Below are 72,089 nucleotides of genomic sequence, written 5' to 3'. Positions count from 1 at the left end.
TCAGCTCTATAATTCGTCTCTACCTCTCATATCTCACTCAGATTTATCACAAGGCAAATTAGTGTTTTCTTGGATAATTGTAATAATTGTGTTTGTGTATGGATTTGTAATAACCTTATAAAATCTCCCACAATATGTAGCATCTTATGTGAAAACCTAAACGATTAATCTTTAAGTACCTATATTTCAGCCTTTTAAATTAGCAGTGTTCTTCTGTACTCTACCATTTAATAAAATACTAAAATTCCAATTTTATAAGTAAAAATAAAACTTTTAAAAATGCCTGCAGTGATAAATATATTTGAAAGAACGTTTAATTATATTTTATATTATTTAAGATAGGTAAAGATAATTTAAATAGTTAATTTAACTGGAGTATAAAATTTAATGATTAAGTTTACAAAATATAACAAATGTCCATATAGTAAGTTATAAGCCTCGTTACATGTTCATCCTAAATATTTAACTTAACATAACAGATATAAACTTATATTTCATATATTTAGACTTTGTAATAGAGATTATGTAACTTCATATTTTAAATTCATATTGTTATTACAAAAAATATCATTAAAATATTTTTATGTTCATCAATCATTAAATTCCTCTTGCATAATTAACTCTTAATCTATAATTTAAAATGAATAGTGCAACTTTTTATTCATGCCATATTATGTACTTATGGGTGTAAATTAAGACTCTGCTATAGCAATTGCCCATAGAAATAAAATTACAGTTTATCATATCAATCAAGTCATTTTAAGAATATTTATGAATCCCAAAGGCTTTTATGCGTACATCTGTATTGCGTAAAACGTGCCTAAATTATTATTGCATATCATTTTCTGCTTTAGTTTGATACAGTATCTCTTTATTTAAATGCTTAATACAAAACTACTTAAATCGGAATGTTTTTCATTTATTATTACTTTATGCTTGGAAGGAATAAGTATAACTCGGCCCAATATATCAACTAAAGATTCAATATTTTACCAGGTTTCAATTATAAGGTTCAATATTCAGGTTGTGAGATTTGCAATTTTTTTATTTTACTATTTATATATCAATTTCATATTGACAATTGTATAGGGACTTACCGAAGACGTACATTTGGGATGACTAAAAAAAAACATCGAATTGTCTCGTACTAAATAGAAATTTAAGTCCACACTTTCTTCTAATTAATTTATTAGAATCGGTAAAATATTACAAACAATTTATACATATATGAACATAATAATAGTGCATAGATATACATTTTTAATTTAAAATATTAGTTATTGTTTAGGCATTTTATTGAAATCCATTTTTATAGCACTTCCTCGTCATGTTATAACATATAATTATATATAATCAGATGTTATATATTACAAGCAATTGTCTACTTATTATACAGATATTAACCTTCGAAGTTCCAAGTAATTTGCTTTTGTTTAAGAAATCTAAAAATGTGCATTGAGGAAGTGGATTTTAGATTTAAAGTTATTTATGTGTGAATACACTGAGCTGTAACCGGAAAGAGTTTTTCACATCATTTCAGGCTAAATTTAGAATTTGGTGTCCAGACCAGGATTCAAAGCTTCTCATCTGTTCCTGAGATAATAAACTGAGAAACTTCCATTGTAATATATTTCAAAGACGTAGCCAGCCAAATTCGTTATGTTTACAATTAACGGTAATTTAAAGTTCGTGGTTACATTTTCTTTTCCAGTACTAACGCTATGTACAACTACGGACTTTAACAATACGACATACATGATGTAGATTTTAGAGTCATTTTTAACCCCATAGCCTGCACTACACGTTCGTACTAAACATTTCCACCAACACTGTCTATTTTAATTTAACCCATAAATGTTTTCGATAAAACCCCATAATATTAAATATCGTCTCCGTCACCTTGTACAACTCAATAGGTTTGAATATTTCAATTATAATCGTAATAAATACAATCAATACACACAATACTGAAATATTAAAAAAAAACCATTTATTTATCAAGATTATTTCAAACTATGTGTTTTGGTCTATTTGACTTTACAAAGTCAAAGGCATCGAAACAGAAACACAATAATGTTTATTGAGAGTTATTGCAATTTTTTCATGATATTGTGATGACGGGGCCCATTTCCCGCCGTCTGAAATAGAGGGGAGGGGTCAGTGAGTGTCACCTCTGGGTCATTCAGTGCAGTCGGGTCATCATCGAGGTGCGGAGCGCGCGGTAACCACGGTCGAGAAGACAGCGGGGGCGGTGGTGTCCAGCCGGCAGGGTGCGTGTCGCGGCGGGCGGTTGTCACTGCTACGGACAATAGTAGGTCAGGGTTATCGAGTAATGGTTTAATAAAGTGAGTTATTAAGTTGAGAGAGTTTTATTCGTGGGATTTTCCCTCTCACAGCCAAGCAGCCCTATCCCCCAGCTGACCCCTGGAAGCCTGCGAAGGGTGAGTATTAGGTCTAGTAATTTTGGAAGGGGCAGTATGTGATAATATAAACAACAGACGAAAGGCAATATACAATTGTATCAATAAAACGAGAACATAACTTCCTAACTTGGCAGTGAAATCTATCTGGAGAACTCACTGTAAACCGTATTTCATCGTATCCGAGTCTGACACCCTCAAACACTACAAGAGATTCTAACTCACTTTGAGAAGTCTCTTTTGTGAATACCGAACGACACCAGCTGTTTGTGTACTTACATATGTAATGTGGAAAACGTTATCTCTATTACACCACATATATACATTTTCGATAATGCGTACAAATATAAGTATTAAAATTATAAGTTAAAATTAAAGCGTAATTTTTAAAAGTTTTCCTATCATGAAACCATATGTAAAATATTTTGTACAATATTGTATAATAGGTCACGAATTTAATATATCCAATATTGGATTAATATTTCTAAAAACTGACATATTTCTTTCGCATTCTCTCTGATGAACTTATATTTTCCACCACAATCTACCAGTGAAATGTCCGGCATTACAAGTTTTATGAGTAGTTGGCTCTATTAACTTCACAACTGACATTGTCCCCAATACTCTTTTATTTAGCATCTGATTATTTAACACGACACTAAAAGACACTTCAGTGTGTTTTTCAGTAATTAAGGAAAAAACTGTTTAGTTAGTTGTCAAACTGTGACTACAATGATTATAAGAGCAAGATAGATATAATAGTTAGATATTTTATTAATTATCTTGACCAATACTAAAATATATAAAACATATAAATACTAAAATATAAAATATATTTTTATTTTATTTACTTTTTATTTTTTTTTTAATACATGGATATAATATAAATGGAAAACTGAACAAGTTTTTATTCTAAGTTTCTTTTTTACTGAACGATGGCAAATGTTCGGAAAACTCCTGTTTCCTTCATAATCCTTCCATCGTCAAAAAAAAACAAAAAAAAAAAAAACAAAGAATATTGATTAGTTATAAAAAAGTTTATAAATCCGAGACTGATCGAAAAAACTAAGGGAATCGTGGATTGTATTAGGATTACACATATCCATGCCTTTGAAGTATTATAACCAAGGATACAAGCGTGAACAACAACTTGGGTAGCCCACGAATCAACCATGCATTACATCTTAGTAATTGAAATGTTCATAAATATTGGAATATCGAGACGATTTTGATATGTTTGTATGTGCACACATTATCTCTTCATTAGTGTAACCTACAGTGGAGATATATAACAACGATAATTAACGATACTTTCCTCTTAGAAAATCATTAGGTTTTTAACTATTTAAGAGGAAAGACATGAGGAAGTTAGCTTTAAAACTCTATTCCTTATAAAGAAGTACATTAAAAGCGCCGGAAGTAGACGATTTTGATCGGAGGAAGCTACTTAATCTTATGTGTTTTAGGAGACGAAAGTATTTTTAATTCGAACTAGCATTACTCCTACGCGCAAAACTTGAAATTAGAGCCAGTTTTCATAACCATTGGCCCTATTAACCTTAAAAACTAGAATAATATCTACTTTATACATTTATGTTTCCGTTTTAAAATCCTCATAGTTTTCCATCATATTACATTATACGTGATTTTACTAAAGAGACTATGAACTCCGATTCTTTATTATTCCATACTGGGTAGATAATTATCAGTAATTATTTCAGAGGGCTCTGTGGTGTAATGGTAGCACATTCATCCGGAAAGTGAGAGATTCGGGTTCGAGTGCCGGCGGAGCAAGTACTTTTTGCGATTCAATGTTTATTGAAATTAAATAAGGCTATTGCCATTTATACAAATTTAATGTAAATAAAGGTCATTTGACAGGTATTTGGTCTTCCGATCAGACGTAAGTTTGGTTATTTAAACGCATATGTGACAGATACGGCCAAATACAAAATACGAGTAAGTGAATCGTAAAAAGTGAGGGCTCTGTGGTGTAATGGTAGCACATTCACCCGGCAAATGAGAGATCCGGGGTATAACAACTTAAAGGGTATAACCGCGTTATTTGAAATTTTATCTTCCTGACTTTCTAATTGTAAATAAGTGTATAATCTGATTGCAGAATTTTTACCTCGATGTAAAATAAACAATAATTTTACGTAATATTTATTTTCATTCATTACTGTTTTATTATTAAACACATTATTTACAATTAAATACACATTATTATACAAAATTTAATAAAACCGTATTCAGAGAAAAAAATATAAACTCACTAACACATACATTTTTAAATAAGCTGAATAGACGATTATGAATAAACCGAATTCATGGTTTAAATTTCATTAAATACGGAAAATGAGCACGATGTATTTTACTATCAAATGTAACTCTTTTAGAAATTTGTTTATTTCTTCATGTACATGACCTTCTAAGAAGTTCATTTTAGGTATTATATTTGTAGCAATTTCTTTTAAAATTAAATCATTGCTATATATAAAATTACATTTCTCTAATATACGACGAACGTTGCACAGAATAAGACATTAATCATTGATTTTTAAATCAGTATGTATGAAGTGTCTATATGTTTGTAAATTTTGACAGTTCTTTATACGTATATTCGCCATCACATAAGGTTAAGATTCATTACTTATGTCTATGCTATCTTACGAATTTACGACCAGGCGCCATTTCTAGCATTAATTTACCGAGCTCATCTCATTTTATTACAGTATTATACAGTAAATGTGAAAGTGCTTTTGTTTGTTTGTTTGTTTTTTTTTTTTTTTTTCTTTCGCGTACAAACTATTCAAAGGATTGTACTGAACTTTTACATGGATCTTTCTAATGTCTCTAGGATGAACATAGGCATATTCTTATTTCGTAAATCCTACCGGCTGCACCACACTGGTCTTTAAAGCAGCAAACAATCCCATCTTGGTCGCTAAACTGTGTCATGTGAATTCAAAGAGCCAGTTAAATGTATTTCACTGATACGTGTAAACATTGTATTATGACAGCACACCATATGTTTATTTAATTATGTTAACCAATATTTTTAATTTATTTACATTTATAGAGTAAAAGGCTAACAAAAGTAACAATACTTCTTATTGTAACATCTTAGGCAAAATAATTTGTATATTTTGTATCACAAATCAATACACTAGACACTAAATGAAATTTTTTTGACAGAAAATATTTGAGTTGACATCGCATCCACTTCTCACAGATGAGGTATACATACTGATTAGTGTGTTCATAAATATGTCTTCTAAAGCTTAGGCCGTGGTCAATACGTGAAAAAATACGGAGGCATAGTATAAAGTGCTTAGAATAAAAATTTGCTGAGTTTTCATATATTATATCCATGTATTTGTTTTTGAATGGTCTGTTTTATAGTTCGTGGTAACTGTAATAAAATAAAAATGGATATTCGTTCTCCACTTACACTAAATACAATACATCTGATAAATACCACTGATAATGTCATAATGTTATACAATACTTTAATAGATATTTTAAATAACATTGACTAACGTTTTTTGATAATATGGACTAAACTTTAAATGTAAATGCGTTTAGTTACATAAACTGAGCTATGAATTTGAATTCAACCGTGGAAAACGTGGTGGTTCACCCCCCCCCCCCCCAAAACAAGTTCCGAAACAAATGTTGTAAGGACTGCTGCAGAGCAAAACATCAGTGTATTATAGCATACAATTTAGGGTTGGAAGATAATGGTATAGTGTTGAAGAGTAGTTATGGTGTCAAGTCGACAACAAGTAGGTGAACAAAGGAGAAGATGTACGTGGTCGCGGAGTTTGAGGATGGACGGGAAGTCTAGATGAGTGAAGCGTTTAGGAAAGGTCGTTCTGTATTGCCCTGAGGCGTCTCAGGTTGTGCAGAGAAGCAGGGCTCTCACGGGAAGGCCAGGCCTAGATGAGACCACACTCTGAGGAATCAACCGAGTCAAAGAGGTACTGACGTTGTACTTTGATGTAGTCACCCAGCGTCCGTCGGATGCTAAGGGGGACGCAACATGGGGACACAAGGGGGACAATGCTCTGACCAAATGAAGGGGTTCCAGATAGGAACAGAACAGTGCTGTGGTGGAAGATTCGAGCTGTTTCCTATTTTTCCTAAAACTTTTTTATTACATTACGGATAATGAATTGTACGTAAATTTTTTTGTTAGTTGTCATAAATCAATATCTACAAGTATTTTATGACATTATCAGTGGGTATTGTTTCAGCAGTACCTATTGTATTCCGTATAAACGGAAACGGATATATCCATTTTTATTAACTTACAGTTACCAAGAACTGTAAAACAGACCATACATAACCATACTATTCAATGTTAAAATCTGTTCCTTCTCTCTTGATGCTATATATTTAATATCACAGTTACATCATACAATTAAGAAACTATTATTTTACATTGATTTAGACAATTGTTTGGAAATTGAAACTTGAAGTCTATAATTGCTACTGAGGCAAGTAATGGCTTTGGATTTCAAAATAAATGCCTTAATGTTTTACTTAATAAATTACGTTCATAAATCTGTGCCAGCTGCGTAAAGAGTGTTAAGTCAAAAAACATAGTTTTGAGATATTCACGTTTGAAGTTTTCAGTAAATCTGAAACCTACACTTTTTAATAGTATGTGGACATTTTTACTCCCTACAGACCTCCTATTTTTATTAAAATATTAGTTTGTGTATTACCTTAAAAGGTACTATACTTCAAAATAACGTAACAATATTTTCTTTTATTAGAAAAAAATGTAAAACTTTTTTTGACTTGGACTTAACACGGTTTACACTAATTGCATGGACTTAACTTATTTTATACTAGAAGAAAGCTGCGATTTGAAACAGTAAACTTTTATTACACTGTCTTTAAATATTTAAATTGTTTTAGGGTTAAAAAAACAAACTTTAAGTAGTATATTGTTTAATTAAGTCAAAGGCTAGATTAAAATATTTATACAAACACAAAAGTTTTACTCTGGCAAACATATTGGTAAATTGACAAAATTTAATTTTTTGTGTTTCGGAATAGCTTGTAAAAAAGTTAACAATTCTCTAATCTTACAGAGCAGTGAATTATTAATATTCAAACAATTAATTATTTTTTGAAAATGTCTATTAACCCTTTCCTTTGGCGGTTTGTTTTTTATATTTATTTCTTTTCGTTTTATTACATGTTTTCTTCTTTTTTTGGATTTAGTGCGTTCCTCCTTTTTACAACTAATGGTACTGCCTCTTCAGTTTCTTCATTTGGAATGTCATCTGGATAGGTATCCTTTGCTTCCTGTAAAGTCTTCAGGTCTTTATAAAATTGGTGAAACACAGGTGAAATAAAAGGTAATAGGTCAAGGAGGAGGTCTTTATTTTTGTTTTCAGGGATAGGGTTTTGGCCCGTGTAACGTAGACTAGGGGTCATTGCAAAAGTGGTTTCATTACATCTCCTTTTTAAAACTTATACATTGAAATGATTGATTGGGGTCCAAGGAAGTTTTGTAGAAAATGATTCCAGGTTCACTTTTTAGGTACTTCAACCACTGCACATTCCTCCAATTGAAAACTGTTTCCTACAACATCTTGCTTGCGCTGCTGGAAATCACTTTTGAAAAGCTTAGCAAAGTAAAAAAAGTCTTCAAGTTCTTCATTACAATAAAAGGATGCTTTGATCCAGTACTTCGTATAAGCTGGCTCCCAATCGTGGGGGGTGGTTAATGTTTCTGTGAAAGGTTTTTTTACGTTTTTTTTCAATTAGAGCGTGAGATGTATCACACTTCTTGTGCGTATGCCCAGGTATCAAACATTTATGGTTGATTTCATTTAGTCCTGGCGAATTCTGTAGGGACACCATACACATAGCAGCTATGTATGTGTTTTTGTTCTGGCCCCCCACATGTATCTGTGTACATTGTCAAACATGTCACATCAGGTTTTGTAGCTTCCGAAATGAACGAATAGATAAATGAACCCACTTCATTGGCACCTCTACCAGCTATACCTTCATGCCAAAGGTAGCAGTAAGTTAAGCCTTCAGTGCAGTCGTAGTCGTAGGTTGAAAGTCCAAAGTTGGCGTTTATAGAAAGCCACAGAATTGTGAACTAGAGGAGTTGGCAGGCATTGCTGCAAATCAAATGTCACTGTTTTAGTGGTAATGGTCAACTTTTGATTTTTCTTTATCTAACTTTTTAGATTCATATGCAAACTCTGCATCTTCAAGAATTTTTTTCTCTTTTAAATACGCCCTTTTTCATCTTCCGAAGAAAAAATCTATGCTTTTACCTGCACCACACATTTCCAAAATCCGCTTAGATCTTGATGTCATGATGGTAAAACTAACTTGTACACTACATTTCACATTAACCAACAAACTATCAGGTTATGATGATTATTATGTGCTTGTTTTCCAGAGTATGGTCAATACAACTACTGAAAACTAAAGTAGTCAAATCAGGCTTTAAACAGTGTAAAGTGTGTTAACTTAATAAATAAATTAGTGAATAGTGCGTTAAGTCACAAATTGCTTGACTTAACACACTAAACACAAATAGACCTTAAGCAGTATAGTTTGAGTAAAATGTGACCATGGACTAAACACACTTTACACAATCAATATTGTTCACTTTTTACTTATACCATTGGCGCACAAGTGAATAACCTGCTTATTATGTGAAATTGGACTTATCACCCTATACACAAACGTAGATATCATTGTTCTGCATGCGGGTGTAGCAATAACTCATTTTGACCAATTTTGGACTTAACACTCTTTACGCAGCTGGCACAGAAATATAAAATGATGTAATGGTAACTTTAATTAATAAATATAATCTACCCATAACATTTGATTCGTACTATGGAAATTTCTAATTGAGGGAATTTTATCATCAAGTACTAGGTTAAGTTTTTATGGGTTTAAAATCATTTAAATCTTCATGAAAGTCTTTACACAGAATCTCATAACCTCTTATTTCACGCCGCTGCGTCTTTATGACAAATTCTCAACGTCGGAAAGGTCATAAAAGGAATCCCACACGTCTCCGTCTCTCGAGTAGCCCACACCACACGCGGCTTGGTTATTTCATTCTCAGCAATCCTAATATTTCCGCTCTTTAATGCGTCTCATGTCTCACACTTATTCATCACATGGCATAAATGTGATATCTGCACGGAGTAGGAATAACCGTATATATCACCTACACTGTAAAATCCCCCATTGGTAGAAAATTCAATATTCTACCTCAGCAAATCATTTATGGATTTGGATTTTTAATTTTAATTGATAATTATATTCAACAGTTATTTAATCCTTTACCTTCAAACAAATTTTACTTTCTTAAGTTATTATATGTTTCTATAATGTTAATACTTGTTTTTACTTAATTTCGGAAAATTTAAAAACGTTTGTTTTACTATGGATATGATTTAATATTTGTAAACTTTGATTATCCAACTAATAAAAATTATATCTTAATACACAATTAGTCAGCCATTATAACAATATGTTGGCGCTAAATTATTTCATGTGATTCAAGAGACATAAGCTTAGATTGGCTAAACAGCAGCTGTTAATCAAGAAATTAAAAGATTCGATCAATGTGACTTGAACTTTTGCATGAAGCCTTAGTTCTATATAGACAAATTCAAGATGGATAATAGTGTATGTCATGAGTATAATCACGATTGCTACGAAGAAATCATACATTTAATATTTTCAGGAAACTGAGTACAATCATTTGACATTTAAACATATAAGACGTTTTACGTTCAACCTTATCGAAGCCTTTTACGCGACATGTAGTGTAGCGCACTCCTATCTTATAGACAATTTTGTTTTACAATTCATCTTTGTATTACACATAATTAAAACTCATATTAAAGTCAGCATTAATGTTAATCCGACTGTTTTAAAACATTAACTCTACTAAATCACTGAGTGAAAGAATTTATTTTTGGCTGTACCTTTTTACGTAGGTATAAAAATCTGAGTACAACTCTGAGTTAGAATAAAATAAAATATACATAATTATGTTTATCCAGCTAGTTTCCATTTTGGCAGTTTGTTGGAAAATTGACAATCTTTGAAAGCGGCCAAAATTCTTTACTCTATTATAAAAAGATATAATTTACAAATAAAGTTTATAAAAAGAGTAAAAAGTTTATACAATATACATATAACAAAGAAACGTAATTCCGCTATGAAGCGTTATTGTCATGATATACACAATATAGGAAAGGCAATATACTTTATTATCAATGAAACGAGAACAGAACTTCCTAACTTGGCAACGGCTTCTCTCTAGAGAACGAACTGTAAACTCCAGCCTGACTCTTTCAAACACTTCAAGAGATTGTAGCTCACTTTAGTGAGTACCGAACTACACTTCAGTTGTCTGAGGATAAATAAGTAATGTAAAGTAAACTCTCTGCACTACACAAGCCATTTAAAGTGTCTATCATATATGTAATATAATATATGAGATATACTAACAATAAACTTGTTATGACATTTCTTGTATTTCAATAATATTACGTCGTATTTTTGGAACGACTTACATATAGCTTAAAAGATCCAAATTTGATAATGTTTTTTAATATTCCTCTTGTCCCACTAAACTATGTAGCTCGTAATTTAAATTTGGGAGCTTTTCAACAATCAAATGTAAGGTTTACGCACTTTCATTTTCTGTACTATCTTCAGAAAACAAACTACTTTGTAACTTTTACTCTTTAAGTAGAGTATATTGTAATTAATTATCTTACCGAAAGTTTTAATTCTTTTTAATCATTTCCACATGTAAAACTCACTTTAGGCTAGACCTAAATTTGGCTTAAGCCCGTGGGGCTCGCTCCTTATCCAGCCGCTCGGTCAAGGGATCTGGGCCACTTCGCGGTCCAGATCGGGTTTCTTTTCCAGGAGGATGCCCCGGACAAACTGTGACGAACAATCCCACTTCTCCTCATCCTCCATAATCTTTCGCAGACCGTGTCCACCGTAAAAACACCGAGTTTTCTTGTGGCCTCCGAGGAGTTGGAAACCTCCGTCCTCACCCTGAAGAGCAACAAGGCTCCTGGCCCGGGCGGGATTCCCAGCGAGGGTCTGAAGAAGATTTTCACCACCAATCCCGGGTTGTTGCTGAGAATGTACAATGCCTGCTTGGTTGAAGGAGTGTTTCCATCTCCCTGGAAAACAGCCAGGCTAGTGCTTATTAGCAAGGGAAAAGGTGATCCTGAGCTGCCGCACACTGAAACTTTCCTCATTCCAACGTATATGTTGCGGCTCATCGAGGACTACCTCCGTTCTAGGCGTCTGATATACGACACTCGAGACGGAGCACGGATGGTGGACGTCACCTCTGGTGCCGCGCAGGGTTCAATACTCGGCCCGGATGTCTGGAATATTGCTTATGACAGCCTCTTGAGATCCGAGATGCCAGAGGAAATCTTAGTTGGGTACACCGATGACGTTGCGGCTCTCAAAGCCTCATGCAACGTTGAGCTGGCCCAACTAAAGTTGAACCAGGCCATGCGCGTGTTCAACGCCTGGACGTCCGATCACGATCTTTTGCTTGCTCAGAGCAAGACGGAGATCGTGATCCTCACAAAGAAGAGAATTAACACCGTTGCCCCGCTGCGAGTGGGAAGGGAAAAGTGGTCCAGTCAACGCGTGCCGACAAGTACCTCGGAGTCATGGGGGAAAAACAAGTTAAGCTGGAGAGACCAGATCTTCCGTACGGCGGACAAGGCTGCTAAGGTGGTCTCTTATCTTAGTAAGCTGATGGCCAATGTCGGGGGTCCTCGGTCCAGCAGAAGACGGTTATAGATGTCCTTATAATACATATGTATTTTAACATTAGGTTTCTGTACAAAAAGCCAAATTTGCGATTTTTATAATTCTTATATCTATCCATTTAACACTAAAACAGTATGATTCTATAAAACTAAACAGGAAAACGTTACAATATGTGATTGAAATTATAATGTTAGTAGCGTGTACTTGACACTTCTCTAAACGCCGAAGCATTAATATTTATAACTTTCCAGAAACAGTTTAATATTTCAAGCTACAAAATTACGAGCTCGCTCTCTAACAACGCATTTTAGCATTTAGTTTCAAGTTGAAGTTTTAAAATTGCTAAGGAAATATTCTACAAGTGAAGCTATATTACACATCGCACACAATCAATCATAGTTTTAATATAAACTAGGGTATACAGCTGCTCATAGTTGGTTTTTAATTCTATAATTTGCACCGAAAAGCAAACTTTAATGATGACAGTTAAATAATAGATATAAATAATAAAATTATATCTCTATCGTTAGGAAAATCTTCCACAGCGAAGACTGAATATACAAAATTAATATAAACCATATATTCCTGGTTATACGTTATAACATATTACCGTTATAAGGTTAATTATATTGTAGTTTATTTAAATTGAATAAATAAATGAATAAATGATTTATTTCCATCAATAAAATAATTTTTAAAGTAACACTTTTATAACCCAGGAAATAATGCTGGTCAGTATCAAGTAAGCGACCAGCATGAAAAAAATATACATCTATTTAAAAAGAAATTAACAAAATTTGAGTCCAGTTCTACTTTAAAAACTAAGAACTAAGAGCTCTCCGCAGCGTCCAAATAACACCATGCATCTAATATAACTAAAAAAGAAAACAAACTAATAAAAAATAAAAATACAAAGCATTTCTTCTTAAACTAAATAGGTCTTTTCCAAAGTATTTATCTTCTTATACAAAATAATATATATGTATATATTTGTAATGTTTTTAACATAAGACTTTGTAGTTGGTTATAATTAAAAAAAAAGAGAGAATAAATAAATAATAAAATGAAACTATGAGAATACTATTATTATTGTTGGTTTTTTTTTTTTTTTTTTTTTTTTATATATATACATACATATATAAAGTACAAAACTAGACTAAAAAGGAGTTTAAGAACTCAATGCACTTATTTAGAAAAAGCCATTCTTTTAATTTTTTTGAAAATAATTTAACATTGCTAACTTGTTTTATTTTAAGCGGCAATTGGTTGAAATACTTGGGTCCATTATAAAGAAATGATTGTCTGAGCACAGTTTTGTTGACCTTTGGAATTTCTATAAGTTATTTTTTGAGTGTTTCTTGTAGAGTAATAAAGGTTGTTTGTCCCCTGATTTCCGCTTCTAATGTAAAATAATCTTAGGACTTTGAATACAAAAAGATGTTGAACAGGTAGAATATTTAATGTAACGAATAACGGAAATGAACTTTCTTGTTTTTGTTTGTTTAAGATTATTCGCAAATAATGGTTTTTGTGTTATTCTCAGTCTATTTAACAGGTATTTTGAAGCATTTCCCCAGCAAATTATTCCGTATTGGATACGTGACTGAATTAAGCCAAAATAAAGTGATCGTAAAAGAGATTCATTACAAAAATTCCTTAAAAAATAAAATTTTCGAATACTGATGGGAAATAGATTTATGTAATGCAATAATATGATGTTGCCAAGTTATTTTTTCATCTAAAGTTATTCCCAAATATTTGACAAATTTGACTTTTTCTATAGATTGACAGTTACAATCGATTAATCGATTTGTACATGTGTAATCGTGATATAAAATATTTTTTTCAAAGTCAAAGCCTCTTAAATCGAAATTTACATACTTTGTTTTGCTGACATTTAATTCCATTTTATTTAATGTACACCAAATTTCTCAAAGTTTTCAAGTCTGTGTTTATATTTTCCCAAAATTACATTAATGTTGCTATGCGAATAGAATAGCGCAATGTCATCCGCAAAAAGCGTTTACTTGTCCAAGAAAAATTTTGAGAGATGAGATCATTTATAAAGATCAGGAACAGATTTGCTGAAAGTACAGCTCCTTGAGGCACACCTACAGTGACCGGTAGTGGCGGGCTAAGGCTGTTGCCGACCTTCACCCTCTGAATGCGGCCTGTAAGGTAACTTCGAAACCAGTCCAAAGCCACACCTCTTACACCCATCGCTCTCATCATTTCTAATAAAGTGTCATGGCTTACTAAATCAAATGCTTTTTTGAAATCAATAAAAACACCTGTTATTTTATTATTTTGATTAATACTACTATAAATGCTATCAGTTACTTTTATTAGTGCGTCCTCCGTGGGATTTTCCTTTTATGAAACCAAATTGGTTGTTACTTAATAATGAATTTTTGCTTATGTAATTAATTAATCTGATTCTCATGGCTTTTTCAATTATTTTAGAAAATACTGATAACAGGCTTATGGGTCTTAGATTATTTACATTGTGAACATTTTTCCTTTTTTTAATAATGGCACAAACTATACTAAGCTTTAATTTGTTTGGAAATACTCCTGTGGTAAAGCTCAAGTTGATAATATAGGAGAGTAATGGAGCAATTTCATCTGCAATATGTTTGACTAAAACTATATTGAAGCTATCATATCCCGAGGATTTTTTATTTCTTTAAACTGCTAATTATATTTCTTACTTCATTTGTTGTTACTGGGCTTAAAAATAAAGAGTTCAAACTGGATTGGGGATATTATATTGTGTACGTGGAACGATATTGTTTGTGCCTATTTGTGATTGTATGTTTACAAAATGTTTATTAGCCTCTTCAGCAATCATTTCCGGATTTACAAGAATTGTACCGTCTTCAAGTATTAGCTTGTCCACGGTTTTTACCACCCGGCCTCCAGTTAAGTTGTTTATTATTTTCCATTGTTGTGAAGCGTCTCCATTACAATTGGAGAGTTTATTAGAATAATATTCATTTTTTGTTAAATCAATTTTGTTTTTTTAAATCTTTACAAAATGTACTATAGTAAGTTAAAAAATGTGTATCGTATGGCCTTTTTTTTTGATATTTTATACAACTTTCTTCTTTTTTCTATGTTTTTTAACAAATTGTTAGTTATCCAAGGACTTCTAGTTCTAGCTTTATCTATCTTTTCACATTTACTTTGAGGACTTTGTATTATTGTTAACAATATTGCTTAGTGTTTCGTGAAAACTTATCGTAACATTCATTAACATTATTCATTGTGTTAAAAATCATCCCAATTATCATTTTTTAACTGAAGGCTAATACTATCATAGTCAACTACTGTTTTTGTTTGCAAGCTGAGATTTTTATTTGTTTTTTCAATAAGCTAACTTCTTTTTGTTCCATGATTAGTCCTATAATGTAGTGATCTGTGATATTTTATATCAAAAGTTGCATATTTAAATGTGTTTATATTTCTGTGTTTTATAAAAATGTGGTCAATACAAGACTGTGTTGTTTGCGTAATTCTAGTCGGAGTGTTAATTATAGATGCAAAAACCGCTATTATTCATTAAACTTAAATAGTGTTGTTTGTGTGTGGATGATAAGTCTAACAAGTTAATGTTAATATCTCCAATAATAATAGCGTTTTTGTTTATATTTGACAATATGACTTCTAGTTCCGTGTTAAAAGTATTTTCTGAGAATTCATGTAACCTATACATACATAATAAATTGAAGTATATTTTGTTAAGTTTTATTTCAAGTAAAAGTACGTCAGCCGTTTGCATATTTACGTTGTAAATTTGTGTAACATTAATATTATTTTTTACAAAACAGACAACGCCTCCAGCCCTGTAATTGTCATTGCAGTGATTAAAACATGTCGTAGCCCTCAATTGTGTATAAACTAGTTTCATTACTACTGATCCATACTTCACTTAATACTATAAAATCAATTTTTATTTTCTAATTGGCATAATTCTAATAAGAAGTTGTTAAAATTTTTTCTCATGCTTCTAATGTTGGCATATATGAAAAATAAGTTATCTTCATTACTGTGAGACGAAAAGAAATCGCATTTTAGAGAATTAAAAAATTTGTGTGTTTTCAGTACTCATAAGGGGAGCCAAAAATATAGGATAAAACTAAACTTTTTCCAGTAAATTTATATGGTACTATTTAAAAGATAATAATCTTAGACTACATTTAAAGAAAGCTTCTGTCCTTTGTTGTGGCTTCACTTTACAACTTACTTGAGATTGTCAATGTCACTGTAGCTGTGGATTTCTCGTGCATCTTTCTCCGTCAGTTTTCCTTGCGAAAAATTTTTCCATCCCGACACCACGCATTACTTGTAGCCAATGTCTTTGCACTTCTTCTTCAGGTTGGATAGGATGAGCTTGTTCTCTGGAGAAAGATGCTCGTTCACGTAGATCTTGTTGGCAGGGTAGGCTGCGTTGACGTCTTTGGCAGTGATGGTCCTCTTCTCCTTGTACTTGCAGATCCAGGCGTCCCTGGTGATCTTGCTCTGGAACTGGACGACCAGTGACGGGACTCTGTCGCGCTTGTACGACGGTATTCTGTGCGCCGCCATCACCTGGCTCTCCTCCACTGCCACGCCCAGCGTTGCTCCCAAGTCTTGGACGATCTGGATGATGTCTTCTTTAGGAGTTTCAGGGATTCCACTCACCTCAATGTTTGTTCTTCTTGTATACTGCTCAAGGGACCTGAGACGCTCCTTAGGCCCCGTCTACCTCACTCTGTAGCATGTTGTTTTGTTTCTTCAATTCTAGGTTCTCTTTCTTCATAGCCGTCAGGTCTGTTTGGATGGCCTTCATTACTATGCTGGACTTGTCCACAGCATCAGATAAAAAACTCAATTGAAGTCTTAATATCACTTACTTCTTTTCTGAAGATCTGGATCTCTCCAAAACACCTCCTTCTTAAATTCATCTAACACTTGGATGAGGAATTCCTTGGTTAGATTCGAAGATGCTGACGAGCTGATACTGTGGTTGCTGAGGCAGACTTTTACACTCTTTGCAGAGCCATTCCTTACTTGCAGATCTTGTTTTCTTAACATCTACGTCGTCTTTAATACACTGCAAAATGGTAGCACCGTTTGCAGTTAGCACAACACTTCACTTCACTACTGTCACTTTCGCACGTCACCCTACAGACGCTGCAGATTGCAGGCATTATTAAAATTTTTTAAACAAGAATACTCGTTGAATATTAATTTGCTAAAACGAGTAGAAAATCGTCGATGCAGGAAGCGACTTTGTACTACGGAGAGATAAGACGCAAGCTCTTATCTGCTCGGCTGACGGAGCTGGACTCTAATTAAAATGACAATAAAAATGGCCAATCTCTGTCGTTTTATCTTATGTTTTAAGTTACTTTATTTCTTGATTTATTTTTTTGGCTCTTCTTTTTATCATTGTATAACATTATGGAATATTTTCAAATGCTTTTGTTTTACAACATTAAAATAACTAAGTAAATATTAAAGATTAAATTTCTCTGTTTAAATTGAAACACAACCAATTAACATGAGCTTCAGATTTTCTCATTGGAATCGAACTAAGGAAACTTAATTGGTTACATTATTTAGTATTATTTAAAATAAATCTTTTTATATATATATATATATATATATATATATATATATATATATATGTATATATATATATCTAAATCTCATTTTATTAGAATCCCTATTAACTGTTTTAAACTCACTGTATTTATAAGTGTGTATACGCACTTATATATTATGTATATATATATATATAATATATATATATATATATATATATATATATATATATATATTAGGTATACTCTCATGTGCATACGGTTGTTCGTAGAAACGTGATTGTGTATAGGTAACTTATATTTAATTATAAAGTAGAAATTAATTTTATTATACCTAATACTAGGTTAGATTTTGGTAATTGTTATGTTTAATTATGCACACCGTTATAACTCACATATTTAACAAAACTATGGATTGCAGGTAATTCACAGCATTATTAGTTCATTTTTAAATAACTGTTTACAAAGCATTACTAATTCAAGTTTCACTTAAAATGCTGTTAAACTATACATTTACAGTCTGATATCTGACACAGTGACGTCTCATATGCGTCATATCACACATATGTGAGACATTTCTGTATGACAACCGTGAGTGACTTTTCATGTCTTACCCAATATAAACCTTCTCACATATCTCCAGGTTACATCGTATACGAAATCCTGTCTACTAGTTATTAAATTTACTTCACTACTCAGTTTCACTTTATCCCTTTTGGCTTTAAACGCACGATCTTCTCGTTTATAAAATGATTTTTGGTTCATCTATCCTTAACACTTAACAACAATAAATAAGAGGACATTTACGGATTGATAAGTTTATTACAATGTCAAAAATACAAATGGTTTAAATAATATTACACACTAAATAAATATCACTACCAGACAGTTATGCTATTACTAATAGCCTAACTATTTAAAAGTATATAACAATAATACTGTTGGGAAGATGTCGATAAATGTTTAGTACAACATGAGGTACAGGTTCACATGTGATTATAACTTCTTCTAATTAGTTATTGTGCACGCCATGGGAAATGAACCTGCGTGGACCATTGCCTGTGCATAGATTTCACTTTGTAATAAATAGGTCTAAATGGGGATTTTTAATATTAGATGATAATAATAATAACAAAACAAGATTATACAAAACTAATTTCATAGAAAATGTTATCCTTTCAAGTCAATCTTTGAAAACACAATTAAACTGTTATACGTTTAATTTATACATATATGTGTCAATGTTTTTGACACGAATTTTAAAGTATGAAGTTTCGTCACGGAATCTTCACTTTAAATTGTTTATACCGTTGCCCTTCTTGGTTGAATTGACCACAACAAGAAAGGACTGAGACATCCATGTTTGTTGGAGCGTTTTCTGGACTTGCTAATGTTGAGAGTTGAGTTGGGCATTTGCAATCAAAGGTACAAACGACGTCCATGATTTGTGTTCATAGTATATGTAGTTTAGTTTGTATTAATCCTCTCGTAGAATATCAAAGGTACAAACAACGTCCATGATTTGTGTTCATAGTATAGTTTAGTTTGTATTAATCCTCTCGTAGAATATCAAAGGGACAAACAACGTCCATGATTTGTGTTCATAGTATATGTACTTTAGTTTGTATTAATCCTCTCGTAGAATATCAAAGGTACAAACAACGTCCATGATTTGTGTTCATAGTATACTTTAGTTTGTATTAATCCTCTCGTAGAATATCAAAGATACAAACAACGTCCATGATTTGTGTTCATAGTATAGTTTAGTTTGTATTAATCCTCTCGTAGAATATCAAAGGGACAAACAACGTCCATGATTTGTGTTCATAGTATAGTTTAGTTTGTATTAATCCTCTCGTAGAATATCAAAGGTACAAACAACGTCCATGATTTGTGTTCATAGTATAGTTTAGTTTGTATTAATCCTCTCGTAGAATATCAAAGGGACAAACAACGTCCATGATTTGTGTTCATAGTATATGTACTTTAGTTTGTATTAATCCTCTCGTAGAATATCAAAGGTACAAACAACGTCCATGATTTGTGTTCATAGTATACTTTAGTTTGTATTAATCCTCTCGTAGAATATCAAAGATACAAACAACGTCCATGATTTGTGTTCATAGTATAGTTTAGTTTGTATTAATCCTCTCGTAGAATATCAAAGGGACAAACAACGTCCATGATTTGTGTTCATAGTATAGTTTAGTTTGTATTAATCCTCTCGTAGAATATCAAAGGGACAAACAACGTCCATGATTTGTGTTCATAGTATAGTTTAGTTTGTATTAATCCTCTCGTAGAATATCAAAGGTACAAACAACGTCCATGATTTGTGTTCATAGTATACTTTAGTTTGTATTAATCCTCTCGTAGAATATCAAAGGGACAAACAACGTCCATGATTTGTGTTCATAGTATAGTTTAGTTTGTATTAATCCTCTCGTAGAATATCAAAGATACAAACAACGTCCATGATTTGTGTTCATAGTATAGTTTAGTTTGCATTAATCCTCTCGTAGAATATCAAAGACCATTATTTTATATTTTCATTGTAAACAACATTATGTCATATTCTCGCCGAATCGTCATCACACGTGACACAAACTTTTGATCCGAAGTACAAAGTGAATAGTGAAATGCAAAATTACTCGTTTTTATTAAATAAATAAGTTGAAAAAGAATCTTTGGTAGAACATTCACGTATTACTGAAAATAAAACATAGAAGGGGACGGCATGGCAGCGCAATATCTAGTGGGTGGTGGCTATATCTCGTATTAGTAGGATTTAGCCGAGTACTGGATTCATAAACTAAAGTCTAAAAAAATTATAAAATGGAAATTTCTATGAAAATTCTACACAACATCAACTCGAGATAACAAATTCGCAAAATTCTATCTTTTATTAACATTGAAATTATGTCATTAAATATGACAGCATTAATTACGCGTTACACTGGCGTGTATTTACCACATACATTTTCATATTTTCACGGCCGTAATAAACAATTAATGAATGTTTAATAGAAGATGATTATTATAAAATTCAATAACATGTTTTAGTGAATGTGTTTACAGTTTACCCAGGTTTGGATCAATGAATAATATGTTCGCAAATACCAACAATTTAGAATTTTAGTTGTCATACTTTTGAATGGAAATTACTATGAATATTTTCTAGAAGCTTTAAGTGACATAAATTATATTTTTGATATTATAATTAGATTTTATGTTTTCTAATGCGTGTTATAGAACAGTATACTAGACAAAAATGGGATTTTAATCCGTTTTCTCGCAAATAATTCATTTTATTTCTGAAGTAAATAATCTCTGTTTTAGATCGTATATACATATGGTGAGTTGTATGATAAAGTATTGTAATGTTATAAGTAATTAATTTACAGATGACTACTGTTCAAAGCCATATAACAATGGCATCGTGTACCGTGAATTTTAATATTTCAGCGAAAAAACCCGTACATATGAACACTGCTATTGTTCATATCTCTTTACATCAAAGTTGGCCTTAATTGCATTACAATATTCTCAACTCACTGCACTAAAGAGGTTAAAGAATACTTGTACTGAACGTGAACCAAACAATGTGACGCTCTACGTGTACAAACTTCTCTACATTTACACGCTCTGCTTTGATGTATATTGAAATGAGATGTGCTCTGTAAATTAATGCTTTTAATGGCCTCTAATCTTTGTACATTCACATTAGTTTTTGCACAGAACTACTGAATCTCCATTTTGTATGATGTAATATACGACACTTTATTAGTCGGCATTTCTTATGAAACATAAATTCAGTTATTTCTTTCCTTAATTTATTACAAAAACAAAAAACTTTACATATAACTTTTAATATTCCTACTTACATCTTTTGAAAGTGTAATGACAACAGTAGACATATTTAGTTAAAAAATATAAAGCAATAAAATATAGATATAAATTATTTTTCATATTATTTATAAATACTATATTCTTTAACAATCAGACTATTACATCATTGCATGAATTAATTTTACAATATTAATGTCTTTCGCTAGGTCTACTTTATTTTATGATCATTAACATATCACTATTTATTAGTTAGATGGTGTAAAGATTTTATATTTTAAAATATTTAAATTACTGTGGAGGTTTTATAAATATATAAAATCAATTATCTTGGATTCATATAAATACATATCTTAACTCAGATTGAATTACGCTTTTGTAACAGTGAATTTAATAGATATGAAGATACTACTATTATATAAAATTAAAAATTAAAAACATGACAAGTATGATTGGTCTTTATGCATATATCAATATTTTTTGCCATACGTATTTTCATATATATTACATGTTATAATGACATACCTCAAGTATAGTATGAGTGGGATTAAGAATTAAACAATAATTAGAAGCCACTAATAATGTTCCTTTTATAACTTTGTTTTATTTTAATTATTAAAATTCTATTTCACAAACCTATGTACTGTATATTTAAATTTAGTATCCTTCACAAACACTCTATTGTGTAATAGTAATAGAAGTATTGATAAATTTATATTGTTTTTAATGAATATTATTTGTAAATAATCAGTTTGTTAATCTGCTTAGTAATTTCAAGAAAAGAAGAGGAAGAATATTTTCAATCATAGTTTTTTGTCATAGTCACCACTAAATACAATTAGGCTATAATCCCACTGCTATTATTTTTCAACGGCATACTGCCAATACATTTTTCACTTACATCTGAATTTGCCCTTCTTTATTGATAATAATGTATAATTACAGATTATTAAATACTAGTATAAAACCCAAGGAGGTATTATTTCCAACACGTTGTATACATTCGATTTAAAACTATAGTTTGTTTAGCAAAACCGATGTTTCAACTTTTATATGATCAACCCTTTGTCGAAATATTAGGATGCTGGGGTAGATTAATAGTTCTGGGCTACTTCAGAGGATGATTGTTGTAATCCTTCATCATGGATCTCGACAGCAAGCGGCCCAATCTTCTCTGGATACCATATAACACCGGAAGCAAGTTTAAAGGTCCTTTTCGGATTAGGTGAAATAAAAAAAATATTTCTCATGTTTTTATCCTAAGAGAATGAAAAAAAATACTGATCATATAAGATGCAAAAATACAGTTTTTGTTGTATTTTGTCTGTATCTTAGCAAATAGTTCACTGGATTTACAGTTTAACTTAAGTAAAATTACGTAATTGTGTAGTGTCGCTATTATAAATGCTCAACGTCGGCGGGGACATGCGATGAATCCAACATGTCTGCGCCTCTCTTGCAGTCCACACCACACACGGCTTGGTTATTTCATTCCCAGCAACCCTAATATTTCAGGTGTCTAGTGAGTCTCTACCGCTCATATCCCACTCAGATTCATCACATAGCAATTGAGCTTTTTCGTGAATACATAGTAATAAATATGATTTCTGTGTAGATCTGTAATAACCAAATAGATTTCCCACAATATGTAGCATCTTATTGTGAAAGTTTAAAATATTAATCGTAGCCGTTACTTTTAAGATCATTTCAACCTCTTAAATTTAATTATCACAATGTTCTTCTATACTTCATAATTGAATAAAATACCAAATATTCAAATTTTATATTTAAAAATAAAACTATTACAGCTGTATTGACTTTAAACAAACTACTTTAAAAAAAGTTTTATGTTTTGTATTGCTTAGTGTATGGAGTAAATAATTTGAAGCCATTTAGTCATTTCAAGCGACATTCTTAATTTACTTATTAAATTTAATTATTACAAAAAATGTCCATATAATAAGTGACAAGTTATATGTTCATTCTAAAATTTTAATGTAACATATCAAATAGAAACTTTTTATTTCATATATTTAGACTTTGTAATATACGTAACATACAATTACTAAAATAGTATTTTGTTCAGTACTAATGAAAATGCTTTTATTTAATTAACTCCTAATCACTAATTTAAATTGAATGGTGAAATGTTACACTGTTATTTGTGCTGATATATTTTGTATTGTTGTCTTTAAGTATTGAGGTATTGAGTAAAATTTATTTAAAATTTATTAAAGTATATGAGTGTACTCCATTAGCTATCGTTGTACTCTATAAAATATATGTTTATTTTAAATGCGTGGTATTGTAAAACTACTAAATCACAATGTTTTTAGTTTACATTACGTTTGAAAGAAATACTCGGCCCAATATATCAATTAATAATTTGATTGTTTAACAGGTTTGTATGTATGTACACATATATGAACGAAGATATTAGTATAACTTTAAAATATGTCTATCGTTAATAATGAATAAAAAGGGTGAATAATGAATAAACAAATAATTCAAACAAATCCTGAGCTCAGCATAAAACGAGAGCGATAACTGAACAAAAGCCATTCAAACAAACTGTCTAAAATTATTAGTTTATATGAGCTTCGATGAAATTCATAATACTTGGTAATGCAACAACATTCTCCTACATGTAAAGCTAAAAAGTTTGTTGAATTTTCGTATTTTCCCACAACAAACAGTTAACTGCAGTTATATGCGTCAAAATAACAAAAGTGGCTCTAAACAAGCCGATGTCCACGTTTCATGACGTAAACAAACGTGTACCTCACAACTGGGTACCTCTACACGTGGTTTGCTTATTTTACCCACACCAACGTTTATAATTGAGTGTTTACAACTTTCCTGTAGAAAATACTCATGCATATTAAGGTTAAAATTATATATTATAACTAATTGTTCTAATCAATAAATACCGTAGAGTAAACCGTATATATGTCATACATTGTTATTTCTTTAAACAAATTACTACTAAATTGAAAAACACTGTTCTTATAATATAGCTGATAATAAAATCGTTATTACGATTATAAAAAAATACAAATTGCCAAAATATTGATTTATTTGTTATGGAAATAAAGACTAAAGATACAATGTTTAGTGTTTAATTTATGACAATTGTAACTATTTATAAATTTAATTGTTTTTTTCTCAGTCTCATATTGAGAATTGCATAAACATTTAACCTAAGACGAAAAAATGCATTGAATTGTCTCATTCTAAGTAATTACGACGTATTTAAGTTACGTCACATGCGGTATATGCACATTTTTCCAAATGATTTATTGGAATTGGTAGAATAGTACAAAAAATTATAAAATATATGAATATAATAATAGTAAATAGAAACTCTTAATAGAAATCGAGAAACCGTAGCACCGCTTTAAAGTAAAAGTGGTATTTTGGGTATTTAATTATCAGTGTTTGTGAGACAAACCATTACATTGTTATAATAGATTGGCATTGCATAAAAACGACTAAGATGGGTATAGTGTCCCTAAAGTAACCCTTATTCGTGAACACTGGAATTGTTCATATCTCTTGACATCAAAGTTGGCCCTAATTTCATTACAATATTCTCAGCTCACAGCATGTCAGAAGTAGGAGAGAACTTGTACTGAACGTGAACCAAACAACATGACGGTAGGTGCTCCTAACCTCTCTATATTCACGCTCTCTGCTTTGGTTTATATGGAAATGAGATGATCTCGGTAAAATAACGCTTAGAATGGCACCTGGTCTTCGTACATTTACATGAATATATGAGCAGAAAAAGTTTATTGAATCTTGACCTCATATAATAAATATATGTATATAGAACTGACAACACTTTCAAACATATTTACAATTTATACATTCAGTTAACATTAAATTTAGTTATTAATCTCTTGTTCTTTGCAACATCTGTCATGTACCATAGTATTTAAACTTCGATAATTTGAAAAATAAATCCAAAAACTGTATAGAATAGCAAAAAGAATTTCTCTGAGAGTCATGTACATAGTAGAAAGAAACGGATTTACGAAAGTTTAATGAGCTTTATAAAAGATTTCAGTTACTCAAAGACATAGTTAATCAAAGGAATTTAATCTTGGTTTCATTTTTTCGTATTTGATGAAATAAAGATCATGAATTTGTTTCATTTTTCTATACCGCTTATTTTGATATTTATTCATAAATACTGCTTGAGGTTATATTTCTTTTGGGAATATGAATTTTATGACGGTTTAGAAAATAACGTGTACGGTTATAATTAAACTTGTATGTGTTTTATATTAAAACATTATAAATGAAAAATAATGTTAGGAAATATTGGATATTCAATCAAATGTTTTCATTAACAACGATGAAAAATGCTGAAATCAGGTGGGAAGATAAAATTTGAAATAACGCAGTTATAACCCTGTATGGTTGTGATTTCAATTATTTTCTGGTAATAATTTTTTAATTTAATAAAAGGAGTTAGTGAACGCATATTGTAAAATATCTGTATGTCCGTAATCGACAATTATTAACTAACGGGCACAACATTTTGCTTCTTGCTGACCGTGACCGACATACTAAATTCCAAGCATATTGTTTATTATATACGAGGGATATACACAATTGAAGAAGAATCCATACAGTTGAAGGTACGAGAGTGGGTCATATTCCACCCTTAAGCATGTTTTCCCTACCGATAACCTATAGAGGGCTATTCTAAATCTATTTAAACCTTAAGAGCGCATCTAGAACTGTACCTCCCAGTATCGAGGGATTTTATAGTGATACGTTTTAGTTATTTAGGTTGGTTACTGTACAATAATTGTTTTTCGCCTTTTTTACTAAACTAATTCTTCTATCTAGTTTACTTATACAAGTTTCATTACTAGTTGATAGCCTGCTTAGTTATTGTTTTATATTACCCTTTACATTACACAAAGCAGCAACTATTGCTTTCCTACTGTGTTGATAATTTAGCAAGAGTGGACTTTCTATTTCCCCATTAACGGATAACCGAATTAGCTGAACTAAGTTTTTTACTCTTATTGTACACATCTACTGTTATTTAATCATAAAAATTAAAATAAATAACACTGAATATAAAATAGTGTATAGTAAATGTAACGTATGTCTTCACATCTCAAAACCAGCATGAATACAGAAACAACCCCTAAAGAGAGAATTTAAATAATTATCCTGATGTAAATTAAGGGTCCATGTCTATGCTATATCTGCCATTATAAAAAAAACCACATATTACAGCACCATATTCAAATTGTCTAATTTTAATTTCTTAGAATAAGTTCTTTACATCATTTGGGTGTAGTACTTTTGTTTAAAAATATTTTATAATTTTTGTGTTTCTAAAACATTTGTTCAGAGTTTAATAAAATTATATCATGTTAAATTGTATAACTCAAGAAAATGTTTTTTATAAATAAATAAGAAGTGTTACAATTTATTTAGTACATACGTTCTATTCCTCAATAGAACTTAACACTAAAAAACACTACTAAACTAAACTAGAACTTTTCAGCTAAATAACAAAATATTTTCTTAGTATTAAAACTTAATTCTGGTAATTCAGTATAAGAGGGTATTACAGTGGGACCGACATGTTGGAGACGGTCCAGGACTGGAATGCATAAACAAACGTGACTTAACAGCTGCTGAGGTTATATGCAATGCACCGCATTGCAATTTATGTTTCGCAATCATAACTTATAATTCTGTCTTGGAATGTGTATCGTTTAGGTATATAAGCCACCCAGTTATTATTTTTTTTTTTTTATATATATTTCCCGGTGAATTTCATTATAAATGGACTTTATAATAAGTACCAACGCCCTCAATTTTCTTCTTACGAGAATTATTAACATTATTTATTTTCTATAATGTTCAAAGCAGTAATTGAACTAAGCAGCAGAATTTATCATTTCTAGAACATAAAATTAGATTCACTTTAGTTTGTGACCCTGGTAATAATGTTTACATATTATGTTAAGGTCAGATTTACAGATTACTAGCAGTATCCGTTGCATCGCACGCAATGTGTACGAAAACTAAAACAAGTGTATTATTTTGGGACGTCATAGGAATATCTTTTTTAAATGACATACTCAACTGTTTTATAACAAATTATGGTAAGTGGAAGATATGCCAATTCAACGACCCATTTCGAGTAGTTGGAGTTTACGTTTCAGAAGAAAATTATTTTGAGGACCCGGAAGCGGCCGATGAAGGTAGGTTTTATAACTAATAATGATATAAATCGAATTTCTCTGGAACATTCCATAATATTTGATGTAATAGCAATTATTTCGGTAATTCTTTAATATTTTAGCCATTGTTGAGGAATAAAATCATAGAATTCAGTAGTCTCTTCAGTAGAAGCACTTATATCGTACTATGGAGCTCTATGAGGATTTTAAAACGGAAATAGGCATGTATCAAGTAGATATTATTCCAGGTTTTATAGTTGTCAACCCTATAGACACTCAAAAACATATGCCTAATAGAAGCAAAACACTAGCGTCAGGAAAAAATAATGTTTTTCTTTTAGTTAAAAAACAAACGTACGGTAGACGAATAATGTAATATATAAACCTCCTGCGATTTAAGAACCATCGTTAACATAACTGAACAAATTTGTTTTTTACATTCGATTATTATAATAAAGAATTGTTTTTATCACAAACTATATTCTGCTTTCTATTAATATGATCAATGGAAATATTTGTATAAATGGAAAATAATATCATTTAAATCAAACTTTGTTGTTCTTTATTGGTGAAAGAGATATAAGAAGTATGTAAGATGGAATGTTTCTCTTTAAATGTGTTCTCAAGAAATGAGTAAAGGTAATTTTCAGTAGTATGTAATTTTCTATTTAAGGGAAATATAATTAGAATACATGTCACCAGGTGTCACTAACATCCAGTGTTTTTGTCTTCGTGAAGAGACCCTTGTTACCGCAAGGTCAAGTTTAATTACTCTCTTGTGTAAAATGAGTTTACATTTTGGCGTTTAAGCGGTTCAAGTTTGTACAGATTACAAGACTACTTCACCGCTACAATTGCTCACTTTACACTTTCATCAGGGACACTTTTCTGCTACGTTATGCTTCATAAATATTTCGGTTAGTTTTTCTGCAACTTTTCAAGAGCATTTGTTTAAGTATTTCAGAAAGAGGTTTTAGCCTTTATAATGCATATTTTTTTGACAAAATTTAACAACGTGTCATGTAGTTACTAGGTTTGATTGTAACATAAATAGCAATAGGCTAGTTTATACGTTTTAGAACTATGTTTGGTATGTAAAACTAGAACTCTGTCTGTTGAAAATTATATGGTAATACGCTTAAAATAGAAAAAGAAATGTCTAACGACTTATAGAGGCATTCTGCAATAACGTTATCAATTTCTTTAGGCTTCATTGGCGTTCCTTGAATTAAATTAATCGTCCTCAATTCCTTTGTAACAGAATGTTTTTGAACTGCGATACAGGTGCGTTGAATTCACCAGTTGTTAAAGGAATGCTGTACACATTAAAATTTCTACTTTACATCTAAATTTTCTACTTTGGTATTCTTCATTTTCAAAATGAAAATATAAAGTTCAGTTGTGTCATAAAACTTTCTTAAACAAAGAAAATAATTTCTTAAATTATCTTTACAATTGTTTCCGCAGTTCTCTCAACACAAAAGAACAAGCTCTTTAGGATTTTACTCCGACTAAGCGCAATTACAGTAAAGACTTTAGTTGTTTAATGGATTATGATTATTGTAAAAAATTCTTGACTCCAAACTAAAGTTATATAGAGAATTTGGTGAATCACTTTAATTTTATTTTCTCAAGTTGGATCAACATTAACATTTCAAAATAGATACAACATTTTCATACAAGGTATAAATTAAGTCTGTTTTACGAGTTTGCTTGAAAGTTAATATATAGTAACGTCGTTGTTAGCAAGAAATTGTAGTAATCAATTAATAAAGGGTTATTTACATTCTAATTTAATTCCTAAATATGCATTTTAATGGCAAAATATCGGAGTGTAATGTTTATTCCACCGCTCATCTATGTATGAATATTCTATTTAGTGTTAATGGTTGAAACATGAATCATTACGGACAATATGTAATATAACACAAAATTGTTTTATTGCAAAATAAATTTAAATTGTAACGACTCTATACAATTATGAGATGCTGGTGGATGGCTGAAAACTTATTATTCAATTTTATTCATGGATCCAAACCTAGGTCAACTGTAAACACAATCACCAAAATATGTTATTGAATTTTCATGATAATCATCGTCTAACATAGAATAATTAATTGGTTATTAGGACGTGAAAGTATAAAAATGAATATGTAAAATATGCGGAATGCTACGTGTAATTAATTCAGTCGTATTTATTTACATAATATATCACCTTTAATAAAACCGAGTTTTGTAAATTATTTATATGGAAAGTATGTTTTGTTTTAATTTTTATAGAAATGTTCCTTTATCCATAGCAATATTATCCATTTCTATCAAATAATTTATTACTCGACTAAATCTTACTTATACTAAATAATACCACCATCCACTAGATATTGCGCTGTCATGCCGTTCCTAAATGTTTTCATTTCCAATAATACGTAAATTCTTCCAACGGGTTTTAATAAAACTAATTATTAAAAACTTCCAACAAATTTATTTTAAAAAACAAATAATACATTCCATTTCACTATCAACTTTGTGTCCCGGATCAACATTTTATATTCGGAGATCCTGTGACGGGTGATGATGATTCGGGGTAAATATTAATTTTGTTTACAATGAAAACATAGTATGATGGTCTTTGATAATCTAAGAAAGGGTAATGTATAATAAACTAAACTATGAATACAAATCATGGACGTTGTTTGTACATTTGATTGCAAATGTCTGCCCCAATTCGCAACATTTCCAAGGCCAGAAAACGCTCCAACAAACATGGATGTGTCAGTACTTTCTTGTCGTGGTCAACTCAAGCAAGAAGAGTTATGATATAAGAAAATTTAAATGAAAATTCCATAACGAAACCTTCCATCTTAAAATTCTTAAAAAAAGTTTACACCATATAATAGTTTAATGTCTTTTCAAAGAATGATTCGAAAGGATAACACAACATCCGTTATGAAATTAGTTTTCTTTATTCTTATTTTATTATTATATAACATTTAAAACCCCTATAGTTCATATTAGAAGTTTTATCAACTTAAATCTATGCACAAGCAGTGGTCCACGCAGGTTCATTTCCCATCACGTTCAAAAGTTGACTTGAAAGAAGTTAACCTGTAAAGTAATCAAAAGTTAACCTGTACCTCATGTTATGCTAAACACTTGTTGACATCTTCTTGACAGTATTATTGTTATATACTGTTACATAGAAGCCTATAATCAGTAGTATTATTGTATGAATGTATCATTTAAATCAATTGTATTGTTGACATTATAATAAAGTGATTAATCTTTAAAGGTTCTCTTATTTATCGCTATGAAAGACAGATTGACCAACAATCATTTTATAAACAAAAGGAACGTATGTACAAAGCCAAATGGCACAAAGCAAAACCGAGTAATCAACTAAATCAAATTGTTTATTCATTTTTAACAAAATAACATGTTTAAAGTGTTTAACGATGGAAAGAAACATATTTTTTCTGTTTTTTTCTCTTTTTATTGCGCATATGTTTTCTTGTGTACATAGGGCTGACACACAATATGTTTTTTGTTATTTCTAAATGACGCGTGTTACAACACGCCGATATAATTTTATTACTTTAACCTCTATATTAGCTATGTTATCCAACAGATCAGATCGTAGATCTCGAAACCTGTTACTGATTTCTTGTATGTGTGTGTACGGTAAATAGAGAGCTTCAATTTTGAAAAACTTTGGAATGTAAAAGACTAAAGTAATGCTTGCATACTTACATCTTCATTGCTTATCAATACCTCAATGGTGTATTGCTGGATTATATTTGTATCAGGTATCCAACAATAGCCATAACTGAGGTGTATAAAGAAAAAGCCAACACAGTGTTTTAAAAATGTAATTACCAAAGTAGAAATATTTAGGTAAAAAGTATAAGACACTAAAATGTAAATATAATCTTGTTTTATATTTTTTCTACGTGATATATTTATTGGATAACGGACCACCGCTATGAATGCTTGTATGAATTAAATAATATTTTATACAATTCATTCCTTTCGCTAGGTATACTTTATTTAAATTTTCATTAAAATTACTATAATGTTTTACTGTATCTTATTTGTCGATAAGAATAAATATTTTATACTTTTAAAATAGTTACACAGCCCTAAAACAATTTCAAATTATTAAACTAATGTGCAGGATTTAGAACCTTGAAACTGAAGTAAAAGAATCCCCTTGCATTCATATAAATTTATAACCGCACTCAGATTGTACTAAGCATTTTTAACAGTGAATTATATATATATATATATATATATATATATATGTGTGTGTGTGTGTGTGTGTGTGTGTGTGTGTGTGTGTGTGTGTGTGTGTGTGTGTGTGTGTGTGTGTGTGTGTGTGTGTGTGTGTGTGTGTGTGTGTGTGTGTGTGTGTGTGTACATAATATATATATATATAAGAATTTATAAATAAGTAGAGCGATTTATTTTGTTCCTTTAAGTCCACTGAAAAACTTTGTATTATTTAAATTAGTTCATTCCATTGTGCATACTTATATGAGTATATATTTATATTTAGTGTCCATTCCAAATACATTATACGTCCAATGTAATAGTAATAAGTTTGCTATGCTGATAATTATTAACTACGAGATACGAAAAAGTATGTTAAGTTTTGCGCGAGATACATTAATCACCAAATACAATGTGACTATAACCACACAGATTTTGCAACGGTATACTGTAAATATTTACGACACATAAAGAATATTGATCAAAAATAAAAATCATGTTTTAATATTTTTGAACTGTAAATATCGAACGTAGGTAGAGGAACATGTTTATGCGTTTACAACATGAAATTTAATTATTAAGTTTACAAATTATATCAAATGTCCACATGGTAAGCTTAAAAGCCTTTTTATAACAGTATGTTCATTATATATATTTAACGTAACGTAACAGGTATTAACATATATGTGATACACTTTGTAATATATATGTACTTCATATTTTAAATTCATATTGTGATATAAATAATAACTAAAATATTATTATGTTACTAATTAAATTGCTTTTATATAAGTAACTCTTAATCACTAAGTTAAATTGAATAGTAATAATTTAGTAAGTTCATTAAGAATCAAGTTTGGATGCATAAGAACATATTACTAGAACTTTAAAATGTGTCTATCATTAATAATGATCAAAAAGGATAAAAAATGGATAAACAAATAATTCAAACAAATCATAAGTTCAGCATAAAACGAGACCAATAACTGAACAAAGTGTCTAAAAATATTAGTTGAATGAGGTCGATGAAATTAGTAAAAACCTTGGTAGTGCAACACCGTTCTGTTACATGTAAGCCTACGAAAGTTAGTTGAGTTTTCGTAATTTCCCACAACAAACAGTTAACTGCAGTGGTATGCGTCAAAATAACGAAAGTGGCTCTAAACAAGCCGATGTCCACGTTTCATGACGTAAACAAATCCCTAGTGACGATGACGTGTAACTCACAACTGGACACCTCTAAACGCGTTTTGTTTATTTTATTCACGCCAACGTTTAGAATTGTAGTTTTTACAATTTTTTCTCTAACAACAAAACTCATTCTTAAACTTGTTTATAACACATTGTTTATAACACTTGTTTATAACGGTTAAACTTGTTTATAACACATTGTTCTAATCCCCCTAGAGAAAACTGTACATACGTCATCTATTGTTATTTACTAAATTGGATAACACTATTATTGTATATAGCTGATGATCAAATCGTTGTTACGATTAAACAAAAAATACAAGTATCTAAAATTGTGATTTATTCGTTTTGGAACTACAGACGAAAAATATAATGCTCAATATTCCGGTTGTGAGAATTGGTTTTTTTTCTAATCTTATTATTTGTTTATTAATCGCATATTAACAAGTGTATAGGGACTTTCCTAGGACGTACGTTTTGACGAAAAAGAGAGATTGAATTGTCTCTTACTAATTCAAAAGTTAAATCATATACAGTTATAAATACCTTCTTGTACCTAGTTTATTGGAATTGGTAAAATAGTAAAAACAATTATATATAACATAAAATTATATATAAAAGTGTGCATTAAACCGACTTTATTCGATAAATTTAGGAATTGAAGTTTTGATTCCAAGTGATTTGTGTGTGAATTGTCTGATCTCTAATTGGAAACCATTTTTCACATTATTTCAGGCTAAATTCAGAATTTTGAGTTCAGACCGGGGTTCTATGCTTGAAACTTTCATTTTAATATATTTCAAAGACATAACCAGCCAAATTTGTATATTTATTTGTTATGTTTACAATTAATAGTAATTTAAAGTTACTGATTACATTTTCATTTCCAGTAGATTAGAGTCATTGTTAACCCCACATTCCATTTTCATTTCCCCCATACTATTTTTAGATAAAATCTCATAATATTAAATGTTGAATCCGTCACCTTGTACAAAAATTAATAGATTTTTAGTGTATATTTGTAATATATCGTAATAAATACAATCGGTAAAAATAATACTTAGGTATTAAAAAAGGTTTATGTTGCAAGATTATTTCTAACTGTGTATTTTGGTTTATCTGACTTTATAAAATCAAAGGCAATGAAACAGAAATACAATCACGTTATTGTATAAACCCAATATATACAATATTGAGTATATATTGGTGTTGTTTTCATGATATAAACAACAGATGAAAAGCAATATCCATTTTTATCAATGAAACAAAAACATAACTTCTTAACTTGGCAATGAAATCTCCCTGGAGACCGAACTGTAAACCGTATTTTATAGTATCCGAGTCTGACTCCCTCAAACACTCCAAGAGATTCTAACTCACTTGAGAAGTCTCTTTTGAGAATACCGAAAGACACCAGCTGTTTGTACTTACATATGTAATGTGGAAAACGTTGTCTCTATTTCACCAGATATTTAAATTTTCTAAGATAGATAAAAATATAAGTAAAACATTATAAGCTAAGAGTAATTCGTTAAGATTTTTTTAATTATTCAATCCTGGAACAATTTTTCGACTTCAATTTAATATGCCACGAATGTTTATATATCCAACATTGGCTTAACATTTTTAAAGACTGCAGTTCTTTAGCAATATGTCTGATGAACTTACATTTTCCCCTCACAATCTATCAGTAGTATTTCCAGCATTACAAACTTGAGTTTGGTCTATTCATTTCTCAACTGATATTGCCCTCAATATTTTTCCTCTAGAGGCTACGTCCGGATTAAAGCGAACGTCTACTCTATGTTTTAGTGTTTATTTCAATTATCTTCAATTCCATCTTTCTATTCTGTGAACACCTTTTTCACCTTGAGTGTTGTTTATCGAAAATATAAAAATTTTAAACATATTATAATTATATATGTATATGTATATATATGTATATATATATATATATATAATTAAATAATTTATATGATGAATATATATTAAAAATAATAATTTAATTCATCACAATTAATATGTTAGAATAGTAAGGGAATAAAAAATTGTACATCTTACCTAAGTTATTAAAACTGTTCTTTTATACTTTAACATATAGCTGTTTACACTTTAATTCCAATGAATTCAATTATTATTTTTCAATACATTTATCATATAAATTATTTAATTATCAAACTAGGTAGCTACATAATTCTACATTTCAGTATTGATTCCAGTAACTGTTTAATATTCTAAGCCATAAAATACCAAGCTCTGTCCCTGAGAAACAAAAATGAGGAATAACCCAAGAGGACTTATTCTGCCACACAATATACTATTTAGTCAGCGTTATACAATATTATAACACACTTCAACAGCTGCCTGTGAAACCTTCCTGAAAAAACGGATCATTTTTGTACACAATCATACTTAAAACAAACCATCAGTACGTGCCTGATGGCTTAGTAATGATTATATCATTGTCACATAATGCAATAAAAGAATGAAAATTTTAATTTTCAGGAAAGTACTTAGTCAATGTTCCTTTAAATCTGACTCAATCTGTTTCAATAAAATTTAATGTAGGCTATTAAGGCCATAAAAACTAGAAACATATTTTATTATAAAAAATATTGGTTACTGTTTCATTGTAATGCCAACGAATTTAAACAGCGTGTTTGAACATTGTTTTAATCCTCTGCAGACACCTATCACACAGTACTTTATACCGCAAGAAAAAAGGCCCCATAACCTGTATTACCTATATTTAGTATTTTTAATAAGTAGTATTACCAGTATAACCTGTTGTAAAGTATTCAGGTAAGCAGAGTTTTAGGTAGGAGATTTATTGTCTATATTATTTTAAGATGAGAAGTAGTTATTATGTCGCATAAAAATAATCAGTAAATAATTAATTTTCTTACATTTATATAATTAATTATTTTTCAGTTAAGAGAAATGATTCTCCGTAGATACTCAAATGTATTACTGTAATATTCTTTAGATCAACCTTATTTATCATTATTACATTAAGTAATTAAACAAAGAAGAGGCCTAATTTTCATGTCGCCTCTTTATGTTGAAATATCTTGTAAATTAACCAATACACTATGATATTAACTGTGGAGTTTGAACAAAAAGGATATTATATAAGGTTTGACATAAAAGCATACTTGCAGAAAGTACAAAAATATTAATTTATTTCACTCAACAAACATGAGTACTTTGTACATACACTGTCGGAATAACGTGAAGGTACATGTGATCTCTTCTTCACCATAATACTTTTAAAACTATATTATTACAATTCATGAAAAATTTAACAGCTATTAATTACAAACATTTCACTTTTTAGATTGGTAATGTATACTTCTTGTTAATACAACACGTATCACAGTAGCATTAAGGGCTGAAACTAAGCAAATTCTTTACTTATTACGCAATTCACGCCTTAATAATCAAAACAATACCAATTAATTATATTTAAGAATATTTTTTATAAAATTAGTTCACATCTACGTACCTCCAATCTTCAATTAAAAAAACGAAAAACTCAAATAAAATAAGAAAAACTGTACAATATTTTCAATTGAGGTTAAATAAGATATAAAATTAATTCTAATCATTAATGTAAGTAAAATAAAGATTAACCTAAGTATATCATTCATAGCATCGCTGTTTTTACACCTTAAGGCAAATCATACTTTACAGTTTTATTTTACACTATCGTTACAATGTAATCAGTTCCGTAGTACACACATAATACTTAGACTCCCGTGACAAACTATGTAAAATCCATCTCTAAATTACATCTGGTACTAAGTGGTGCCACTACAACATCGTCTACAACTCGAAGTGGTTGTGTCAGTGGTGGGTGTCGCCAAGACGTCCAATGTTAAAGAGCATCTCGTCCCGCCAGCAGAAGTCTCCGAGTGGGTAGGGAAGGCGAATGGAGGGCGTTCTGTCACGAATACCATGTCAGACCAACGCTCCCTCACCTATTAATACACACCTAGTTATTAATTATGCATCCTTGCCCAAAGACAGAGACATAGCAAAGAAACTGAGTCTAGGCAAATATTAATGGAGAATATAAGTAGGTATATGAGCCTTATGAATTTTTTAGGATTGTTTCTTAGCCCTTCGCATATGTACGGCCGAAAGAATCCTTAGTCTTATAGTTATTCTGAACACTTATAAGTACTAAACTACTGAATATTTCGATCTTAGCTCTACTAGTTGGTAAGGGTGTTGTATTTGCCTTTCAATTATAAACTCCGCCATTCACTAGCTCAACATGTTCTAGATAACCGTTTCATGGTACAACAACCTCATTAGTGATAGTAAAGGCTATCTCAGTCGCCTCCTGCTCAAATTCCATGGTACAACAACAATATTAGTGATAGTAAAGACTATCCCAGTCGTCTCCTGCTCAGATTCCACGGTACAACAACAATATTAGAGATATTAAATGCTATCTCAGTCACCTCCTGCTCAGATTCCATGGTACAACAACAATATTAGTGATAGTAAAGACTATCCCAGTCGTCTCCTGCTCAGATTCCACGGTACAACAACAATATTAGAGATATTAAATGCTATCTCAGTCACCTCCTGCTCAGATTCCATGGTACAACAACAATATTAGTGATAGTAAAGACTATCCCAGTCGTCTCCTGCTCAGATTCCATGGTACAACCAACCATATTAGTGATAGTATCTCAGTCGCCTCCTGCTCAGATTCCATGGTACAACAACCATATTAGTGATATTAAAGCTTATCTCAGTCATGCTAGTTTGTTAAAAGGGGGACTGCCTCAGTTTCAGGTTTTTACATTTAAAAGGAGCAGAGGAAGTTTCTCTCTCATGTTTAGGGTTTTACAAACCTCTATGAACAATCACACCCGTTCCAACAATGCGTAACCCGTAGCAAACTATAACTTTGATAATATAAATGTGTCATTATTTTAACCCAATATCTCGATAGTTTTGATAAGTTTTGAGCTGCTCCAAGACGTCCTTTAGGTTCTGTATGTGTAACATCAATTTATGCTGTACCCATATAGCTTCTACAAGGCTTTCAAAAACCAGTGGTAACAATAACAATATCAAATCGAACGATAGTCTCAAAATCTACATTTTTATAACCTACTATAATTTATATTATATATGTTTATTCCTATCAGACTGGTACCTGTCCGTGTCCAAGGTACACTGTACTGCCCGCTCCATCGTCTGCCCCCGGACCAGGTGAAGTTGCCGACGTGGAACCCGTCGCTTGTACGGCTCCCACTCGGCATTTTCCCTTCGTCAGTGAGCGGCTATCACGTCCGGGGCAGTGCGGCGCACTGTGGCGTAGCCCACTGGCATTTGCGGCGCTTCTGAACACCTGTAACACACAGTTCATTTCCCTTCGTCAATGAGCGGCTATTACGTCAGGGGCCATATATATACTAGCCCATAATAGGCAATTTTAATAATTTTTTCAGTATAATAAAAAAATACTAGGTTCCTCAGAACCTACCTGGTTCTCTGCTAGGTTCCTCAAAGCAAAGATACCATTGGCAACTTTGGAACATTGCCCGTCGACATGATCACTCCAAGTCAGCCCTCTATCGAGGTGCATTCCTAGGAAGCAGTAGAATTGACTTCCTCTATAAGAGAATCGTTCACTATGACCACTGGTAAATTTTCATTGTCTTGCTGTCCTAAGTTGAAATTAATGATGTTTGTTTTTTAATTGTGTATTGCAAGGTTTTTTTTCTTCAAATAATTAAATGCATGAATTAATTTCCATGTAGGTTTCTATTTCCAAGTCATTTTTGACTTAAATCTTATACGGAGAGTCGTGTCATCTGCGTATTGAACAAGATGTCCACTTTTAATAGTAATGTTCAAATTGTTAGCGTAAATCAAAAAGAGAACGGGGCCAATAACGCATCGCTGAGGGACCCCACTGTCCATTTTTATTTTAGGTGAGATTGAGTTTCCAATTTGGACACACTGATATCTGCCTTCAAGGAAAGACTTGATCCACATTAGTGGCAGTCCCCTAATACCGCAATGTTCAAACTCACACGCAGTGTAGCATAATGCACGCAGTCGAAGTCCTTGGACAGATCCAAGAAGACACTGAGTGAGTACTTTCGTCTATCAAAGCCCTCAGCTATCAGGTCCACAAGCTTGTTTATTGCATCAATTGTGGAAACATTTTTTCCGAAGCCAAACTGGCTAGGTGAAAAAAAAAAAAAAAAAAAAATATATATATATATATATATATATATATATATATATATATATATATATATTATGTTATTAACTCCACTTATAGGGTTATCTATTTATATTAATGTAATGAAAATAACTAAAACCCTTTAAATTAAAACTTTTTATTACATACACGTGTTTCGGTTTTTAACCATCTTCAGTGTACATTAACCTCTAAATAAATAAATAAATAATAAACAATGAGATATACACATGTGGACCTTTTAAACATATGTTAAATTTAAATGACACAGTTGTAATTTTCTTATTAGTAATCTGTATTTAATATTTTAATTTTTTCAAAAATTGGATTTGTCTTATTTTTCAGATTACTATTTAAAATGTTATGAGGATCTTTATTATAATTTAGATAAATGTGTAATTCTTCTTTTGTGTTTAACTTCTCTCCTTTCCTTTCGATATCTAAAATTTCCATGTTCTTTTCAATATTTGTGTAGTTATGGTCAGTCTCCAATAGGTGTTCAGCAAAATTTGATTTTATTGTAGACATGTTATTTGTTTTTAAAGCTTGTATGTGTTCTTTAAACCTTTTATTAAAATTTCTTCCAGTTTGCCCAATATAATAGCTTTCACAGTCACTACAGTTAATTTTGTATACTCCAGATTGTTTGTATAATTCCTGTTTGTCATCATTTTGGTTGACTTTGTTTTCAATAAGTTTAAATGTATTATTTCTTGTTTGGTGACTGATGGAGAATTTTGAATTTTGAAAGGTTTTTCGAACAGCTTTGTTTAATTTAGTGTTGAATGGTACACATATATATTTTTGAATTTCTGTAGTATTATGATTAGGTAGTATTTTGTTGGTTTTATTAATTTTTCTTGTTTTCTTCTTAATCATTTTGTCTACAATTTGGGGTTGATATCCATTTTTGACAGCTAGGTATTTTATTATTTTTATTTCTTTATTTTTATTTTCATCACTCATTGGTATATTTAACATTCTGTTTACCATTGAGTGAAATGCTGCTAATTTGTATTTCCAAGGATGGTTAGAGGATGATGGTATTAGAAGATCTGTTTGGGTTGTTTTTCTATAAATTTCAAATGAGTGCTTTCCATTAAGATTAGAAATACTTATATCAAGGAAGTTAATTTTGACTTTTTGGATTTCTTTAGAAAACTTAATTGTTGGTGATATAGAATTGAGAAATGTTAAAAAGTGTTCTGCCTGGTTCTCATCTCCATTGAAAAGACATAATATATCATCCACATATCTAAACCAATAAATTATTTTGTCTTTAAATGGATTAGTGTCACTCATTATTTTGTTCTTTTCTAAATGTTGCATATATATATTTGCAAGAAGGCCTGAAAGAGGAGATCCCATTGCCAACCCATCTTCTTGTTTGTAAAAGTCCTTATTGTATTGAAAATAATTTTGATTAACAGTTGCTTTTGTCAATGATAAGATATCGTCAATTTCATTTATATCTAGTTTACTGTATTTTATTAGATTATCTTTTAGGATTTGAATTGTTTCTTGTTTTGGAATGTTTGAGTACATATTGTTAACATCAAAAGAAATGAAGAAAGAGTTTAATGGAATTTGAATATCTTGAATTTGATTTGCCAGATTACTTGAATTTGATATACTGTAATTATTTTCAAAATGTATGTGGGTTTTTTATTTTGTTATTTAAAAATTTTTACATACCTTGTAAGTAGGAGAGTTACGAAAGTTTACTACTGGTCTAATTGGAATATCTGGTTTATGTGTCTTAGGTTGACCTTTTAGAGTAGGAGCTTTTGGATTTGTCATTTTGAGTTGGTATTGTTCTGTTTTTGATAAACTTTTGCATTTACTTATTGTGGCATTTATAATTTTTGTGTATTCTTGAGTTGGATCCTTTTTTAAATTTTTAATTTTGTTGCTGTCAATGAATGTTTCAACTTTTTCTTGATATGTTTGACTGTCGATAACTACTACAGTATTCCCTTTGTCAGCCTTTGATATTATACAATTATTTTCTTTTAGTTTTCTTGATATGGATGTTACTAACTTCATATCATTGTTTGACGTTTTTATTGATTTGGGATTTTGTACTTTTAAATTACTTTTGTTTAGTTCATGGATAAGATTGTATCGGAAAGGTTCTTGGAGTTCTGTGTCTGTTTTCTTTATGGCTGTTTCTAAATTGATTAGATCATCTTTGATTGTTTGAATTTTATGGTCCAGATTAATATTATATTTGAGTGATTTGTCCAATAGGGCCAACTCCTCAGCATTAAATTGGATAGATGATAAGTTTTTTATTCTTGGGTAGAAATCTTCATTATCATCAAATGTATAGTTTTTTGAATTATTTTCTTCCTGTGAGTTAATCAATTTATTAATCTTATTAAGATGGACCTGTTTTTTCTTTAAAATAATAGGTTTGATCCATTGCTGTGTATTAATATTAATTTCTTCAATGGTCTCTTGGTGAAATGTTAATTTGATTTCTGTTCTAATATCTTCAATTGATCTGACTATTATGTTCATTTTTGCATATAAACTGTTAATTTCTTCTTTTATCCATATTATTTTCCCTCTTTTTAATGCTTTTAGCGCAGCTCTTGATGTAGATTTAGTTTTTAATTGAACATAATTTGGAATAATATTTTCACTCAGGCATAACTTATTAAACTGTATATCTTCTCTTACCTTTGCCAACTTAAGTGAGAGGTATTTGTATTTGTGGACAATGGATTGGTTGTTAGTCATATTTGTTATGTTATTAACTCCACTTATAGGGTTATCTATTTATATTAATGTAATGAAAATAACTAAAACCCTTTAAATTAAAACTTTTTATTACATACACGTGTTTCGGTTTTTAACCATCTTCAGTGTACATTAACCTCTAAATAAATAAATAAATAATAAACAATGAGATATACACATGTAGACCTTTTAAACATATGTTAAATTTAAATGACACAGTTGTAATTTTCTTATTAGTAATCTGTATTTAATATTTTAATTTTTTCAAAAATTGGATTTGTCTTATTTTTCAGATTACTATTTAAAATGTTATGAGGATCTTTATTATAATTTAGATAAATGTGTAATTCTTCTTTTGTGTTTAACTTCTCTCCTTTCCTTTCGATATCTAAAATTTCCATGTTCTTTTCAATATTTGTGTAGTTATGGTCAGTCTCCAATAGGTGTTCAGCAAAATTTGATTTTATTGTAGACATGTTATTTGTTTTTAAAGCTTGTATGTGTTCTTTAAACCTTTTATTAAAATTTCTTCCAGTTTGCCCAATATAATAGCTTTCACAGTCACTACAGTTAATTTTGTATACTCCAGATTGTTTGTATAATTCCTGTTTGTCATCATTTTGGTTGACTTTGTTTTCAATAAGTTTAAATGTATTATTTCTTGTTTGGTGACTGATGGAGAATTTTGAATTTTGAAAGGTTTTTCGAACAGCTTTGTTTAATTTAGTGTTGAATGGTACACATATATATTTTTGAATTTCTGTAGTATTATGATTAGGTAGTATTTTGTTGGTTTTATTAATTTTTCTTGTTTTCTTCTTAATCATTTTGTCTACAATTTGGGGTTGATATCCATTTTTGACAGCTAGGTATTTTATTATTTTTATTTCTTTATTTTTATTTTCATCACTCATTGGTATATTTAACATTCTGTTTACCATTGAGTGAAATGCTGCTAATTTGTATTTCCAAGGATGGTTAGAGGATGATGGTATTAGAAGATCTGTTTGGGTTGTTTTTCTATAAATTTCAAATGAGTGCTTTCCATTAAGATTAGAAATACTTATATCAAGGAAGTTAATTTTGACTTTTTGGATTTCTTTAGAAAACTTAATTGTTGGTGATATAGAATTGAGAAATGTTAAAAAGTGTTCTGCCTGGTTCTCATCTCCATTGAAAAGACATAATATATCATCCACATATCTAAACCAATAAATTATTTTGTCTTTAAATGGATTAGTGTCACTCATTATTTTGTTCTTTTCTAAATGTTGCATATATATATTATGCATCATCCTCTAACCATCCTTGGAAATACAAATTAGCAGCATTTCACTCAATGGTAAACAGAATGTTAAATATACCAATGAGTGATGAAAATAAAAATAAAGAAATAAAAATAATAAAATACCTAGCTGTCAAAAATGGATATCAACCCCAAATTGTAGACAAAATGATTAAGAAGAAAACAAGAAAAATTAATAAAACCAACAAAATACTACCTAATCATAATACTACAGAAATTCAAAAATATATATGTGTACCATTCAACACTAAATTAAACAAAGCTGTTCGAAAAACCTTTCAAAATTCAAAATTCTCCATCAGTCACCAAACAAGAAATAATACATTTAAACTTATTGAAAACAAAGTCAACCAAAATGATGACAAACAGGAATTATACAAACAATCTGGAGTATACAAAATTAACTGTAGTGACTGTGAAAGCTATTATATTGGGCAAACTGGAAGAAATTTTAATAAAAGGTTTAAAGAACACATACAAGCTTTAAAAACAAATAACATGTCTACAATAAAATCAAATTTTGCTGAACACCTATTGGAGACTGACCATAACTACACAAATATTGAAAAGAACATGGAAATTTTAGATATCGAAAGGAAAGGAGAGAAGTTAAACACAAAAGAAGAATTACACATTTATCTAAATTATAATAAAGATCCTCATAACATTTTAAATAGTAATCTGAAAAATAAGACAAATCCAATTTTTGAAAAAATTAAAATATTAAATACAGATTACTAATAAGAAAATTACAACTGTGTCATTTAAATTTAACATATGTTTAAAAGGTCCACATGTGTATATCTCATTGTTTATTATTTATTTATTTATTTAGAGGTTAATGTACACTGAAGATGGTTAAAAACCGAAACACGTGTATGTAATAAAAAGTTTTAATTTAAAGGGTTTTAGTTATTTTCATTACATTAATATAAATAGATAACCCTATAAGTGGAGTTAATAACATAACAAATATGACTAACAACCAATCCATTGTCCACAAATACAAATACCTCTCACTTAAGTTGGCAAAGGTAAGAGAAGATATACAGTTTAATAAGTTATGCCTGAGTGAAAATATTATTCCAAATTATGTTCAATTAAAAACTAAATCTACATCAAGAGCTGCGCTAAAAGCATTAAAAAGAGGGAAAATAATATGGATAAAAGAAGAAATTAACAGTTTATATGCAAAAATGAACATAATAGTCAGATCAATTGAAGATATTAGAACAGAAATCAAATTAACATTTCACCAAGAGACCATTGAAGAAATTAATATTAATACACAGCAATGGATCAAACCTATTATTTTAAAGAAAAAACAGGTCCATCTTAATAAGATTAATAAATTGATTAACTCACAGGAAGAAAATAATTCAAAAAACTATACATTTGATGATAATGAAGATTTCTACCCAAGAATAAAAAACTTATCATCTATCCAATTTAATGCTGAGGAGTTGGCCCTATTGGACAAATCACTCAAATATAATATTAATCTGGACCATAAAATTCAAACAATCAAAGATGATCTAATCAATTTAGAAACAGCCATAAAGAAAACAGACACAGAACTCCAAGAACCTTTCCGATACAATCTTATCCATGAACTAAACAAAAGTAATTTAAAAGTACAAAATCCCAAATCAATAAAAACGTCAAACAATGATATGAAGTTAGTAACATCCATATCAAGAAAACTAAAAGAAAATAATTGTATAATATCAAAGGCTGACAAAGGGAATACTGTAGTAGTTATCGACAGTCAAACATATCAAGAAAAAGTTGAAACATTCATTGACAGCAACAAAATTTAAAATTTAAAAAAGGATCCAACTCAAGAATACACAAAAATTATAAATGCCACAATAAGTAAATGCAAAAGTTTATCAAAAGCAGAACAATACCAACTCAAAATGACAAATCCAAAAGCTCCTACTCTAAAAAGGTCAACCTAAGACACATAAACCAGATATTCCAATTAGACCAGTAGTAAACTTTCGTAACTCTCCTACTTACAAGGTATGTAAATTTTTAAATAACAAAATAAAAACCCACATACATTTTGAAAATAATTACAGTATATCAAATTCAAGTAATCTGGCAAATCAAATTCAAGATATTCAAATTCCATTAAACTCTTTCTTCATTTCTTTTGATGTTAACAATATGTACTCAAACATTCCAAAACAAGAAACAATTCAAATCCTAAAAGATAATCTAATAAAATACAGTAAACTAGATATAAATGAAATTGACGATATCTTATCATTGACAAAAGCAACTGTTAATCAAAATTATTTTCAATACAATAAGGACTTTTACAAACAAGAAGATGGGTTGGCAATGGGATCTCCTCTTTCAGGCCTTCTTGCAAATATATATATGCAACATTTAGAAAAGAACAAAATAATGAGTGACACTAATCCATTTAAAGACAAAATAATTTATTGGTTTAGATATGTGGATGATATATTATGTCTTTTTAATGGAGATGAGAACCAGGCAGAACACTTTTTAACATTTCTCAATTCTATATCACCAACAATTAAGTTTTCTAAAGAAATCCAAAAAGTCAAAATTAACTTCCTTGATATAAGTATTTCTAATCTTAATGGAAAGCACTCATTTGAAATTTATAGAAAAACAACCCAAACAGATCTTCTAATACCATCATCCTCTAACCATCCTTGGAAATACAAATTAGCAGCATTTCACTCAATGGTAAACAGAATGTTAAATATACCAATGAGTGATGAAAATAAAAATAAAGAAATAAAAATAATAAAATACCTAGCTGTCAAAAATGGATATCAACCCCAAATTGTAGACAAAATGATTAAGAAGAAAACAAGAAAAATTAATAAAACCAACAAAATACTACCTAATCATAATACTACAGAAATTCAAAAATATATATGTGTACCATTCAACACTAAATTAAACAAAGCTGTTCGAAAAACCTTTCAAAATTCAAAATTCTCCATCAGTCACCAAACAAGAAATAATACATTTAAACTTATTGAAAACAAAGTCAACCAAAATGATGACAAACAGGAATTATACAAACAATCTGGAGTATACAAAATTAACTGTAGTGACTGTGAAAGCTATTATATTGGGCAAACTGGAAGAAATTTTAATAAAAGGTTTAAAGAACACATACAAGCTTTAAAAACAAATAACATGTCTACAATAAAATCAAATTTTGCTGAACACCTATTGGAGACTGACCATAACTACACAAATATTGAAAAGAACATGGAAATTTTTAGATATCGAAAGGAAAGGAGAGAAGTTAAACACAAAAGAAGAATTACACATTTATCTAAATTATAATAAAGATCCTCATAACATTTTAAATAGTAATCTGAAAAATAAGACAAATCCAATTTTTGAAAAAATTAAAATATTAAATACAGATTACTAATAAGAAAATTACAACTGTGTCATTTAAATTTAACATATGTTTAAAAGGTCCACATGTGTATATCTCATTGTTTATTATTTATTTATTTATTTAGAGGTTAATGTACACTGAAGATGGTTAAAAACCGAAACACGTGTATGTAATAAAAAGTTTTAATTTAAAGGGTTTTAGTTATTTTTCATTACATTAATATATATATATATATATATATATATATATATATATATATATAATATATATATATATATATATATATATCTAATATATATACAACCGCATGTGTAACTGACTGACTGACTGACTCACGTATACTAATTCTAACCTACTTCCAGATGAGTTAGAGACTTGAAATTTGGTACACAGATAGCTTTCCACGTGTAACCACCAGGAAAATCCCGAAAAGTGAGAATTTTTCATTTTCAACCCCTCAAAAAAATTCCCAAAAAATCGCGCATTCTTCACCCCTGCAGGCATTTTTTGTAAGCCCGATAGCGGGCGAACCGTTGGAGCTAGCTCGGATCTGACGGAAAATTCATGGTCAGGAATGAAGTGAACTACAAAAAAGGTCTAATGACTTTTTGCTCTATCTTCCATGGTTAAGCGACAAAACGCTCGAACATTTGAAATTCCAGAGATTTTTTCGATAAAAATAATGTTTCAAGCCCGATAGCGGCCGAACCGTTGGTCGTAGCTCAAATCTGATTGACTCATCAAATTAGCAAATTGCGCGATCTACAGAAAAGGTCCAGTAATCTTTTGCCCTATCTCGATTGGTTTGGCCGAAAAACGTGATTATGTACAATTTTGTTGTAACTTTTACGCGAAACTTTTGTTTTTGGGGTCGATAGCGGCGAAACCATTGGTCGGAGGTCAAAATAAGACTAACGTTTTATTTAGGAAATAAGATGACCTACAAAAAAGGTCCAGTGACTTTTTACTATATTTCCCTTAGTTTGACCGCAAAACGCGATTAAGTGAAAATATTGGACATTTTCGCCTAAAAATTTACATTCCGGGCTTGATAGCGGCTAAACGGTTGGTCGTAACTCAAAACAAATTTTCAACGGGATTTAGGAAATCACGTGATCTACAGAAAAGGTTCAGTGACTTCGGGAGTTGGCTGAGCGTTAGCTAAGCGTCAATAGTAGATAGGGACAGAGGAATATTTATTATGTTCACAGACACAATACCCTCTAAAAAAGGCCCAAGTGTGTCATTAACCCCCGGTAATATTAACCCCCCCCCCCGGGGATTTCCTGGTATGACCTGATAACCTCCTGTACATTCAACCCCCTGATGTGTTAATCCCCCTGGTAACATTAAACCCCCCCAGGGAATTTCCTGCCATGACCTCATGTCCGAATTTTACCAGTCACCAAATCTCTTAACCCCCCCCCCCTGGGAAGATCCTGGTATGACCAGATAACCCCCTGGAGACTTATCCCCCGGTAACGTTAACCCCCCCTGGGAATTTGTTCATATGACCAGACAATATCCTGACGAAATTAAACCCCCTCTTGTCTTAACCTCCTTAACATTAATCACCCACCCAGGGAATTTCTCGCCTTGACTAGATAGTCTCCTGGTGATATTAAACCCCCTGTTCGACTTAAAATACTGCCTTGAGGTCGGTTTTTATTATGTTTATACTAAACAATTCGAGATAGCTGACCCGTGCAGACTTTTCTCCCGAGCTCATTTCTGGCTAAACCATAGGTCGTAGATCAGATCTGAGGGCACAATCGAAGACAAAATTAAATTTCCAACAAGAAAGGTCCAGTCACTTTTTGTCGTATCTCTAACGGTTTAACCGCAAAATGCCCTCAAAGTCAAAAGTTTTTACGAATCCGGAAAAAAATCTATGAAAAAGGTCAATTTTTAAATCCCTTGTCATTTACTTAATGTCCGGACTTAACCAGTCACCGAATTCCGCTTATCCCCGAATTTGCAAGCGTTTACTTTGGGGGCCTGGGGGCGTAGCCCCCAGCGAGCCGAAGGCGAGTCTAATATATATACAACCGCATGTGTAACTGACTGACTGACTGACTCACTCACTCACGTATACTAATTCTAACCTACTTCCAGATGAGTTAGAGACTTGAAATTTGGTACACAGATAGCTTTCCACGTGTAACCACCAGGAAAATCCCGAAAAGTGAGAATTTTTCATTTTCAACCCCTCAAAAAAATTCCCAAAAAATCGCGCATTCTTCACCCCTGCAGGCATTTTTTGTAAGCCCGATAGCGGGCGAACCGTTGGAGCTAGCTCGGATCTGACGGAAAATTCATGGTCAGGAATGAAGTGAACTACAAAAAAGGTCTAATGACTTTTTGCTCTATCTTCCATGGTTAAGCGACAAAACGCTCGAACATTTGAAATTCCAGAGATTTTTTCGATAAAATAATGTTTCAAGCCCGATAGCGGCCGAACCGTTGGTCGTAGCTCAAATCTGATTGACCCATCAAATTAGCAAATTGCGCGATCTACAGAAAAGGTCCAGTAATCTTTTGCCCTATCTCGATTGGTTTGGCCGAAAAACGTGATTATGTACAATTTTGTTGTAACTTTTACGCGAAACTTTTGTTTTTGGGGTCGATAGCGGCGAAACCATTGGTCGGAGGTCAAAATAAGACTAACGTTTTATTTAGGAAATAAGATGACCTACAAAAAAGGTCCAGTGACTTTTTACTATATTTCCCTTAGTTTGACCGCAAAACGCGATTAAGTGAAAATATTGGACATTTTCGCCTAAAAATTTACATTCCGGGCTTGATAGCGGCTAAACGGTTGGTCGTAACTCAAAACAAATTTTAAACGGGATTTAGGAAATCACGTGATCTACAGAAAAGGTTTCAGTGACTTCGGGAGTTGGCTGAGCGTTAGCTAAGCGTCAATAGTAGATAGGGACAGAGGAATATTTATTATGTTCACAGACACAATACCCTCTAAAAAAGGCTCAAGTGTGTCATTAACCCCCGGTAATATTAACCCCCCCCCCCGGGGATTTCCTGGTATGACCTGATAACCTCCTGTACATTCAACCCCCTGATGTGTTAACCCCCCTGGTAACATTAAACCCCCCCAGGGAATTTCCTGCCATGACCTCATGTCCGAATTTTACCAGTCACCAAATCTCTTAACCCCCCCCCCCCTGGGAAGATCCTGGTATGACCAGATAACCCCCTGGAGACTTATCCCCCGGTAACGTTAACCCCCCCTGGGAATTTGTTCATATGACCAGACAATATCCTGACGAAATTAAACCCCCTCTTGTCTTAACCTCCTTAACATTAATCACCCACCCAGGGAATTTCTCGCCTTGACTAGATAGTCTCCTGGTGATATTAAACCCCCTGTTCGACTTAAAATACTGCCTTGAGGTCGGTTTTTATTATGTTTATACTAAACAATTCAAGATAGCTGACCCGTGCAGACTTTTCTCCCGAGCTCATTTCTGGCTAAACCATAGGTCGTAGATCAGATCTGAGGGCACAATCGAAAGACAAAATTAAATTTCCAACAAGAAAGGTCCAGTCACTTTTTGACGTATCTCTAACGGTTTAACCGCAAAATGCCCTCAAAGTCAAAAGTTTTTACGAATCCGGAAAAAAATCTATGAAAAAGGTCAATTTTTAAATCCCTTGTCATTTACTTAATGTCCGGACTTAACCAGTCACCGAATTCCGCTTATCCCCGAATTTGCAAGCGTTTACTTTGGGGGCCTGGGGGCGTAGCCCCCAGCGAGCCGAAGGCGAGTCCCATATATATACAGCCGCATGTGTAACTCACTCACTGACTCACTGATAGGGTATACAAATTCTAACCCACTTCTAGAAGTGCTGGAAACACCAAATTTTGCACACACCTAGCTGGATTCTTCAAACCACCAGGAAAAGTCTGAAAACCAGAATTTTGTAATTTTGAACCCCTCAAAAAAATTCGCGAAGTGACCCCTTTTTGCCCTTGCAGGCTTTTCTTTGAAGCCTGATAGCGGGCGAAACCGTTGGAGCTAGCTTCAATCTGACGAAAAATTCATAATCAGGAATAAAATGAACTACAAAAAAGGTCCAGTGACTTTTTGCTCTATCTCAATTGGTTTGGCCGCAAAACGCGATTACATTAAAATATTTTGAAATTTTCGCCTAAAAATTTACCTTTCGGGCTCGATAGCGGCTAAACGGTTGGTCGTAGCTCAAAAGAAATTTTCAATGGGATTTAGTAAATTGCGTGATCTACAAAAAAGGTCATGTAACTTTTTGCCCTAACCTCAATGGTTTGGCTGTATAACGCGTTTTAAAGTTTTGATTTTCTAAGTTTTACGTGAGATTTTGTTTTCTGGGTCTTATTGCGGCCAAAATCCTAATTATAGCACAGAATAAAAATATGATTTTATTACTAATGAACGCGATCTACAAAAAAGGTCCAGTTATTTTTTACTCTATCTTGCATGGTTTAGCCGCAAACCGTGATTATGTTGAAAATTTCACTTAAAAACTTGTCTTCCGGGCTCAATATTGGCCGAACCGTTGGTCCTAGCTTAAATGTAAAACTTTTTATAACTAGCTATTGATAAAATCTACAAAAAAGGTCCAGCAGCTTTCTATCGTTTATCTTTCCGTAAGCCTGATAAATGCTCTAAATGACAAATTCTTCGTCGTTACTTTTTTAGGTGTTTTAAATTTTTCAACTATAATTAGTGCGATTCATGCTGGTTCCAGATTGACCTTGTATTACTACGTTACCGAGTGACTAAAACCCCCCTCCACGTCGGTAGTTGGCTGAGCGTTAGTGAAGCTTCAATAGTAGATAGGGACAGAGTGTTTTTTTATTATGTTCACAGACACAACACCCTCAAAAAATAGGCCGAACTGTGTAATTAACCCCCGGTAACACCCCCCCCCAGGGAATTTCCTGGCATGACCTCATGTCTGAATTTTACCACTCACCATATCTCTTAACCCCCTTGGGAAGTTCCTGGTATAACCAGATAACCCCCTGATGTCTTAACCCCTGGTAACGTTAAACCCCCCAGGGAATTTCCTGGCACGACCTCATGTCCGAATTTTACCAATCACCAAATTGCTCTTATCCCCGAATTAGCAAGCGTACATCATGGGGTCTGGGGGCGTAGCCCCCAGCGAGCCGAAGGCGAGTCTAAATACTTATACAGCCGCATGTGAAACTGACTCACTGATATATAGATACAATTCTAACATAGTTCTAGAAGTGCTGGAAACTTGAAATTTGGCACGCAGGTACCTTTCACAATATGACCCGGAGGAAAAGTCTGAAAACCGGACTTTTTTACTTCTAAACCCCTCAAAAAAATTCCCGAAAAATCGCGCATTCTTTACCCCTGCAGGCATTTCTTGTAAGCCCGCTAGCGGGCGAACCGTTTGAGCTAGCTCGGATCTGACGTAAAATTCATGATCAGGAATGAAGTGAACTACAAAAAAGGTCCAGTGACTTTTTGCTCTATCTTTCATGGTTAAGCGACAAAACGCGGGAACATTTGACATTCCAGAGATTTTTTCGCTAAAATGGATGTTTCGAGCCAGATAGTGGCCGTACCGTAGGTCGTAACTCAAATCTGATTGACCCATCAAATTAGCAAATTGCGCGATCTACAGAAAAGGTTCAGTGACTTTTTGCCCTATCTCCATTGGTGTGGCCGAAAAACGTGATTATGTGCAATTTTTTTGTAACTTTCACGTGAAAACTTTGTTTTTGGAGTCGATAGCGGCGAAAACATTGGTCGGAGGTCAAAATAAAACAAAGGTTGGATTTAGGAAATAATATTATCTACAATAAAGGTCAAGTGACTTTTTACTATATCTCCATTAGTTTGACCGCAAAACACGATTAAGTGAAAATATTTTGAAATTTTCGCCTACAAATTTACATTCCGGGCTTGATAGCTGGTCGTAGGTAAAACCAATTTTCAATGGAATTTAAAAAACAGCGCGATCAACAATAAAGGTCTTGTGACATTTTGCCCTATCCCCAATGGTTTTGGCCGCATTACGCGTTTTAAAGTATCGATTTTACAAGTTTTACGTGAGATATTGTTTTCTGGGCTCTATTGCAGACAAAACCTTAGGTTTAGGCCAAATTAAAATTTTGATTTTAATACAAAATAATGCGATCTACAAAAAAGGTCTAGTGGTCTGTTACCCTATCTTCCATGGTTTAGTCGTCGTAAAAACGTGATTATGTTGAAAATTTCACCTAAAAACTTACCTTCCGGGCTCGATTATGGCCGAACCGTTGGCCCTAGCTTAAATGTAAAATTTTTTGTAACTAGCTATTGATAGGATCTACAAATAAGGTTCAGCAGCTTTATATCGTTTATCTTTCCGTAAGCCTGGTAAATGCTCTAAAAGGCAAATTCTTTGTCGTCAATTTTAGGGGTTTTAAATCTTGCAACTATAATTAGTGCGATTCATGCTGGTTCCAGATTGACCTTGTATTAATACGTTAATGAGTGACTAAAACCCCCCTCCACATCGGGAGTTGGCTGAGCGTTAGTGAAGCTTCAAAAGTAGATAGGGACAGAGTTTTTTATTACGTTCACAGACACAACACCCTCTAAAATAGGCCCACGTGTGTCATTAACCTCTTGTAACATTAACCCCCCCGGAAATTTGTTCATATGACCAGGTAATATCCTGACTAAATTAAACCCCCTGATGTCTTAACCCCCTTTAACATTCTGCCTGATAGTGGTTTAACGGTAGGTCGTAGATCAAATCTGACGGCACAAAAATTAAATTAAATTTCTGACAGGAAAGGTCCAGTCACTTTTTCTCGTATCTCTAACGGTTAACCCGTAAAACGCCATTAAAGTCAAAACTTTGATTAAAACTGAAAAATTAAATAACATAAGTCCAAGATAATTCCGAATTCCGCTTATCCCCGAATTTGGCCAACACCCGAAAGGGAGCCTGGGATGTGTCGTTAACCCCCGGTAACATTAAACCCCCCCCCGCGCAATTTCCTGTTATGACCAAATAACCAACTGAGTAAATTAAACCCCCTGATGTATTAACCCCCGGTAGCATTAAACCACCCCCCCCCCCTAGGGAATTTCCTGGCATGACCTCATGTCCGAATATGAATCGGTTTTTTTTAAAAGGGCGTAAGTCATCATTTTTCCGATTTCCACTTTTAATTTTTTTCGAACTCTATACTACTAGATACATTGATTTTCATTAAAAGGGCGTTTGTATCGTTATCATTTATGGTAGAAAAAAATACTTGAAATTCTGATTCAGTTTAAAAGGGCGTAAGTCAGTATTAGATTTTTTTTTAAACAGGCGTAAGTCAGCTGCAAACCTTTAAAGCTGCTGTGTGTATGCTTGACTTACGCCCTTTCAAAAAAAATTGAAACACGCCAGCTGTTTCATCATTACATCTTCATTCTTAATGAAGACGTGTTGTGTTGTTTGTGTTTTCTAACCTTACTTTGAGATATTTTATCTTTCATTACAAGCAGATGATGAATGATGTTGTGATTGGAAGTCCTCGTAAGAGGAAACGTCGAGATCCATCTAATTACAAACTAAATATTGTTAAAGAGGCTCGAGTAAAGGGGCAATCTTATGTCAGCCATAAGGGGAAAGAAGTGCCAGCCAAGAAACCACAATTTGATTGCAGGTAAGCTAAATAAATGTTTAAGTTGTTTAATTATCACAAATCAAACTTTAAAACAAATTAAAACTCAATATGGCATACCTCACTAATGCTTTCTTACCTATCATGATGAGTTTTACCTAGATTGTTAGGTTATGTTTATGAATAGGACTACAGGTTTTCTTTGTCATGGTTAAGTATTGTAGCCTACAGTTCTTGTATGTTGTTACAGATGTGCCAACAAATGTTTAAAAAACCTCGGTGAGGAAGACTGTCTTGATGTATTCCAAAGATTTTATGACATTCCTTCCAAAAATGAGCAAGACTTGTATATCCAAGGATTAATTGACGCTGTAGATGTGCAACAAAGACGGCCTAGAGAAGACGTCGTGAACAGAGGAAAGAAAAATGCTTCATTTTCTTATCATCTTATGGTAGGAGTTACACGGAAAGAGGTATGTTTCAAAGCTTTTTTATCCGTGTTCTCCATTAGTGAGAAACGAGTTAGGAGGATTAAAAATCTAAAACTTCTAGGCAAAACTCCTGAGGACAAAAGAGGTAAAGGTGTCAGACATGCTTTACCTGTCGAAATCTATCATTTAGTGCATGACCACATACAATCTTTTCCACTCAAAGAAACACATTATTGTGGCAAAAAAAAAATACTACTTGTCTGCAGACCTGAACATTAAAAAAATGTGGCAAATGTATCAAGAAAAACATCCGCAAGTTATACCTAAGGTTAGCCTAAGTTTCTTTTGGCAATATTACCATGATAATTTTAACTATCCATTTGGTCGCCCACAAGTGGATGTATGTAGCACTTGTGAGGAGCTCAATATTAAAATAAAATCTCCAAACTTGAATGATGTGGCGAAAAGAGCAGCAGTTACTGAACTGCTTGTCCATAAAGCCAAAAGTAAAAAATTTTACTCAGCTTTACAACATGAGCAATCAGAAGAGGGTAAAAATGAAAAACACGTGTTATCCCTAGCCTTTGACTACATGAAGACAATTTCAATTCCAAAATTACCGGTTAAGAGCTCTATTACATGAGGCAGATATCAGTTAATGTTTTTGGGATACACAACCTAAAAGACAACAAGACAACAATATTTTTGTACCATGAAGGAGTGGCAAAAAAAAACCCCTAATGAAGTTTGTTCTTTCCTCAATGAGTACTTAAAGTCGGTGTCTGATCAGTATACTGAACTTCGACTGTTTAGTGATAATTGTTCTGGACAGAACAAAAATCAGGCCCTGTCAAGATTGTGTCTGTATCTACCAGACTCGGGGAGATTTAGGAAAGTGACACAATACTTTCCCTTACGTGGTCACAGTTTTCTTCCCTGTGATAGGGATTTTGGGATCATTTCCAAGGCCCTGAAGAAAAATGACCGAATCTTTACTGTTCATGAGATAACACAAATCATTTTGCAGTGTTCCTCACGCTTTGACAAATTTACAGTCCATGAAGTGTCATCTGATGTTGTGTTTGACTTTAAGAAGTGGCAGGGGATATTTTACAAAAAGTCATGTGTTTCGCAAGAAACAAAAGGCAAACAAACAAAAAAAGAAGACAAGGTGTCATTTCAGATTAGCTCTCTGTTCATGTTTGAGTACAACAGTGACAGCAAAGGATGTATCAAAGCTTATCCAAATATTAATGGAACTGTATCGCATACATTCTTAATGTCAAAGACAAAAGAAGCAGTTTGTCCCCCAGCCAATTTGGCATATCCAGAAAACCGAGTACCGATAAAAAAGCCTAAGATAGAGGACATAAAGAAGCTAAGAAGTTACATTCCACAGGAACACTCACTGTTTTATGAAGAAATTTACAACTGGCCAACTATTGACTGTGAACATAATGTGGTTGATAGTGATTTTGAATTAGAACAAACAGAACTTGATTAAACTTTTTGATGGTTTTCTACATTTATTTAAACTTGTTAGTTACTATTTTTTAAATAAAGGACACACATTGTAATTTCATGTACATTTTGTACTTTGCTATGTAAATAAATGCCTATTATTCATGAAATATCTTGTAATCATTCTATCAAAGATTAGATTTTTTTTAAAAGGGCGATATTTTTCAAATTTTAAAGTTAAATATTACGTTTGTTTTTTACCGTTCACTAATGAAACTTTGTAAAAATACCTCTACTCTTATACTTTATAGGATAATAAAATAAAAACCAACTTTTGTTACATAATCTTTTACCTACACAGTTTTTTTTTAGTTTTCCAAAAGTTTTCATTTCTTGACTTACGCCCTTTTAAAAAAAACCGATATTTTACCAATCACCAAATCTCTTAACCCCCCCCCCCTGGGAAGTTACTGGTATGACCAGATAACCCCCTGACGTCTTATCCCCAGGTAACGTTAACCCCCTCCCTGGGAATTTCCTGGCATGACATCATGTCCGAATTTTACCTATCACCAAATCAATCATATCCCCGAATTTAAGGCACTTACTTTGGGGGCCTGGGGAGAGTATATATATATATATATATATATATATATATATATATATATATACATACGTATTTGACAAATTAAGCTATGTATATATGTTCTAAAGAAAAGTCACGCTTTTTGACTTTTTATCACAGTATATCTTATTAATACGTCTCTTCTAAATTATTGAGGTTTCCTTGTAATTGGACTCTGAGTTTTTTCGGTTCTCATGTCTATTTACGAACGTATAGACGGTAGATGTAATCTGGGATTACTATTTCGTTGACTTATCATACTCGCCTTTTATTCTGATGACCTCTAAAGTACCTGAATTAAAAAGTTTAGATAGTGTACTTTTAGTTAACTTATCATGTGAACGTACTTTAATAATTACTAACCGCTCTCAAAATTTAGATTTATTAAAAATACTGCATTATAGAGAACCTATACATAATTGACTCAGTTTAAAATTACCTTGTCTGTGGCAGATTCTCATGACTCCGGCTGTGGCCGAGGCTGGAGAAAGTTGGCATTTTCAGTGGCCTCTGGGGGTGGAAAGCAGGATGGAAGTCCAGGTCCGTCTCCAGAAACACAGTCGGTACCCTGGGTGGTGGTGGGGGCGGGGGCATGAGGCTGTCCACTGAGGTGAAGACAAACTGGGATTCCCGGGTCTGAGACTCACTGTCCTTGACTTCCTTGGTGTATTGTTGTTCCTCCTGCGGTGGCTGGTATGTCTCAACGGCGGCAGCGCGGGAGAAGTTCTCCAGAGACACGTGCTGCTGCAGCTTGGTGACGTCGAGTGGCAGTATGTCCCCTGTGGAAGGCACGTGGCATGGAGCCGCCCGCAGGTTTGGAGTCGAGAGCGTTTGGAGACGTGGGGAGGTAGAGGCACTACTGGGCAGGCTCATCTCGCTAAGACGAGGCATAATGGTGGACACCGGGGTCAGCATAGTGGCTACCGGCATCTTGCGGCATATCACATCCTCCCTCCCGGAGAACGAGTGCTGGATTTGCTCCTTGAAAATACATTCACATTGATATTAGTGAGTAAGTACGTGGAATTTAAAAGCATTTGACTAGCTGTAGTTGAAAAGACTTAGTTTAAAAAAAGATCAATTCAATAATAATTAGCACTTGGCACTGTTAGCGTTATTACGTCGGAAAAATTACATGAGGTCATACTGTTCTCCTGCAACATTACAAGTAATCGTGAACAATTGTTGAGCATTTACAGCTTACAGTCGTGAGTTATTCAGTTATGGTGTTATTCAATAAAATAAGCCAATACAAAGGACCCCAATAGAATGAAACGAAGGGTGAAACGAAGGGTTGAAATTCGACAGATTAAATTTAAAGTACCTTTCTGTAAATACTTATTGCACAGACAATCAGACGAACACACAACAGACGAATAGGCTAAATTTTGAACTTATGGCTCCAAAATGAATAGTATTCTCCCTTATACCAAAGGAGACCTATGTACAAGATTTTAAGTCTCTAATCAAGCGTTGTCGCATAGACAGACGGACAAGGACACGACTTTAATAGGGTTCTTTATATAGGACATTGTACAGTATGACGTGGACAATACTAATAATACTAGGCTACTCTATGTCAAAGTAAGATGTAAATCAATAATATTTGTGTTTTCTCTAATTATGGTTCCTACACCGGGCCGTACTCAGTTTTGGTGGTCCCCGGACAAGATATTCGGCCGGGCCCCGCCATGCCCTGCCACCACGCCTCCGTCACACCGCTTCACCCCTGCACCTGCTGTTATGCTATTGTCAACGTCTTATTTTGTTAATAATAGTATGATTCAGAGGTAAATTACAGTTATCTCGTCCGTCAACACAGTCTCTTCAAATAAACGTGTGGCGGGCCCCGGTAAAATTGTCTGAAATACGGGTCTGAGTACGGGCCTGGTTCTACGTCCACACTCTGTGACGACCCCAGCATATAGTTCTAAGACCAGACCGGTAACATCGTATGCGGTCTTAATCAGCCAATTTAAAATATTAAATCATCAGTAATATATTTTATTTTTATTCAGCATAACATTTAATTGTAGTAACGAGTAATGAATATATGCAGCCAGACTTATTAGGTTAAGCAGTGCAGGTGGAGAAGATATATATTTTAATTCAGCACATGAATTGTAAGTCCAAGTCTGTCAGCAGTAAGCCTGGTAATTTTCCATACCCAGAGCAGCTGCGCAGTTACTGGGTGGTAAACAGGCAGGAATTTGCTGAGGTAGCGTCTGGAACAACGCTGCTCCCTGGAGTTCGTTGTTCTGAGTCGCAGTCGTGCCAGGGTTTTGAACGCGTCAAGCTCGCGTGAAATCGCTCTCTCGCTCTCTCTCCCGTTCTAAATTTGTAATTGTTCAACTGATTCTAAATTATGCAATAAAAATTCAAATTGTTTTCGCAATAAACTAAATTGTTTTATTTGGCCAACCGAAGAGAGAATTTTTATTACAGCAACCTGGGCTAGATTCCATCACCGTGTCCGCATTAGAACCCGAGAACTTTTAAAATTAAATTACGTGTGGTCGTCACGCCACATATTTGGTGTCAGGTGTGGGGTTGTGTCAGTTGGTTCTGTCGGTCGGTTCGTCTTTCTAAAAATAAATTAGTGTTTCTTTGTTTCGTTGAAGAAATCGAAAAGTTGGTGCAAGAAGCCGGGACAAGGATGATGGGTAAGTAATTTTTATTCTGCCCGTAGAATAATGCTAGCCTAGAAACTGTTTATAAAACGTAATATTTGAAATTGTTGAAATCACGAGGTGACTAAGTCAAAGATAATTTAATGTTTTAAATTTAAAACTAATTAAAAACTTGTTTTGATTAATTTTTATAATTTTTATTGAATTTTAAAGTAATACTTGTAATAGAGACGCCATATTGGCTGAGAACAATAGACGCTAATAGTCCGCCATACTTGTTGTAAGCTCCCACAATTCCATTCGACATTACTAACTAGTTATATTCTTTGTTAGGCATTCGGTTGTCGATTACTTGAATCTCGACAATCGTTATTTCGGTAGTTGTGAATAATTGAGTAGTTATTCGGTAGTACTTTGTTTTGATTGGACTAGTCCCTCAGTAGTTCAATTCTTATACCTGATATTGATCAAAAATAAACGTACACTCTAAGGTTTTAATGTACTGATTTAACTGGTAGTTAAAACCTGATTAACCTAAATTAACTGCTTCTAAAACTAACTTAATTATACAAATTAGTTGATAACCTAACCTTTCTGACTTGGTTAGGCTAACTCAAAGGTACCGGTACAGGGCAGGAGGCTAACCACGTTGTGAGAGAAGGAAGATAAGGGGTGGTAGTCATTAAAGGGAAGTGAAATAAATTATAAATTTAAATATTTTTGAAGAATTAACGTTGGACTTGGTTATATTTTGTTGAAACTTTGGGAACTTGTTCATCTGATGATAGTTAAATTGTAATTAAACTTTAAACTTTTGATTAACTTTAAAGTTTTGACTTTTGATTTTTTATTATGTTTTAAATTCTTCCTCTCGTCCGTGGTGGAACCAGCAAACCCTGATTGAGTTAGTTTGCTAAGTTTATTTACAGGCACGAAGAAAGAAGATTAAATTTTGTGGAATAGGTTTCGACGTTCGTGATGAATTGTATGATGAATTGAGTGATAGGTAAAAAGGTATTTTAAATATTTTTTGGGTAATTTGAAGGAAAAGTAAATATTGAAATATTGGAATTATTCTTTGCTCAGACATAGTAGGTTGTCTTGACTTAGAATAAATCGTGGTGTAACTTCGTATTTGATTAGTGTTCAGGACTTAGACAAAAAGTGGATTGATTAGAGCTGAATTGAAAGTTGATTGATTGATTGCAAGTCGATAAATTAAAATTATTTCTTGATTTTAATTACTTTTCACAAACGGGAGAGAGCACATAATTATTTAATTGAAAATTTAATTGAGAAAAAATCTTTTAAAATTATTTTTGGAAAACTAAGTTGGGACTTGTCCACTTTTTGAAAGTAAGTGTGCCTGAACTGATTGACAATGGCTGGTCGCGTTAGTATTGGAGGGCAAGAAATGGACCTCCAGGAAGCCATTGATGCGGTAACTGAAACGGTTGGAGACTCTTGGTCATGCTAGGTTGGATCGAAGTGACCACCTGAACACCATGTTGGAGGAAACTTTGCGAGGTCATACAGAACGACCTACGTTCGACATGGTAGGCTCGATCACTCCCTTTGATGGAGGAAAGCCGGAGGCTGTTCTCCACTTCTTTGAAAGTATCGACAATGTCGGTGAATTAAGTCATTGGGGAAACGACGAAAAATTAAGGGTTGCTAAATTGAGATTGGCTGGAACCGCCTTGAGTTTTATTCGATCGGAGGATCAAGGCCGGTTGAGTACTTATGCGGGATTTAAAGAAGTTTTGACACAACGGTTTAGTGACAAAGCTCCGAAAGATTGTTTACTTTCCAGCAGTTGTCTGTAATACAGCAACGGAGGGGTGAAACGATTGAAGCTTTTGCTGATTCGAGTGCGGACATTAAATGAAAAGACAGTGCGAGTCACTGCAAATCCAGAAGTTAATGCTGCACTAAGGGAAGAAGCCGATCGTAGAGCTTTGGATGCTTTTACCCGAGGTCTTATTGGACACGTTGGTGATCAGACGAGACTAAAATTCCCTACTAACATCCGAGAAGCCGTCACTACAGCGGTGGCAATTGATCACATTTTGAAGCAATCGAAAGATCCGTCTCGCGCTACAGATGAACGGAAGGTTTTTTCAAACTGACCTTGTTTGTTATCGGTGCCATAATCCGGGGCACACGTCTCGTGAGTGTCGGGACAATAGGGGATTTAGTAGACCCAGTAATGTAGTAGACTGACTCGAGGTGCTGGCGATGTAATAAGCCAGGGCACAGACAAAAGGATTGTCGCGTAAAAACTTCCAACCAGCACTCCTAGTGCTAGTCAGTCGGGAAACGGGGCAGGGGCCAGTGGAGTCGCCGCCACCCGTCCCCGAGAGTAAATGAGCCACAACCGCAGGCCAAGGCGACGAAAAGAAATGTAACGACTGGAAAGAACACTTGTGAACCTAGAGTAGGAGCCTTAGTTAAGAGTCGTGAAACCGCCCGAGTAGATAAAGAAATACGAATAGTTCCGGTTGTGAAAGATTTAGCCGAGGAACTAGTTGCCATGGGGCGTGTGGATAATGCCGAGGGAAAGATATTAATTGATACCGGTGCTCAGGTGTCGCTCATCAAACGTGGAGCCGCTGTAGCTCCGATGACAAAGCCTGACTTGATTATCCGGGGAATTTCAGGACGAACTCTGAAGATTTACGGCAGACAAAAAGTGACTTTTGATGTTAAAGCCGGGTGTGCCGGTGAAAGGGAACTTTGTTGTGAGTAACCTACCCCGTGGGTAATTTAGCCGTGTTAGGTTGTGATATTCTGAAAGAGGGAAGTGCATCGATAGACATCACGGAAGGTGTTCTCCGTATGTCTGGAAATGACCATTTGGTTAAATCGGTTGCACAGGGGTGAGAGTGTCCCCGATTCAGGTAGGCAAGTAGTTGCGCCGCGCCCACAAAAAGGCACAGGCCCCTACTACGACACCTGAGGTTTGTCCGAGTGGCTAAACGCCAGGACAGTTGTATAGAGAATTACGTGTATAACGCAAAAGATGTCACAATACCCGCGCGGAGTGAGAAACTGGTTCAGTTGAAGTTAAGCAAATTTGGAATCTACGACTAATGATAATCTGGAGGGTTCGGATGTAGTGGTCGAACCAGTGGGTCTTACCATACAGGGCGTGTATTTGGCACGAGTATTAACTAAAATAGTGAACAATAAATGTTGGGCGAAGGCTGTGAATGTAAGTGGAGAAGAAGTATCCCTTACGGTAAATTCTAAATTTGGAATAGTGGAATCAGTTTAGTAACGATACGATAGATAAGGTCAAACGTAAGATAGTCTTGATAGCGGATAGTCACGGTCGCGGAATTCAGCAGTTATTGGAAGAGAGGTTGCCAGGGAACTTTGAGCTCAGTTCGTGGTTTGTACCTAATGGTAAGCTTAAAGATGCGATGGGTAATCTTAAAAGAGAGATTGCACAGCTGACTCAGGGTGATACGGTACTGGTGATGGCAGGAACTAATGACGTGGATAGAGGTGCTCCTTACTCGCGCACCCTACAACAAGCCTTTCAAGCAATACCTAATAAGTGGGATGCTCGCATTGTAGTTATGGGAATTCCTGATAGGTTCGACAAGAATGTAATAGGAGATCTGAAGAGAGCGAATGATCTACTTAGGTCCTTCGTAAAAAGAACCAATTCGGAGGGACGGGGAAGGATGTCCTTCTGTGAGATGCGAGGAAGGTTTGCTAGGCGCTTGTATACCAAGCATGGGCTACACCTCAATGAAGAGGGACAGCTGAAACTCGCAGAGTTGATGCGGAAGACCATCTTGGATGATGTAGATGTGACAACGAAGCGAGTAGGACTAGCTATCAAAGAATACGAATTGTTTGATAAATGTGTAGATGAAAAACTTAGCCATTTGAGACTACCCGAGCGACAAGAGGTTAAAAGAGTACTAGAGGAATACAGGGACGTGTTTGCGCATAGTGAGGCCCAGCCTCTGCAATGCACATCGGCCGTAAAACACGTTATCCATACGGGAAATGCTGCGCCGATTTATAAGAAAGCTTATCGGGTTCCATTTCATCAGAAACCCATAGTGGATGAGTTGATTAAAGACCAACTGGACAAGGGGATAATAACTCCTAGTCATAGCCCGTGGGCGTCGCCTGTAGTCATCGTCCCGAAGAAATCTGTGGATGGCAGTAAGAAATATCGTTTTCCTCTGCGTAGACTTTAGAGCAGTCAACGCTTTGACTGTACCTGATGTATATCCTCTACCCAACATCGCTGAGACACTTGACTCGCTGGGAGGTTGTACCATGTATACTACACTTGACTTGAGAAGTGGTTATCATCAGATTATGGTAGATGAGGAAAGTCGACCGAAAACTGCCTTTAATGTGCCAGGAGGTCACTATGAGTATCTACGTATGCCCTTTGGACTGTCTACGGCGCCTGCAACATTTCAGCGCCTGATGGATTCAGTTCTTATGGGATTAAAAGGGGAAAAGTGTTTAGTGTATCTGGACGATATTATCTTGTTCTCGAAAGATTTGGCTTCGCATTTGTCGCATTTGAGTGAAGTGTTGAGTAAGCTACGTGATGTTAATTTGAGCGTGCAAACTCAGTAAATGTAAATTTGCAGTAGGCGAGGTTAACTACCTGGGTCATGTAATAACTGGCCATGGTGTAGAACCCGACCCAGGAAAAGGTTAAGGCTGTAGAGGGATTCCCTGTACCTAAGACTGTAAAAGATGTACGGTCCTTTTTAGGTTTGGCCGGATATTACCGCCGGTTCATAGAAGGCTTTGCTGCCATTGGGAAACCTCTTTTTTGACTTGACCAAGCAAGGGAAGGAGTTCGATTGGGATCAAGCGTGCCAAACTGCGTTTGAGACACTTAAGCAGAAGCTAGTCTCATCACCAGTGTTGGTCTTCCCCGATTTCAGTAAGCCGTTCACCTTGGCTACTGATGCCAGTATTGACGCTCTAGGGGCTGTATTGTCCCAAGAAGTAGATGGAGAAGAACATCCAGTCGCGTACGCTTCTCGCACTCTTTTTCCTGCTGAAAGGAATTATTCTACGACCGAAAGAGAACTGCTAGGTTTAGTATGGGCTACAAAGTATTTTAGATGTTATTTGTTAGGCCGTGAATTTAAGGCTGTGACAGATCACGCAGCACTAAAGTGGATGTTATCTTTGAAAGATCCAAGTAGTAGACTAATGAGGTGGGCGCTGAGGCTTGCTGAGTTCACTTACACCGTGGAACACAAGCCGGGAAGGAGACATACCAACGCTGATGCTCTCAGTAGAGCTATGTGCGCAGCTACTCGCAGGGACGAGCTCCCTGTGGTTGACCTTGCCACACTGCGTTGAGCATCAAAAGAATGATCCTCATTGTCAAGAGTTAAGGAAAGCCAAGTGTTTTAAGTTGAGCCCAGAAAAGATCCTGTACAGAGTGAGCGGAGGTGACAAGAAGATTGTGGTCCCCTCATCTCTTACTCGTGAGGTAATCAGGTTGAACCATGACCTGCCAACGACGGGACATGCAGCGGTGGCTAAGACGTTAGACCGTATTAAGGCAAAATTCTGGTGGAAGGGCATGGATAAGGACGTATTAGACTATGTGCGTTCGTGCCACAGTTGTAGTCAACGAACCAACTATGGAAAGGCAAAGGCCCCCCTTGGAACGTTTGTTTAACGAGCCCAAGGTTCCTTTCGAAGTAGTGGCAGCCGACATAGTAGGGCCCTTGCCCATCAGTGAGTCGAGAAACGTGTACATCTTGAGTGTGATGGATCATTTCACACGGTATTGTGAATTTTATACCATTGCCTGACCAAACAGCAGACCAGGTGGCTCGAGCTCTAGTGCAGAGAGTGATTACTAAGTTTGGTGTTCCCAAGGCTTTGATTACAGATCAAGGGGCAAACTTTACCTCTGACCTGATCAAACAGTTGTGCAAATTCTTGCACATCAGGAAAATCCAGACTACAGGGTTTCACCCACAGAGTAATGGTCGGCTAGAGAGAGTACACGCGACTATTGCCAAAATGCTTAGTCACTTTGTGAACCGTCATCAGACTGATTGGGATGAATATCTCCCATATATAACTATGGCTTATAACAGTCAAAGCCATGAGGCTACGGGATTTTCGCCGTACGAAATGTTGTTTGGGCGAAAAATGGAAGCTCCTATGGAGGGTGACTTGACTATCACGGAAGATAACGAGGTATTTGGTGATCATGTAGAGACTCTGCGCGCGCGAAGTTAAAGGGAAACCCATGAAGTTGCTGCGCGACGTAAGGCATTGGCCAGGGCCAAGTATGAAAGGCAGTACAACATGCATGAAAGTGAAGGATTCGTTGTACGAGGAAGGCCAGTACGTTCTGTTGCACGTGGCCGAGTTATCGGACGTCACAGAGTGAAGAAACTGTCAAAACTATGGAAGGGTCCCTACAGGATAGTCAAGGTGTTATCGTCGTTGAATTTTAGTTTTGAAAGTGAGAAATAGGAGAAAATCGTGGTTCACGTAAAATCGAGTAAAACCGTACGTGAGTAGAACCAAGGTGAACCAGGTGCCTGGAAGTGCACGTTGACGGACGATGTTGGCGATATCGAGATTCCAGACTCGAATATCTGTATTGGTGAGGGAACACCATCAGCAGATGAATGGTATCCCTGTAACCAAGTGTTGGCACACCTCGTACGGGAAATAGGGTTGCCACGTGTAAAAAAGGAGGCCAGCACGCCTCGAAGACCTATGTGCCATAGTTGGGAATTATATCGGTGGTGCTTTGACAAGTGGGAAGTGCTTGACATGCTTATGGGACTGGTATTTCGTGTTGTAAAGGTTAAAACTCGATATAAATTTGAAGTTCTGTTTTAGGATTGATTTTTTCTAATCCTGGGAGTAGTAAGCTGCTTCCAGCAAGGGGGTCATATTTGAAGAGGGGCAGGCAAGAGATGTGCTGCTGACGGACAGCCATTGGAGGAGTCACGTTGCAGTACAACTTGACGCAGATTGAAGAGGAATCCCGAAATCTAAGTATCTTGGTAAACTGAGGTAAAGAATCATTTTAATACATTTTTCGAAGATCTACTTAATGAAAATATGAGTTCACACTCTCCATTAATTCAATTGGAAGCCGGATTTCGTTACGAATTTGTGCTATTACAGCAGTCAGTTAGTGAATACCTAAATGAAATTGATGATCTAATAAAACTGTTACCACAAAGACGTGGAAAACGAGGTTTAGTAAGATGCAGGAGGTCATGTGTTAAAGTTTCTGTTTGGTACACTTGAAAATAGCGATTTAGAAATTATTGATGGAAAAATGGATTATTTGTACAACACCAACGAGAAAATAGTGCATCAAGCTAAGGAGCAGGTGACTGTTCTAGCAAATATGCAGGCGGAAATAGTATCACATGCAAAAACAATAAATAACGTAATTTCTATATTGAAAGAATATCATTCTAATATGCATGAACAAATGGTTAAAATTTTCACACAAGCAAATGCTGCTCATTATCAGTTAAAAACTCTTTTTGAATATTTGAAGTTAAGTTCTGCGCTTTCGGATACTAAAGAAAACAGTAAGTAGTGCAAGACAAAAGATAACTAAATTCCATCAAGCAATTGAGAGCTTAGCAGCTGGGAAGGTTGACAGTAACTTGCTAACACCTCATGAGTATCTAAGAATTTTGAAGGAAATTGAAAAGGTTATACCTCCAACGACTAAATTGTATTCACCTGTTAAATTAGAAAATATTCATCAATTTTATTCTGCTGTAGTTGTTCATAGTTATACAACGATTCACACCTTAAGGGTAGTGATGAGGTTTGCCTCTTATCAAACGATAATAAGATGTTCCAATTATATGATATTATTACCTATCCGGTGTATGATGCCTCTCTCAAAGTATGGACCCAGTGGGAAGTTGGTACCACAAAAATTATTGATCAGTAAGGATCGGTTGATGTACTCGATGTACAATCAATTGGAATTCGACCGAGAGTGTCGAGGGGAACAACTGATTGTTTGCCCGTTATCGAATGTCCTGTTAAGCGTAAGCAAGAGACCAAATTGTGCGGTTGAGATGTTTCATTACGAGCAAGTGAGGCTCTGTGGTAGAAAATTAATATCGGGATTAAGGTCCCCGGTACTTGTCAAAACTCCAAGCCGGACCGATGGATATACAGTGCCTCAGAGGAGCACAGATTGACTTTGAACTGTCTAACTAGTGATCGGGACCCTGAATATAACTTCCGCGGTAGTGAAGGGGGTCGGTGAATTTAGAAGAATTGATATGTGTGATGTTGTCTCTGAAGAATTCAAGGTGCCTGCCCGTATTCACGGCAGCTCTGTGTTCTCAGAACAGATAAGTGAAATTGTGTTTCCAAATGTGGAAGAAATTTACACAAGCGAGGAGAAGGAGCTGTTTAGCTCTGAGCAGGAGACGGCTGTGAAAGTCCTGCAGGGACTGAACGAACGGCTGGGCAACATTAGGTGTTAAGGAGTACCGTCCGGAGGACGTAGTCCGCCATCTGAAGTCCCACATTCTGTTTGGTCGAAGGTTTTATGCTGCAAAAGTGGCAGCTGCTGGTAGTTTTTGGGTTAGTGTCAATCCTGATGCTTGTGTACATGTGTTTACAGATTTGTTATGCCTGTGAATGGCATGGTGGTCGAGTCGCCGGAACCGTCGCCGACAGCGTCGCTCCGCCACTCTGACCGAGGTCTTCGCAAAAGTGAGAGGCCTGACGTCACTAGACAGTCCTGAAGGAGACCAAGAGGGTGTGAACCCTGGAGAGATAAACGATGTTGAACAGAACGTGGAGGCAGTCGAAGTTGTTAATCTCGAGCGACTGCGGGACGTGATACAAGCTTTGTAACTGTGAGTAATGGACACTCTGAATAAGTGTGAGTCCTCAACTCACTGTGGTATGGTGAGGAAGTTTTGCTTGGCAAACTCCATACCGATTGCTCCAGACATTCGTGTTAATGCTGTGACAGAATAATCTTTTCAAAGAACTTGAGTAAGGAATGATCGATTTGTGTTAATTGTGGTTGACTAGTCAAGTTGTGTTGAGAGATGTGTGCACACGGGACAGTTGTTAAAGGAGACACTGGAAGATGTATTAAGGAATATACTCGTAGTTATGTTAGATTGGTGATTGTTGATGTAACCATGTTTTTAGATGTAACATTTTCATTTGTTGAATTGTAGTGTTGTGGAATGTGTAACTGATCTTATGTTTTGATCAGGCAGACTTGGAGATATAATTTTTCCAAATTATTCGATAAATTGGCTAATATTTTAAGCGATTGACAAAACGTAAGTAAAATAAAACACGTGAGACAACCACATGGGGCACAGGAAGGACCTGCCGGCCATCCAAACATACCCTTAACCCTGATCCTACCTTTACCCCAAAGTTCTGGACTGTGTAACCCATTTGTTGGCTTGATACCCATGCGTTCAACAATAATTAATTGTTAGACTAACTTGTCGCAACTGCCTAGTTGGCTTGCGCAACCAACTAAGCGGTGTAACGTCTCCAGTCTGGCCGAAGTAGTAAAGAAAAAAAAAATTGTAATTCGTTTGTTAGTTTTTTCTTTTAAGTGGAATTGTGAGTTTTTATATGAAACATTTTTGGCTTATGTTAATTTTAAGCTCTAAGGCATCAGTAGAATGTAATGAAATGTAGGAGGAAGGTCTCGGTGAGCTACCCTGTTTCCAGGGGTAAGCGAGGTGAAAACCTTGGGAGCCCCCAGGTCCACAATGCCCTTAAAAACCAAAGCGTGGGGGGCGGAACTTTTAGTTTTAGTTTTTTTTTTTTGTTGTTGTTTCTGTCATGAAACTGAAGAAGGTCGAGAAGTGTGAGGAATGTGTCCTCCAGTTGTTGGATGTTCAGAAGAACGTCAACGCAAACTTTTTAAAAGATGAAAGGTTTTTGAAACCGCTTTTCCAGAGACCCCCCTCGCATTTACAGGTGTAGACGGCCACCCACTAAACTGGGTCGAGCCACTAGTTTTAAGTCTTTTTGTCAGGGCCCTTATGGAATGTAGTACTGTAATGGTATTGGTCGATGCCTTAGTAGCTTAATAAGAACAATTAAGATGTTAACAATTTTTTGTTACTGTTCTTGAGGATGTTTCTTAACGATTTATTTTGTTAGTTAAGTTTGATGTCATTTCATGACATGCTTACTTGTTGGCTGTATATATTATAATGGTTTTGTGTTATAGTCGATGTACAAGTGAACTAACTCAGGATAACTCCATTATAATCCATAGTAGGGGTGACTGAGGAAACCGGCCCCGAGTGAAAACCCACGAGGCCTAACCAGGAAATGGGGGAGTAGCGTTCAAAATTCACAAAGAAGACTACCACTTTATAAATTATTTTAAATTTAATTAGGCTCTACAAAATGTGGTATGTTATCAACTAATATTTTTAATCATTAAAATTAAACCCATCAAACCATAGTTATCCTGGAGTGCTCAACCAGATTAATAGAATGTAGTTGTGTTGTAGTTCAACTTGAAATGTTTAAGTATTTTAGATTAAGTTAGAAGCACTGGTTAGTTCCCTTGTACTACGTATTGCTTTAAATGTGTTACTGGTTAGGTAGTCGTATTTGGGGTCATTAGAGATAATGGTTATCTGATGTTAATGACTGGTCTTGAATTAGTATCGTAGTATACCATGATATATGTGTTGTAAGCCTGAAATCTTTTGTGTTCAATCATTGAGAAGAGAGCGAGCGATCGGATCGAATTAAAGAATTACGTATCGCGTTTGCATACTTTTTTTTTATTAAAAGAAATTTCTGCCTTTTTAGGGAACTCAATTGTTTATTTAAATTTCATTTAGTTGAGGCTACTGAGTGACAGCTGGCATGGTAATCAATGAACATATACTAAGATTTTCTTGCTAAAGGATAGGACAGAGATCCTCTCCCTGCAGATTAGAGACTTTTCTTCTGGCTGCTGGCTGATGGTTCCTCATACTTGGGGACAAGTATGGTTTTAAGGTGGGGGGAGTGTGACGACCCCAGCATATAGTTCTAAGACCAGACCGGGTAACATCGTATGCGGTCTTAATCAGCCAATTTAAAATATTAAATCATCAGTAATATATTTTAATTTTTATTCAGCATAACATTTAATTGTAGTAACGAGTAATGAATATATGCAGCCAGACTTATTAGGTTAAGCAGTGCAGGTGGAGAGAAGATATATATTTTAATTCAGCACATGAATTGTAAGTCCAAGTCTGTCGAGCAGTAAGCCTGGTAAATTTTCCATACCCAGAGCAGCTGCGCAGTTACTGGGTGGTAAACAGGCAGGAATTTGCTGAGGTAGCGTCTGGAACAACGCTGCTCCCTGGAGTTCGTTGTTCTGAGTCGCAGTCGTGCCAGGGTTTTGAACGCGTCAAGCTCGCGTGAAATCGCTCTCTCGCTCTCTCTCCCGTTCTAAATTGTAATTGTTCAACTGATTTCTAAATTATGCAATAAAATTCAAATTGTTTTCGCAATAAACTAAATTGTTTTATTTTGGCCAACCGAAGAGAGAATTTTTTATTACAGCAACCTGGGCTAGATTCCATCACCGTGTCCGCATTAGAACCCGAGAACTTTTAAAATTAAATTACGTGTGGTCGTCACGCCACAACTCTACGATTGCTCATTCAACACCTTCTTGAAAATTTACGTTCTGTACTAGTTCTCACGTTTTTACCATCTCATGTATCCCGATTCGTATCGATTTCTAACCCACTTCTGACATAACATAATACCCTCGCTACGTATAATACTATTATTGTGAAAGATCAGGTTTAAAAATCTTAAGAACTAGATGATTTGACATCTACCTTAATCATTTGACTGTCCCTGACTAACTTCCTGGCACAGTTTGTAGATGAAGGCAGAGCACATCCCTGTTAGAATCATGAAGAATATGATGAGTAATGATCACCATATGCTCTTCTTGCAAGAGACGACCCAAGGCGTTTACTTCACTCTACAAAAAATAAAATAATACAAATAGATAGTGCCAGATGGTTTATATGAATTAAAAAACCAGAATCTATGTGTTAAAACATGAATCTATCTATATCTAATGACAAATAAAACTCCTCTAACGGTCCTTATTATTCAGCTTAATGTGGATATTATAATGGTAAAAAATACCCGTCACCGAAAATGCTTATAATTCATACTCTAAAAGGCTTTATACTCTCACAATAGTTTAATAAATTTATATATTTTAA

General features: G+C 33.7%; 2 protein-coding genes across 2 annotated transcripts; both read right to left on the bottom strand.

The window, feature by feature from the left end:
- Positions 1 to 36,511: 36,511 nt before the first annotated feature.
- LOC124372110 lies at positions 36,512 to 72,054 on the bottom strand. Its single transcript, XM_046830478.1, has 4 exons — positions 71,691 to 72,054; positions 57,639 to 58,180; positions 38,528 to 38,722; positions 36,512 to 37,331 (listed from the first exon to the last, which is right to left on the bottom strand). The coding sequence occupies exons 1-3, from the start codon at positions 71,697 to 71,699 to the stop codon at positions 38,644 to 38,646; spliced, it is 630 nt and encodes a 209-aa protein (XP_046686434.1). The 5' UTR covers positions 71,700 to 72,054; the 3' UTR covers positions 36,512 to 37,331; positions 38,528 to 38,643.
- LOC124372111 (neuropilin and tolloid-like protein 2) lies at positions 71,691 to 71,839 on the bottom strand (the record flags this gene model as incomplete). The annotated part of the gene is given in 1 exon segment (XM_046830479.1): positions 71,691 to 71,839. A coding segment is annotated over 1 exon segment (126 nt), but the record flags the coding sequence as incomplete, so codon positions are not given.
- Positions 72,055 to 72,089: the final 35 nt, after the last annotated feature.

This window comes from Homalodisca vitripennis, unplaced genomic scaffold, assembly GCF_021130785.1.
Source record: "Homalodisca vitripennis isolate AUS2020 unplaced genomic scaffold, UT_GWSS_2.1 ScUCBcl_2543;HRSCAF=7423, whole genome shotgun sequence".
NCBI classification, from domain to species: Eukaryota; Metazoa; Arthropoda; class Insecta; order Hemiptera; family Cicadellidae; genus Homalodisca; species Homalodisca vitripennis.
This window is presented reverse-complemented; position numbering and strand designations above follow the sequence as displayed.

Coding starts and splice junctions, on each gene's coding strand:
- LOC124372110 (XM_046830478.1), bottom strand. Junction 38,723..57,638: donor GAGAATCTGCCACAGACAAG/GTAATTTTAAAC, acceptor TGTGTGTTACAG/GTGTTCAGAAGCGCCGCAAA.